Consider the following 72,089-nt stretch of genomic DNA (forward strand, 5'->3'; position numbering starts at 1 on the left):
AATACGCATGAGTAGCTAAACTAGTTGAATGGGTTGAGAAGAACTAAGCTAACATGACCTAGGAAGTTCATTACTTGCGATTGGCTTGTTTTATGTTGTGCAAAACACCCTTTAGAGTTACTCGAGAGAGAATCTAAAGAAAGAACCTAATGTCTCGAGAGAGCTAGGTTAGAATCTGGACTCGAAAGAGCAAGATTAAGCTTGCATAAACAAGAGATAGGGACGTAGAGATAAGCTCTGTTTGTCAAATTGCATCGCATGCATCCTAAGAATGGGAGTGATATTATGTGGTCGCATATTTGTGTGAATACCATGTTGTCATTGCATAAATAGAGATAGAGGTTTATGTGTAAACCCTGTAGACTTATCACATATTTATCGCATGCGATCTAGCCTTAGAAGCCGTAGCATTCACGCCGAGAGGTGGTTTACTATTGTATGCATGTTGCATGACCGCAAAGCATGAACGCATTCTCAGGAGTGTTAGTCGAAACTTATCTCAACCCGTTCATTGCATATTCATCGTATTTCCCGTTTACCAACTCTTTTCAAACTTTACCGCATTCATTATTTATTTTCATTAACGCAAACAAAAAACCCGACGATTTATTTAACTAGTTATCGCAAGTTTTCGTAAAAATTACCAACGCAACTATTTTCACAAGTCCCTGTGTTCGACCCTAGACTTACCAGGAAACTCAAAGGAATTTACACTTGAATTCCGCTGTGGAAACTTGAGTGCACAACGCAATCCATCAACGCATATCGTCCATATTTCCATTCAATAAAATAAAGCATCACATACTCATCGCATTTCGCGTTTAATCTACTCTTTTCAAACTCCACCGCATTTATTTATTTTTCATCACCGCAAACAACAATCCAAACAACTTATTTATTTATCTGGTTACCGCAAAGTTTTCCCAAAAATTACCAATGCAACCTGTTTTCACAAGTCCCTGAGTTCGACCCTGGACTTACCAGGAAACTCAGTGGAATTTACACTTGGATTCCGCTGAGGAAACTTGAGTGCTCAACGCAATCTCACCATCGCATATCATCCATAATTTCACTTCATGAAATAACACATCAACGACCACAATGTAATAAACTTAATGCTTTTTGGACGCAATCTAACATATTTCATCAATGCAAACCCTCATTGTTTAATAACTTAGCAATGTAAGAACGTGCATTTCTACCCGTTATCAATAAGGGGTTAGTTTGGTGCATACAAAATTTTATTTGCGTAGGTGGCGTCCACGAACGAAGGTGAATCTGATGGTCGACCGATTGGCGCTGTTGCCGGGGAGTCAACAGAATGCTTGAATTTTGAAACTTGTAGTGTTTATCCTTGCTAATCAATTTTCCCTTTTGGTACATGACCCATACTCTCAAAGGTGCTAGACAATTGTATTTTGCAGAGATTTCTAGGGAGGAGTAGAGAATCAAAAGAGAAAGGAGACATCAAGATGCGCTTGACAGAAAGATTCGTATTGAAGACACATCGGGAGAAAAAGGCATTCTTGAAGATTTTCCAGTGATGGCTTAACGAAAAAAGACCCTCAAGAAGCTTGTAACTCCTGACTTCACCTAGCAGCCCTTGTGCATTACCTATCCTGAGACAACGGGTAACTTTGAACTTAAATCTGGCTTAATTCACTTACTTTCTGCATTTTTTGGTCTACAGTGCGAGGATTCGCACAAACACTTGAAGGAATTCTATGTGATGTGCAATGGAATGAGATCTAATGGGGTGACCGAGGAGCAGATAAATATGAGAGCATTCCTCTTTTCATTGAAAAGAGATGCCAAGAAGTAGCTCTACATTCTTCCACCAGGAAGCATCAAGTCCTGGGAAGAATTGCAGAGGTAGTACTTTGAGAAGTTCTTTCCAGCATCCCGAGCTGCTAGTGTCAGAAAGGAAATTTATAGCATCATACAATTCATGGGGAGACCCTTCATGAGTTTTGGGAACGATTCAAAGAGATCTGTGAAGTTCCCCCATCATTAGATCTCAAACCTGTTGAGGTTAATGCCCTAAATCTTGTATCGTCCTATAGTTTGTAAACCTTGTATAAACAAACTTATAAGTGATTTGTATAATATATGATATTTTATTCACTTTGTCTATGAAATATATGATATTTTACTTGCATTATCAAAAACCAATAAACTAATATCCAAGGTTATCATTATAACTTAAACATGTATGTGAAGACATATAGGTGGATCATGTTTAAGTGATAACCTAAATGGTCTGTAGTATATGGATAAGGTAGGGTACCTTATCCTGGTAACACTACGAGTATGGTCCGCTTTATAGGTGTTACAAATATTGTAAAGTGCTACAAATGATCAGATCCTGATCATTCATGTATTAGACATACGAGCAAGGATATTCTATACAAAGGAGTTTGTATATGACAGGACCACGAAATGTTTAGTCTAATTATATAACACCGTTCATAATAAAGATTTTCATTTCACTAGGATGACCATAGGTAACATGACCTTAATCCTAAGTGAGTTGTGAATTTCTGCCTATAAGGGTGGTCCTTTGATTTGTATGGATGAGAGTGGCCAGATCATTTGAAGTACCTTATTCAAAACCCTAATTTTGAATCTCAACAATTCAAATTCACTCAATTTACTAATCCAAGATAATTTTACGAGCTAGTACAGAGACTTTATGAACCTAAAAATCATGAGCTCCAACGATTTGAAATTAATTGGCTAAACTCTTTAGACCCAATTAATCAATATTCGTTAACTATCGAGACACACCACTATAGCTCGATAGTCATTGTAGATATATTTGTATCCATTTTAACCATAATTGGTAAGTTGATCCTTCACATGTCGTTCGTATTTACAGCTAGGTCAAAATTATCGTTTTACCCCTATAAATACATCTTGCTCTTTAAGCTCCCACCGATCCTTCTTTGAACAATTGGTTTATAGTCCAACTTATAAGCCATGACCCTCTCGATCATGAGAGGTTGGAGGCCCATTGTTCAAGACCAGGAATCGGCGCTTAAGAGAACAACCTATCTGCTAACCCTAAGTCAGGTAGGAGTGAAATACATCTTGCAAAGCTATGTCCCCAGCTATCTATCCGATCTTATCCCTAAAATGGGAGGCTTATTAAGCAGTGTTGTTGGACTATTCTTACCTATGCAGATCAAAGGATAATCCTGAATAAACAAGAGTTCATAGTTAGCTCAGGATTAAAATCGAGTTACCCTAAGTCATTGAACTTTGAAATAGTCAGGTTTAGCAGTAAACGGTTGTTATAAAGAAAAGTGACTATTTCGAGGTCCGGTCTTATACAAACTCATTGCATAGGATGCCCTCACTCACGTGTCTCCACACGAATGATTTTGGGATCACATCATTTGTATCAGTATATAAAATGGGCCGCACCCATAGTGTCACCAGGATGAGATACCTAATCTTATCCATATACTTATAGACTATTTTTGGCTATATACAAAAACTTGATCCTCTTCTTTGTCACCATATAAAGTTAAAGTATTCATATTATAGCCATGGATTTGTTTATTGGATTTTTATAATAGAATGTAATATCAATAACAATTTATTGAAAAATACTCAAGAATACTTTTATTGATAAATAAAATATGTTAACAATATTTACGAACTACGAGTTTTAAGACATTCCCAACACAAAGTTTACAAACTATGAGAATATAAGAGATTTTGGACACCAATCCCAATAGAATGTTGATAAAAGCAATAAACAAGAGTGTTGAATAGGAATACAGTTATGTTTCAACCAAAGGGGCTATGTGCCTTGGGCAATGCGGCCGCATCATACCGAGACAATGACTTAGTAATTGATAGAAAACTTCACTTATTCTGTCTTGTGTCAAGTTTCTTTAGAATCTCTAAGCAGTTAATGCCTATATTTCTATGGTTAACTGGATCTTGGATTAATTCACGTGCAATTTTGTTATCCTATGGTGTCCCTTATTTTTTAAGGCGACGCGACAATCCTATTTCTAGGCTCTTAATCCCATATTCCTTTGTGAAATTAGTTTATACCCTAACGTTCTTAGTATTAAGACTCCACTTGATTGCTAAATAAGTGACCAATTTAACTTAACAGTATTTATCCATAAACTCAACAAAGGAAATGCAAAAGTCAAAGAGATATGAAACATAAGCATTGCACAAGCTAAAAAACCCTAGTGTATCCACATAACTAAGTCCATTAAAGAATTTAGCTCATGACTAATAAAAGAATAAACTGAAATCATAAATCATGATTATAAGATAAATGTTCAACGGATGAAAAGAAATAAAGATAGAAAAATGTAAAAGAGAAATTAGAAGAAATCTTGGAAATATAATAGAAACAACCTTGTGATGATCTCTCACTTGCCCAATCTTTCCTAGGGTGATTCTCCTCTTTCAAGGATGAATCTCGCTTTTCCACATGTTTTCACGGGATAGAAGTAACCTAGAGTGCTCAAGCCTTAGAGGGACTTTTGTTCTTGAAGCTTGCTGACTTGAAGGATGAGATTTTGGCCAAGGGATGGCTGAATTTCATTGGTGGAGAGTGGATGGAGTTTGATGGAGAGTTATTACTTAAAATGGGTGGCATCTCCTCCTTTATATAGGCCAAAGTGGTTGAGAAATTACCTACATGCTCAGGACGTTTACCCATCATTTTAGTCGTTGAATAACAACTTTGACTGATAAAATAGCAACCAAAATGACTGGATACAAAATTGAAAAATTAGAGCTTTATGATGTGGACGCAGTGAATTTGGTGATGTTATAGCAGCAAAGTCATAATTTGCAAAATAGTCAAAAATTAGTCTAAAAGCTCATATAATCAGCCCAAATCACTAAAAACACATTTAGATGATTTAAAGACATGTGATTGCTCATTTGAGCTAATTTAGGGTATCCCGGGGTCAAAATACCACATAAACTATGTTTTTACTATATAAAAAAAGTACCAAAATATATAGTAAAAATATGCACTTTTTTACGTCAATCAATCACCATAAGAAAAATTCCATTTCTCAAGAGTTTATTATTACAAAATAATTCCTAAAGTATAAATGAATTTAGTGGTAAAGCATGATTTCAGAAGTTGTTTGAAAATATGTTTAGGTTTAAATAAATACATTGTTTTTGTGTTACATCTAAATACTAAACTGAGAGATACTAAGGATAATGAATCTAAAAAGAAAGACAATTTTTTTTCTCGGAAAAGAATACTTGTCTTTGGCAGTTAAATGGCAGTTATGGATAATTCTCTAAGAGTTAGAGTTAAATTACAATTACAATTACTATTACATGTCAAAAGTCTTATTTTTCGTGTGAGGGTGTCATTGAACCTTATTAGATAAAGCTAAGAACTCATTGGGATTATGAATTTTGACCCAAGTGGTTAGACATCATAAATATCTCATATGATTGATGAGTATTTTTGAGTAAAAGTATCTTAATCTAATGCAACTTAAGTCTTATTTTTTTTGAAATTTTCAAAAGAAATTAAACTAAAGTTTAAGTCATTTAGGCAAGTCTATTATGACATTTATTGGGATGTATGTTCTAAAGCCCGTAATTATATGTTAGTTGACTCAATGGTCGACTAGGTTGATGAAACTTATGCAATAATCCATTAAACTAAAATCCATAGATCTCTTTTGTAACTTAAACGTGTGTGTATAGACATAAGGTTGGATCATGTTTAAGTGATAACCTAAATGGTCTGTAGTAGATGAATAAGGCTGGGTACCTTATCCTAGTGACACTACGAATATGACCTACTTTGTAGTTGTTATAATTGTTGTAAAGTGCTACAAATGACTTGATCCTTATCATTAATGTGGAAACATGTATGAAGAGGTATTCTATATAAAGAGTTTGTATAAAACTGAACCACGAAACAAATAGTCTCTCTATATAACACCATTCATATATAAGACTTACGTTTCACTAGGATGACCATAGGTGTCTTGACCTGAATCTTGAGTGAGTTGTGAACTCTTGCCTATGAAGGCAGTCCTTTGATTTGCATGGATGAGAGTGGTCAGTTTCCCGACTCGATATGTTTACCATTCTAGGAATTCGTTTGATTAGGGAGCTAGGAGCATAGCTACACAAGAAGAAATTCACTCATTTTGTACTATTAGAGTAAGTAGAGAAATTGTTCCTTTAAAGGCTGATTCTAGGGCTTGAACAATGTGGCGTCACATCCTCTCCTAGTCCGAGAAGGGTTTAATTATAATTAGACTATAACTTATTATTCATTAGAGGAATCAGTGGTACTTAAGAATTAGATGTAACTATAGGGGAAAAACAGTAATTTTGACCAAGTTGTACTTATACGCAATTTGTGAAGGGCCGATGCACTGTTGATTAGTTATATTCAATGGACACAGAAATATATATGTAGTGCAAAAAGTGCATTTGTCCGTCTTTAGTGGAGCGACCGACAGTTAATGAATGTTGATTAATTTAATCAAAGAGTTTGATTAATTAATCGAGTACTATTGGAGCTTCAAACTATAGGTCCATAAAGTCTTCTCTTTAGCTCATTTGAGATAATTGAGAATTGAATTAATTTGAATTGTTTAAATTAATAAAGAAAATTGATTATATAAGATATAAATATGAGATATAATATAATGTATATGATACATTATAATATAAAGATTTATTTGAGAAAAAAATAATTATTTGAATATGATTCAGATATTAATATACATTTGATATTTTATTGTTGATTAAATGAGAATGTGTTTTGTGTTTATATATATATATATTAAAAAATTAGTTTTTTTCCTTTAATTAATTTTTTAATAAGAGAATTTGTTTTAAATAACAACCTACCCCTTGTGTATCATTATTTCCACGGCGCCCTTGTTTCAATGTTGGTGTAAAACTACAGTACGGCACATCTACGTTGAACTCCAATTATCAACCGTTCGATCATCTTGATAATTCTTGTCACGGGTCATCACTTTAAATCGGACGGTTGGGATGTTTCAGTCCGTGATGATTGTTTTTCTCTTAGAATCTTTCGTGATGATTGCTTGACGAATACGAATGGGCCTTTTGGTACTTTTATTTTTCACATAAAATAGGGAATTTTTCGTTTTTGGTAACAGAATTAAATTATCGACACTAGAATATTATTTAACCTACAACCTTTTCTTTTTCTTTCTCTCTTTATTTTTGCTGAATATGTAATGCAATAAAATAATTTATCAGGATTACTTTTCAATTCTCAATTGATATTATTATTATTATATCTCTTTAATATTTCCAAAAAATGTCCTAGTTTTTTTTGTTGTAGTCGAATTTTTTTTCTTAAATTGATTCGATTGTCTCCTTCAATCTCGTTAAATTATATTTATTCTATTTTACAAAAATTGAATTGGAAAAAAACTGTCACAATTATCAAAATCGCCACGTGTCTTTATATCAGAACCTCAATGATCCTTCAAATAACCTCTGTTATATCATAACAATATTATAGAGATTTGGATTGGTTTTTTACTTTCCAGACTTTCTTCACTATAGAAGAATTAGATCCTCTGTTGCTGGTATACTCAGAAGACCTTAAACAGTATTCATATTTATGATAACCATATAACTTGTAGTAGTATAATCTTATATGGCTTTTTTCACAGAAAATGACAAATCCACAGCTTTCTAGTCAGATAATTCTTGCTTTGAAATTGACTGATATCCTGACTGTGCATTTTTTCGTAGCTCTTGCTTTTTTGACAAACACAATTTTCTATTTCTCTTTGTCTGAGCTTTGTCTTCTACTTGCAGAACTCGAACCAGTGAATCCAAAGCCACCACACATCTCTAGAAGGTTTGCCTTGAGAGAGGATTTATTCCAAATAATCAATTCCCGAATTTAACATCCTTACTGATTTACACATTGTTTCTTTCTTTTGACTTTGTTGAGTTCACGCTTCAAGTCAGAAATAACAGTCATAAGTTGAGCATTATCAACAATATAAGAAACTCTATCCTTGCCTTCTAAACATCAAGAGCCTTAACATCCTCATACCTCTGTTTGTAAAGATCACAACAGTCAATTGCAATTGATGAGTCATGAAATTCATCATCTTCACTTACCGAAACAAATACATCTAAAGACCGTTTATCTTCTAAAATGTCAGATGACATGCAACTAACAAAAGCCTTAACATCTTCTTCCGGATCATAAAAGTCATCAGACTTTTTGTCAAATAGAGTCATAACATAGCTTTTGTTTTGCCTCCTTAGAAACATTGGACATTTTGACTAATAGTGGCCAAACCCTTCACATTCTTGACACTAAAACAATTTCTTATTTATGCCATTCTCACCTAGTTTGTCAGAATCCTTCTTAAAACGTTGAGATCTTTGAATGTTTGATCCTAAGTTGTTGCCATTCTTAGCAATTTTTGGGGAATAGGACCCAGATTACATTGATAGGATCTTCGGGGAGTACTTTGATAGGCCTCCAATTATAATAAGGGGAAATTGGCGGTTGAGTCGGTTAAGGAGGTTGGGGACCACAGCTAAACTACTTTCAATTTTGTTGGGTGAAGTTGAGGGGTGAAGTTGAGGTTTAAAGAAGAAAGAAACTGAAAGAGAAGGTGTTGAAGATTGAATATTTTGAGTAAGGGTAGTGAGCTCTCGAGGGTGGGAGTTTGGGAAAGTTTATCGTGTAGAATCAATCGGGGAGTGCCGCTCATCGCCTACTTCATCTACTAGGCGATCGTGTAGAAGAGCCTCAGCGATCGTGTAGTATTGGTGAGCGATCGCGTAGTGTCTGTAAGCGATCGTTTAGTATTTGTAAGCGATCACGTAGCAATAGTAAGCGATCGTATAGTTGTTGATCGACACTCATCGTTTAGTTATTATGTTGTTCAATTGTGTCAACTCACTTAATCAATAAATACATTTTAAAAAGATCAGTTTCCTATCATACTTATCTGTAACAATTACACAATTACAATAACTCTCTTACAACTTTATCACTCAACCGATTACCGATTACCTAGGCTCCCTCTAGGTGTGAAACTCCCTTCTCAAATGAATCTCGTCACACAAGACGTAAGAAACTTGAAGTACGTCTCTAGTAATTCAACTCTTCTATTTGCAATTGCAACTAAATACATACTATTGTATAACTCGATGATGCTCTTAGAAAACAAAACGACCAACCCAACGAAGGACTAAATGTCCTTTAAATATGCATAATGGATACATGGAAGAGCAACTCTAACTTCCAAAGCAGTCGCACACTGAAAAGGAAATGGATCACTAAATAATACTACAGAAGGAAAACCCTGATAAGGAAAGTATTTTGTAGAATCAGCATTTCCATAGAACATTCCTTTGCCCGTAACTCGTCAATGTAAAGACAATTCAGAGAACGTTGATCACACGTAAACAAATATTACCAACCACATAATATCTAACAAAAAAAATTTAAAGAAAATAATTAATGGCATTAGAGCTTTATATTTTATTTTTGTAAAAGTGGTCAATTTTCACCAAGTTTAAAATCAAAGGAAAATTATTATAAATAGAAAGATCTCAAAAATATTGAATGATTAATTTGTGCAAAACTTGATTTTTATTAAAAAAAAAAATGTGCAAAATTTTATACTATTGAATGGTTAATTTACCACATTACTTCTTGTTAAGAAAAAAAAATGTGAATGGATGAAAACAGAAAAAAAGGTAGAAGTTGCAATACTTAACGAGATCAATGGTCTAATTTTATTAAATCGAAACAATAGATTGAAAATTGATTTAACACGTTTAGTTTAGGGATAAAAAAGAACAGTTGTCAATATGAGTTGTCAATATGAGTTTGAAGTTAAGGATTCGATTTTCTCACTTCATACTTTAATTACAATTCTTTTGCCAAAAAAAATAAGACAATCAAATTAAAAAAAGGAAAGGTATGTTGTTGCACAGGATTTTAGGAGAACAAATTAAAATAAAAGAATGAAATCTAGAATTAACGAGGCTCAAGTAAGCTATAATCATTGCCAACGATTTCTTGCTTAAAGCCCAAAGAAGAAGTTGCAGAAGAGGTAGAAGCAATGAAAGCCGGCTGTTTGGGATCTGGAAGTGAAGCAGGGTTACTGCCGGAGCTCAGCATAAAAGCTACGTTTGACATTGTGGGACGATCGTTGGGGTCTTCTTGTACACAAAGCAATCCCACAGCCACACATTTTACAACTTCATTTGGATTGCACCTTTCTCGTATGCCCACTTCTACTATTTCCAATGCTTTTTTTTCTCTCCACAAATTCCATACCTGCCAAAACAACCATTGAGTTCTAATTATAATAGAAATGTGTTCTCGTTCCAAAAAACCTAGGTCGGGTAAACATTTCGGTCCCATTGATAATCATTTAATTTTTTAATTTTTATTTGAAAATTAAACCTATGCACACTACTAGTACCTCCAAATTTCTTCTTCTGTTATCCACCTTTTATCTATGGTTTAAAAAATTAAGCCAAATTTTAAAAGCTAAAAAGTAGGTCTCGTTTGGTAATCATTTTATTTTTGTTTTTGTTTTTTAAAATTAAGCTTATGAACACTACTTTTTCCTTCAAATTTCTTTTTTTGTCATCTACTTTTCAACAATGGTTTAAAAAACCAAGCCAAATTTTAAAAACTAAAAAAATAGCTTTCAAAAAGTTGTTTTTTGTTTTTGTAATTTGGCTATGAATTCAACCATTATACTTAATAAAGATCATATCATTGTAAAAAGATGGTGATGAAATATACTTAATTTTAAAAACACAAAATCAAAAAACCAAAGGGTTATCAAACGGGGTTGTAATTTTTTTTTTTTTTTTTTTTTTTGAATTTGGCTAAGAATTCAACCATTGTACTTAAGAAATATGCAAATCATTATAAAAAAGATGAGAAAATAGACTTAATTTTTAAGAAACAAAAACAAAAAAATTAAATGGTTACAAATAGGGCATTTATTTTTTATTTTTTTGTTTTTGAAAAATAAGTCTATTTCTTCTCAATTTATCTTACGATTATTTGCATCTTTCTTAAGTTCAAGAGTTAATCTTAACAAAATTATAATAAAAAAATTCTTAAACATAAATTTTATTTAGATTTTTAAAAAAACTTGCTTAGTTTTTAAAAATATTTCTAAAAAAAGTATATAACAAAGCAAAAATCTAGAGGTTGAATAAGTGTTTATAAGTTTAGTTTTCAAAAACTAAGGTCTCATTTAGTAACCATTTTGTTTTTCGTTTTTAGTATTTAAAAATCAAGCCTATAAGCACTGCTTTCACGTCTAGATTTCTTCATTTGTCATCTATTTTTTTACTAATGTTTTTAAAATCTAAGCCAAAATTTGAAAACTAAAAAATGTTTTAAAAAGAAAAATTTTCAAAGATAGAAAAAATGTGAACCTATTTATAGAGATAGCAAAAAAACACTAAACGGCACTAATTGTCTTTTATCAACTATTAGTGATTGAAACTGATAGAAGTCTATCATTGATAAAAGTTGATAAAAATCTATCCGTGTCTATCAGTGATAGAAATTTATATGAGTTTAAAATGATTAAATTTTACTATTTTGTGTAAATAGTATTCTTATTTTTCTATTTTTTAAAATCCCCTTTTTAATCACTCTTTATTTTAAAAATTTGACTAAATATTCAAATCCTTGTAAGAAATAGAGAGAAAATAGACTTAATTTCAAAAATAAAAAATAAAAAATAAAATAATAATTAAAAAAGATCTAAATGGATACCAAACAGGCATAAGAATACGTATTATTCTTACATATCCAAGAAGGTTCATGGCTTCTTTAGATTGGTAGAACCCAGTGTTCCTTCTTCCACTAACAATCTCCAACACAACTATACCATAACTGAACACGTCAGATTTCATCGAGAATGATCCATCCAATGCATATTCAGGTGACATGTATCCGCTGCAAAAGCCAACAAAACAAATACCAATTGTAAAGTGCCCACAAGGATCGATTGTAATAAATCGAATTTGGTGAAGAAAAATTTACTAAGTTCCAATAACTCTGTTGGTGATTGCCTCTGTTTGCTTGCCATCAAAGATTCTTGCTAAACCAAAGTCAGAGATTTTAGGGTTCATTTCTGCATCCAACAAAATATTGCTTGTTTTCATATCTCTATGAATAATCCTCAACCTTGAATCTTCATGAAGATAAACAAGCCCTCGAGCAATGCCCACAATGATATTAAACCGCATCTCCCAATTCACTAATAAACTCTGCGTTCGATCTAGCAAAAGAGAAGAAATAATGGTATGGAATTTGAAGATCAAAACTTAACTACAATCTAGCTAAGTAAGAGATGAAAGACTTGCCAAACATAAAAAAGTCCAAGCTTTTATTGGGCATATATTCATAGACCAGCATTTTTTCTTCTCCTTCAACACAATAGCCCAAAAGCCTGACCAAATTTCGATGTTGAAGTTTGGCGATCAGAATTGCTTCATTCTTAAACTCATCTACACCTTGGGAAGAACCTTGCGACAGCCTCTTTATTGCAACTTCTAATCCACCAGGGAAAAGTCCCTGATATACAGAAATTTTTAATTCTTCATAAACCAGCAAGTTGATGTAAAAAGACCTTTTTTATGAAGCATATGCACAAACCTTGTAAACTGTCCCAAATCCTCCTCGTCCAAGTTTGTTTGCTTCTGAGAAATTATCTGTAGCAAGAAATATGGTTTCCAGATCAAAAACTGGTACATCTATGCTTTTTTTATCATCTTCTCCAAACAATCCAGAACCTATAAAGTCTCGGACACGTTCCTCACTTTTGTACAAGTGAGTATTTGTTCTCTGCTCTGGTATTAACAAAAACAATCAGTCAGTGGGTCGCCCAGTACATCACATCAAAACTTTCTAAAGAAAAAAGGGAAAATTTATGTTACTTTTTTTATTTTGTATCTTCCTTCTTTTGTAGTAAATATACAACATCAAGCAGGAAATTATAACAATCACCCCAGCAATGGTCACTGCAACAATGATACCAACTCTGGTATTTCTCTGCTTTGGAAGTGGCTGATTCAAACCATTCTCTACAAGTACATTAATTAGTTATGAGAATAAGGACTTTATGATTTCTGTATGGACAAGTTTCGATCTTTACCTGGACGAATTTGGCAGCTGGTACCAGTCCAGTTAAAAGAAGAATTGCACAAGCACCTCTTTGTTCCATCTGTTGATGAGTTGCAAAATGAATTCGGCCAATCGGCGCAATCTCTCGGTGAACTGCAGATTGGCTCTAATGGTTTCTCCCATTGAATATCAATTTCATTGAATTTAGAATTACAACCACTACTTACTTTGAATGTAGGCGAGTGCTCCAATTTCAGAAGCTTCTGAATTGCAGCTGTATCATTACCTTTGCAGAAAGACCCGTTTGTTGCAATGGTAAAAATTTTTAGTTGTGGATCAATGTTGGTGACCTTGTAGTTAACATCTGCCGTTTGAAAGATAACCTGACTAGTGGACAAGTTGCAACTAAAGTTACGATATAGACGATCGCCACAATTGGATTCTGTGCTCAGACTTAGAGGATAAGGGACGACGTTGGTTCCGCATGTTCTACAATCGAATCGTGTCAATTCTGAAGGGAAAATCGAAAAAGGGCAAAGTAGATTAGAGAAATCGAATAGTTCTTCATTGTTGTATAAGACTAGACGTAGATAAATTAGAATTTAAAATACCAATGTCAGAATTTTTGATACGGATGTTAACATCACCACCACCATCTGCATATTCCCAAATGCTTTGGAGGTCATCTTCCCAAATGGCGCAGGTAGTATCAGTTCTAATAGTACTTATTTCTGCAAAGGCTTTACATGTACAAGATTCAAGGCACTTGATTTTACATTCATCATCGCCATTGACTTTCACAATATTAGACGTCTTTCTCAGCTTCATATTTATTGTCAAGAAATCTCGAGCTTCAACCTCTTCTTTGATGCAAATTTCTGATTTTCTCTGGCACCCATTTGAGAAATCACCAGAATCCCATTCATCCTTAGACTTGGGTTCAAACCCAGGCAAGCACCTACAAGTGTGTATTGTGTCACTCCGACAACTAGCGAAGGTCCCACAAGCTGTTACCACACTGCATATGTTTTCTGGTTCCGACCAAATGACATACCATTTTCCACTCGCTCTGTTTCTAGCAAGGTACTGTATCTTCCCCCTGAAATCCATAACTGCTCTTGTATAATTGTAATCCAGCTCTTCATTTTGAAAAATAACGGTATAGTTGTTGTTCTTCAAGCTATTGACACTAATTTTTGATAACAAGTCTACTACTTCATCAATCTCTCCATTAGTTTCAGTAGAGTAATTTTGCCATAATTCCTTACTAACCCAATATTGTGCACTTAGTCTCTCGATGATGTAGCGGCCTCTTGTGTCCATGAGAAACGTGAAATTCCCAGATGAAGGGTCATCTAAAGCTTTCCAAGAAGTCAATTTCAAGTCCTCAGCCATGTTCATTCCCGGAAGAAATGTATCGGTTGGATTTTGGAAGCTTTGCCACAGAATTCTACCATTGACACCTGATTCCTTAAGAACTAAATTCCCAGAAGCCATCAGCTCTATTGTTGTGTTGTGATCAGAAGGGAGTTGGAGATCAGTTGACCATAAATCTAAATCAGTGTTGTTTGATGCCAATACCTTGAGGTTGCCATTTTTGATAGCGAAAACTCCACTGTTATTGTGTAGTGGCTGGTTCCTATTGGCAACCCATACAACCACCTCAGGTTTCGTGCCATGGTACCATATTCCGACGTATCTTCTAGCGTCGGAGCTTCCATTAGGACTGAAAAAACCAAGTTTGAACCTTCCTCCATCCGAAACAACAGAATCTCCATTACTGTCACTCAATATATTGACGAAGTTGCCTGTGGCTAACCAAAATAAAAGCAGAAAACACAAACATATATTGGAGGCAAAGAGATGAAGCTTCATCTTCCTTTTTCCCATTCAACTAATTACTACCATCTTCTCTTTTTGCTTCAGATTTCAATCAATTTTTTTTCTTCATACTAAATACAAAAAGGAAAATAATAATAATATTTTCATGGTCCTACTTGTGTCAGCCATCCACGTTTCGTTTTTGTTCATTGACTAGTTAACAACCATGTAGTTGTAATATATAAACCATTTTATTATATTCTTTATGGAAATATCTTAATAATCAAAGAAAAGAAGGTCCTCTCAACAGAGCATGGACGTCTCCTCTCAAAATATTTGTCACTGTGCTCTAATTCATTTATTTTTTGGACTTATGATAATTAATTTGAAGCAAAAATTCTTATTTCCTAAATTCTGCCTTTTTTCGCTTACACTAAATCCTACCTCCTTAAATGTTATTATATTGGGAGTTGAATACATTTCTTCAGAAAGACCAAGCACCCAGTGTGGACCTAGTTTATATTTTAAGCGGAATAAAGCATAATATCTAATAAAAAAAAGACCAACTCCAACAAGTGGTGAACTTTTCTATTTTGACTTGTCGTTATTTTTTCCCTATTATATCTTTGTTATATCCAAGTGGCACATTAAGTGCACTGCGGTATATATATATATATATATATTTTAATAATTTGAGAAAGATATGTAATTGTTGAGTACATTGAGAAATCCTACGAAGCAAAGATACTTCATGTGAGGCAAATAATCCGTATCAGACAGGTATCGGATACCGATACTTTCAGATACGTATCTGACAAGTGATTTGACATACTATTTCTACACGTACTTTTTTTTTAAAAAAAAAAGACAAACAGCTCATTTAATCTTTCCCAATCTAAAACTAGGCAACCTATTTAAAAAGCTCACTACTCGAGTCCAAAATTAAAAAGAAAAATAAATAAATAACGGACTTCCCTAGACTAGAATAATCTAATCTCCATCTTCGAGTCTCCACAAAGTCCAATAAAATACCATTTGGATATCTTCAACAATTCAATAAAGAAGTTCTTCGTTTATCTTTATACTTCTCCATCTAATCTTCTTTTTCTTCTTTGTAATATGAATCACTTTTCTATTGCATTCTATTAATTATTGTACTTCAACGTCTTAGATGTTGTTTTTTTTGTATTGTATTTCAGTGTTTGTATTCTATTTTGTGTTATTAACTTGTATGCTAAATTTATCTATATCCTAGATTTTTTTAAAGAAAAAGAAAATGTGTTTTAACGTATCAGTATCCTCGTTTTTTAGATATATATATATATATAACGCATCCTTAGACGTATCCGTATCTTAGTTTTTTAGAAATTGACGAATCGTAGTATCTGATCGTATCTGTATCGTTTCATAGGAGAAATGTATTGGTTAAATTTTTTTCACAAAATCTAGTGTTTTAAAATTTCGTGGTAATTGTTTCTCAGTTAAAAAGAATTCTTTTTTATTTTTATTTGAATCATTTGATTATCTCTTAATTTTAAATTTTAATTTAAACCTAAAAATATATCTAGTTGAAATTTTTGTGATAATCTTCTCTTATTTTTTTAACAATATATTTTTTATTTCGATTGGGATGATTTGATTATTCTCTTACTTTTTAAACTTTAATCTAAACAAAAATATTATTATCCATTCTTTTTTAAAATTTCGTGATAATCTGTTGTTAGGTTTTTTTTTTTTAATTTTTTTAATTTCATGCTAATCCTCCTTGAATTAAAAAAAACACAAACTTTTTTTACTTGGATGATTTGATTAACCACTCAATTTCTACTTTAATTTAAAAATTTGTGATAATACCACCCTCAAAATCTTTATTTATTTGAAATGGGACGATTTGATTATCATTTTAATTTTTAAATTTTAATTTAAATCAAAGTATTATCAATGTTTTTATTTCGTGATAATCTTCTCATAGTGAAGAAAAAAGGAAATTTTTAAAAATGGAAAAATAAAGAAAATTATCTATACAAAATAGCAAAATTTATTCATCTTTCCCTTCCTCCGTCTTCTTCCTCTTCTCCATCTTCTTCTACTTCTTCTCATTCTTCTCATTCTCCTTCTCCTTCTCCTCGTTCTCCTTCTCCTTCTTCTTCTTTTGTCCGATCTCGGTGTCTCTCTCTAACCCAAACACTCTAACATCTAGCAGTCACCGCACTCATGCCCGACCATTGATCCACCATCGTTTGGGTCTACATCGCAGATCTTGTTGTACTTGCTGCCAGTGAGCCGACTTTTCTCTCTTTAACATATTCACTCTCTCACTTCTTCTCCGTCGGTCTGAGCTTGATTTATCTTTCTAAACCATGCATTGTAATGTCCAACAGCCACCGCACTCATGCCCAACCGTTGATCCACTGTCTTTTGGGTCTAACCGTAGATCTGGTTGTACGTCGCCATCAGTGAGCAGACTTTTCTATCTCTACTCGATTCAATCTCTCTCTTCCTCTAACTCTTAGATCTGTGCAACCCAATCCTCGTTGCAGCTAGCACTAGAGTTCATCAAATTTTTGGCCGTCGGGGGTAAGATTTTGAGCGTTTTAGATCAATTTTGTTTGGTTCTTGAACACCTATTAATACTTTCTTTTCAATAATACTTGGCATGCATAAATATTTCTTGCATAACATCTTCTTTTGATCACCATTAAACTATCTCCTCGTTTCTTTTCGGGAGAAAGTTCTCTCATCTCTGTAGACTCAGAGCGTTGACTTATCCTCTCAAAAATTCTGCCACTATGCTCTAATACATTTATTTTTCAAACTTTAGAAATTTCATTTTGAGGGAAAATTCTTATACCTAACTGCCTTAAGTCGCTCTTATTGGGGGGTCGTTTACGTTTGTGAAGAAAGACTATTAAGGGCCCATGTGGACCTATTATATTCTAATACGCTTACGACATTGGTCACATAGGCATGAGAATGAGAGATTCTCTCTCTTTTTCTTATTCTTCGAGTTGGAACAATTACATGAATCCAACCATGGATGTTTTAATTTAACTCAGCAGTATAAAATAATTGATAATTTATCCATTTAACTAAGCTCGTGTTGACAAGTTACATATTGATTTTTTTTTTTTTTAAGTTCAACATGTGGGAATATGTGAATTCAAAATTTCGGCCTTTTAATCGAGTGAATGAACCAATTTTAGTGATTTGTACATTCAATCTCCTTTTCTCCTCTATCACTCTTCTCTTTCTACCACCCTCCCCTTGCAATTGTACCGATCAACTTGTTCTTAAGATTTCAAAATATATAAATCAAATGAAAAATAACTTCAAATATGATATAAAGAATAAAGTTTTGGCCAAATTTGTCTTTCCCCTCGTACCAACCTCATCGTAGGTCCCTCACATCCACGAGTGTTGAAAGTTCAAATATTATTGAATTGATGGACAACCCTCACCAAGTGAGTCATTTAAGGAGAAAATATCATTTCAATCCTGAATTTTGAATAATAAGTATATTTGGTTTTTTTATGTTTTAAATGGGTCATTTTAATCCTAGAATTTTCAGAGTATATTAAAATATCCTTCTACTAACAAAACCATTAAATTTAAACCAAAAACAAATAATAATTGACTACACTGCTGATGTGGCAATATGATTTGGACAAAGAATTTTATTTTTAATTTGTCTCCTCTCTCTTGTTTCTCTCCTCTCTTCTTCCTCTTCTCACTCTTGTTATCTCTCCTCCCTCTCCATCTTCTCTCTTTCTCTCTCATCTTTCAAATCAAATACAACTTGCATGAACAAGAAAAATGAAAAGGGGAGATTACTCAAAAATTAAAATTTTAAATTGAAGATGAAACTTGGCTCTCTATTTTAGTTGGGTTTCCATCTGAAGGCCAGCAAAACCATTGGACTGGGAAAAGGACCGTTCACATGCATTTAGAAGTGATTATGAAATTATTAAAGTCACTTTTGCTAGGTTTAAAATCACTCCCAAACACAAACACGATTTAATAACTCAAAATTTCAAATTTGATTGTGATTGATTACAGCCATGTTTAAAAGTGATTTTAACAATTTTACTCTCCTTTCTCTTATTTGAATTTTCCTTGTTCTTGTTTTCTTTGTTCTTCCATCTTGCATTTACCCTTTTTTTTCCCAATGATTTCTCTATAAACCATTTTTCCCTGTACGTACACGTTGCATTTGATTGAAAAACGAGAGAAAGAAGAGAGGATGGAGAGAAAGGGGAGACAACAACAGAGAAGAGGAGAAAAAAGAGAGATCTTGCCACATCAACAATCTAGTCAATTTTTTCTGTTCAAATTTAATGGTTTTTAAACCTATACTAAAATGACAAATTTTGAATATCAGGGATCAAATGCACATTTACTCTTCAGAACTCATGGACGAAAAAGATAGTTTCCCATCTAATTTTTATACACTCCTAATTTATTTTCATGGAGAAATCTTCTTTACTACATTCTTAAAAGTTTCAAATTCTAACAAAATATAACCACAAAGTCTCTCTTTCTCAGCATTGTTTTGATCAGATCCCTTCCATTCCAAGTCCCACCCTCTCCCCCCCCCCCCCCCCCCCCCCCCCCTTCATTGATCCGGGAATCAGCTAACCCTTCTCTATCAGTTTAAACGGCAGACTCTTTGACTAAGATCTCCGGTGCTGCTGCTTGTCACGGCTAATTGACTTCTCAAGTTTGTTAAACGCTTTTAATTTAACTCGGTTTTCGTTCCAATCAAAGAGCCAAGCAGATTGTGTGTTTCCAAATCGATGAAACCTTCACTTGAATCTTATGTTTCGATTGTGTAAACCCATGGATGATACACCTTGTACTGTACTTAATGTTCTGCAACTTTTCTCCAACCCTCCCCAACTAATTAACAATTTCAATAACCATAACTGCTCCCTTCTCACCTAAGTTCTCATAGATTGTAATACCCTGTATATCCATTCACATACAGAAATTTGAGTTCTAAACAAGGGTGGTACCTCAAAGTTCTAACCAAGGGGGATAACTTAAATTTTTGACCTTTCAAAAGAATGTTTTATATCATAGTGATGAGCTATGCTCGGTTCAGTTTAGGTTAATTATTAAATGTAATAGTATAAACACTAGAAATTCGAAAATATGATTGCATATAACATGCAACAGGTAGAACGAAAATAAGAAACGTGGGGCTCTGGTCATAATTAAGAACGTGAACCAAACTTAACGAGCTACATAAATCTGCGTCTCAATGCTTCAGAACAACCTAACCTGTCCCAGTTATTTGAAACGGCTCAAGAAAAAACAATCGGCTCACCACAGAGCTGCGCCAATTCAGTTTCTAAAATGCTCAACAGGTTTGCTTTGTTCCGCCTATAAATCCAAGCCTGAGAGTTCTGATCCCAATCAAACCTCGATGGACCACTGCAAGATAGTAACATAACCTGGGTTATCACAAAGGATCTTTTTCTGAAATATTCAATCAACAAATTCAATCTAGTTTTTTCCTTCTTTTTCTTCTTTTTGAAAGCAACCAATTTAATCAAGTTGTAAAATAAAAAAAGAAAGAAAAATAACAACTAACAAATTTAATCAAGTTATTTTATGAACAAATTATAATAAATTAAAGAAAAAAATCAATTTATATCCATAAATCTTGGAGATATATAAACTAAAATGCTATAGTTGTATCATTTTAAACTTCAAACTTCAACAAAGTTAGACCTTCAATTTTTTTATGACAACTTTCTGTATTTTTTTCCATTCAAGATTAGCACAAATTTACTTTAGAAAGATCTCTTAAAATTCTACTAAAGTTGCAATAAAGATTATCCTACACTATTTTTTAGATAATTAGATTATAAGAGAAAAATAGAGGAATACGATAAGTTGGAAAACCAGTTGTATTAATGAAAAATCTAATTCCTTTGATTCAAACATTTATCTATAATACTATCATTTCATTTAAAGAAGTCTTAATACGTGTTAAAATTATGCATAGGAAGTTCTATGAATTTACTAAAAGTTATAATTACTTATAAGATTCATATTTTTAATTGACATAAGTTTTAAATTTTAAGCTTTTCTTTCTTAAAGTAATAATAATAATGAAAAGTTGGACTTTCATTAAGAAAGGATGAAAGTATACCATGGGCATACAAAAGGAAAATCCCACAAGGAGAGCCAACAACCAGAATCAGTCAAGTAAAATGACACCTAGAGAGTAATTGCAACTAAGTCTAGAAACTAACGCCTAGAGAGAAGCAAAGAATCTAACAAGAGATCAAACATCGTGGTGTTGATATTCAAGAACAAAATGTTCAAAGGTGATTAAAAAACTCCTCTCTTCTCTGGAAAATTGCTCAAAATGACCCAAAACACAATAACTTCTATACATCCATTTTATAAAAAATTGTTTTTTTTACCTTTTTGAGGAGTGAAACTATCATTTTACCCTTATATTACCAAACATCAAATATAAAAAATGATCTAATTTTAAACTTTGCAAGATCATTTAAAAGTCAAGATGCTTTAACATTTTGCTAAATTTATAAGCATGGTTGCAAAGAACACGAAAAAAAAATATGAAAACAAGTGATCATTTAGTTAAAACAGAGTTGTATCAATGGAGATACGACAAAAACAAAAGCACACAATAAGAGCGATGTGATCACACGATCACACAACAAAAGGTGTGTAATCACTAAGATTGGAGTGTGCATGTTCTTTTGTGTTTCTTGTTTTCAAACGTAAATGATCACATGTTATCAAACATTTTTCCATATTCTTTCTAACCATGCTTATAGGAAGAGAAAAGTGTTAAGGAATCTCGAATTTAAAGAGCCTTACATCGTTTCCTGGTTTAGGCCTTACCTCTCATTAGGCCACTGAGGCCTGCTTCCAAACAGGTTAGTTTGTGATAAGTGACTAATTGGGCCAGACATCATACTAGCCAGCCCAATGGGTTCCCTTAAGATTCAAGGACATAAATATATAACCTATAGAATAGATCCTATTCAAGTAAGGACGAAGCCCAATGGGTTCCCAATATCCAACGTCAGCCTTGATCCATGGTTCTAGCTCATTCATGAACATATTTTCTAATAAGTCATATCTCGTCTGTCAACTGAGATAGTGGTGCCACCAATTTATCAACTAAGTTCTAATAGGCCTCCACCATTGTTTCTTTTTTGACCACTAAAAGTTGACCACACACTATCCCCTTCTGAGATGATCTAAACCACTCCAACAAACATATCTTACGGTATTTCCATTTTTTGACGGCTCGCATTCTTCTTTCGCTTGATGCCAATCCAAAGCTACATCTTCAAAAGGAATCACCACCACAATCATCTCCAATTCCATTAACTTATGGAGTTGGAAGTAATGATTGACTCTAAAAAACTAGGAATCGAGGTCATTCCCATTGAACACTGGCACTTGAACTATCTTGAACTTACTTCGGTCACGGCTGCCATCCTCACCCTTCCTTCGGTTGTCTATGTGCAAAATTTTGGCTATCAACATCATCACTTCACCCATTTCTTCCATCGACCTCACACACCACTCAATTCTTTTGCGAGTTTTGACCCTTTGGAGTAATTTGTGACCATTGGCATCAGAAGTTTTCAAGTCTCATTAGAAGTTCATTGTTGCATTAAGCTCTCCATGCTCTTCGCCAACATTGCAAGCATCTCTTCATTTGTTTTTCATTTTTCTTCTTAATTTCTCCAAGCTTCTAATATGTAACATCTAATTGTTCTTCAATTTTCTTTTCCACTATTTTGCCTAATCTTCCCAAGTTGAGTGCTCTAATCCCTTACTACGGTGTTGATATTCAAAAACAAAATGCCAAAAGGCGATTACACAACTTCACTCTTCTTTCTCTCGAGAATTACTTCAAACACAACCTAACCTTTCAACCCTACAAACCATTATTTCCCTCTCGAACAAAAGCAATCATTAGCTGCAAACAATCATTTTCCCCCCTCACTTAGAATTCCCCACATTAGCTACAACAATTTCCTCTGCAATGATTTTCTTACCCATCTCTGATATTGAAATAGGATTGGTGGCCTAACACATCGATGGTGGAACTTTCCCATCCTTTGAAGATTCTATTGTTTCTCTCCGCCCACAAATCCCACGGAATAACACACACCCTACCCTGCTCCAAAAACAATCCTTTCTTGAAAAGGCAAATGAAGGACCAACTCCTCAATCGTCTCTCTGCACCCTAAGAGTTGGTGAAGCTAAAGCCAAACACCTTGAAGAAACCACACCAACCCACACAAAATCACAACTCTTGAGGATATGATCGAGTTGTCTTTTAACACAATAAGTGAAAGACATCTAGGGAATACGAGGCATGTCCTTATCAATGGGTAAATGCTACATGAACTGAACAAAATCGATTTTTGACTAAAGACATTAAAAAGATGAGCACTAGACTTTATCATGAAATGAAAACACAAGGACTGAAATGATCTTCGAAACAAATGTAAAGGACAAACATTGTAGATTCTAATCATTTGTGAAGCATAATTCATAATACCTTAAAGGTGAAGAAAGCCAAATTTGTCTGTTTGGCGTTTGTTTGTTCAAGACATAAGTGCCAAGATTGCCGAGCCTTAAGGTCAGTACCTCATTCTGCTTAATGAAAATCGGATAAATTTAAACATCACATATTCATACGAAATGAATTTAACAACTTTAGAACTGCTTAGTCATTCTCACCCCATAGTCCACGTCAAAGCCATCAATTTGGAGTTTATCGCCATATTCCTGGCAAGCAATGAAATAAAGTCCACAAAATGTTAACAGCAATTCCAAAATATGAAAAAGAAAAATCATAAGCTATTAGATACCCTTGGCTTATAAGATACAATCAATTTCAATGATGCAAAATTACCTCTAGTTTCTCTTGCAGTTCCTGTATTGTGAGATCAGCTAGTCTATGAAACTCTCCCTCCTGCATCAGAGAACTGCAGCAAACATTAGCCAATGTCACTTGAGCTCCTCTCTATCAAATTCCTTCAACTATTATATCGGAGCTGAAAGAAAACCCCATCAATTGCATTTTTAATTTGTACAATCAAAGAAAATTGAACTGATGGTAAGACATCCACAACACTTAATTGAAGGAACACGAAGCCATATTTGTTTCCTTTAAAATCAGATACGAGAAAACAACTCAACTAGAGACAGGGGAACAAGAATTCGAAAATCAAGTAGACCAAAAACAATCAGCAAATTGAAAATGCTTCAAAATTGCTAAAACAAAAATTTGGGGGAATGGGCTGGAACTTACTACTTCCATTTCTTCTACAAGATTTGGAATTAAATACACAGTTTCTTTTACAATAAGATTAAAAAAACCAGAAAATGAAGGAAAAGAAAGGGGAAAATTACCTATAATCAATAGTGGCAGGGCCTTGAGAATGATCACCGTTGAAATCCAGAGGGCGGGAGCAGAAGGTTCGAGAAAAAGACGGAGGATGAAATTGATGAACATTACTGGAAATATCGAGGAGAGATACTGAAGCTTCAAGAAGATATGAACACTTCCTGAAAGAGGAAGAAGAAGAAGAAGAAGAAGATGGCAGTCTCAGTATCCTTGAAAGCTTACACAGGGGAAGCAGTTTGGTGGCCATCGCTACACCCACCGGCTTCAAGTTCAAACTGCAGCGCACGCTCGGTCGGAGTTTGTGAAAGACATTTGGAAATGGGCCTCCAATAAACCTTACATGGACCCAAACAATGCCACATCCAATTGGGCTTTGGTTGGGTTGTAATCTTTCTATTGGCCCACGAGTTTTATTGTTTTATTATTGTTTTTTCTTTTTCTTTTTCTTTTTCTTTTTCTTTTTCTTCGTGAAATCGAATTTTCCAATTTAATTTGCTATGAATTTTATTTGGGAAAGATTTATGGAATTTAGCCTACTGCATGATTAATATTTTATAAATGTGTAATATTTCATAATTACTTTTTAGCAACATTTTTAGACTTTTTTAATTATAATTTTTAAATTTACTATTAATTATATAATGAAGTTATGTTTTAAAATATTTAATTACATTATCTCTCATCAATAAATTCTTTAATATTTAATTTTCTCTTATTAATATCATTTTCGAAATTTGACTTTGTCTTGGTTATTAATTAATTTCGATTGATATTCATCTAATGTAAGTTTTTTTTTTTTTGAATAGGCAATATTATTATACAACAATAGGAGGGATCCCACAGCCTAGGATCAAGGCACCACAGCAAACAAAGCATCTACAAAAACAGCGCACAGGCAGCACATGCTATGTCAAAAGAAGAGAAACCAGAACAATCCAGAAAAGAAAACAAACAAACCAACTAGAAGAACACAAGGAGAAACTAGCAAAACCCCACAAGCCGTGGACAACACAAGAACCAAAATAACCAAGAGAAAACTAAAGACAACGAAAACAAACAAGCTAGAGAAGGCCATAAAGATCAATTCGCCAAGAAGTAGTACGCACACGCACCATAGAGACAATAAGCTGAAACAAAGTAGACGCCATTCTTGGACTCCCACCATGCAACTGACGATTTCTCTCCTGCCAGATATAATAAATTGATGCATACCAAAAGACTAGAAATAACTTACTCCGAACACCCTTACCAGACCCCACCCGACACACCCAGCTCAACTTCACATCCCCCAGCAACCCGATGAGACGAATCCAACAGACGCTCCACACCCTCCCAAACCTCACCCCTAAACGCACAGTAAAAAAAATGATTTCAAGACTCCACCCCATCGATACAAAGTAGACAGGCAGCATCCACCATGCGATCCGACCTCCTCATCCAATCCCAAGTACCTAATCTATCCTTCATCACCAGCTAGACATAAAAGGAATGCCTCGAGTATTACCCCAGACTAAACTAGATGATCCTAAGACACCATAGAATGCCTCGGATGCAAACTCTCCAAAACACTAACAACAGTGAACTGACCATTACCACTCGGTACCCAAACCCAACAATCCTCCCCACTCACCCTCGGCACCACATCCTGAACCAAACCCCACAATTCAATAAGTTCCCAAGAAGCCAAAAGCCAATGCCAACAGCCAATGCCAACAACCATCAATAGAATTGAATTATAAACAATGTTTCCTCCCTTTTAGGGAACTAGTTTGTTACTTAGCGTTACACGTGTTATGTGAAGTTTAAAAAGAGAATTGAATTATAAGAGTTTAATAATACAATTTTCATTCATGAGTAAGGGAGTTTGAAAAAAAAAAGAAACTCAAATGAATGAACCTAAAGATTATAAAATAAATATAAAATTTTAATTATAAAATCCATAAAAATCAAGATTTAAAATCAAATATAAATTTAATGTGGGTAAATAATTTAATCATTATACTTAAAATAAAATTAAGAGGAAATTTTTTTAAATTGGTTAATGTGATGTTTGAAAAAAAATTAAATATGGACGTGAAAATAAAAAAAAATCTAAAAATGATTAAAAAATAATAATGATTAAGATTTTAAAATTGGAGATAAATTAAAGGTGGTTAGAAATTATTTAATTTTTCTTTAATGAAATTAAAACTACTCCATATATCTATATATTTCCATAAAATTGGAAGAATGTGGATTATTATATGTTAAATAAAATAAATATTTGAAGAATAATATGTAATTGTTTACTCAAGAGATCTATTGATAGTTTTTTTTGTTAGAATTTATTGTGAATATAAATATTATCTAATTGGATAAAATTATAGAGAGATTTTCATTTAATTTGAAAATTATTCAAACTACGAAAGAAATTCAATTATGAGAGAATTGAGGAATCATTTTTAGAATTCATGCCTATTGGTACTGAAAATCTAATAACCTCTAACTCAAATCTTGGTCTTTAAATTAAAAATATATTTTTTTTTGTTTTTTGTTTTGAATGATTTGATATATCTCAATTTCCAACTTTTATCTAAACTAAAAGAATATATTAAAAAAATGTGATTCTTTGCCAAAAAATTGTGATAATTCTTCTATACGTAAAAAAAAATCTATTTTTAGAAATAATCGTCTCTTAGTTAATTTATTTGATTATCTTCTTATTTTCAACTTTGATTTAAACCATTTTTATAAACTATGATAATTCTTTCTTTAAAAAAAAAATTATTGGAGGACGTGATTGTCCTATTACTTTTAAACTTTAAACTAAACAAAAATATATATTTTTTTAACTTGTACAAGTTTCATAATAATTTTATCTTACTTAATTATTTTAGATTTGATTATCTTCTTAATTTAAACTTCATTTAAACCAATATTAGAAAAAATCGCGATAATCCTTCCATATTTAAAAATAAAAGTTATTGGATGATTTGATTACATTAATATTTTCCTATATTTTATTTATTTTGAATTTGATTATTTGATTATTCTCTTCACAAAAATATTGTTTTTTTCTTTACTTTTGTGTAAAAAATTTATTTGTTGAAAAAAAAATATATAAAAAGATTATTGATTGTGTTCCTAGTTTCAATTTTTTTTTAAATTTTAATTTAAACCAAAATATTGTTATTTTTTATGCAAACATAAACCCAAACGTATTCTCTTTTGTAGATTTGTAATAATTGTCCCATTGATTTTAAATTTTATTTAAAAAATTATAAAGACGGAAATTAATGTAATTACACCAAAATTGAAAAGGAAAAAAAATAAAAAAGCATGAAAAATAATAAAATTTAAAAAGTGAAAAATAATAAAAAATATAAATCATAAAATAGCTGATCACTTTCTTCTTTGTCTCTCTATCAACTTCTAAATTAATTTAAAATTCACAAATTTCTTTCATCTTAAAAGCAAAGAATTTTCTCCGAATATCCACCTTTTTCAATAGGTGAATCTACAGAATAGAAAAAATTACCAAAAAATACTTAGATAAATGTGTCCACTTAGACCTAATGCTACAAATAAAAATTCTAAAAAAAAAAAATCTCCAATATATGGGAACAATGTTGCTATTAATTAATTTAAAAATAAAAATATTGTAATGCTACTAACAAATTTTCTTCTACTACAACTAATAATAAAGCAAATAAATTGAAAAGAATTAAAAAAAATAAGAGAAGAAGAAAAGAGAGAGGAATTACCTAATCAAGAATGAGTGGTTTAATTTAGTTATTTCAAAGCTTTTGATTCTTGTTTTACCCATTGTTAGATAGCAAAGGACTTCATGAACATACATTCATAAACTCCAATGATATAAGATTAATTAATTAAACTTTTTAATTAAATTAATCAACATTCATTAACTATGAGACACTCCACTAAATACCCACAGCTGTAATCTTATGAACTATAGAATATTTTGTGTCCACTAATATAACAATTACAAGTAAGTCGATCTTTCACAAGTTGTCTGTAATTACAACTGGGTCAAATTATTGTTTTGCTCCAGTAACTTCTTCCTCCTTAAGTACTATTGATTCTCTAATTGTAACGATCTGACCCCCTAGGACTTAAGTTAGACCGTTACTAAATACATGCATGCATGGAACTCAAAACGACACTCAGTTATGGCGAGATAAATGCTAATTAAATAAGGTAAGTTTAAAAGTCTTTCATTAAATTCAAATACTAAAACAATATTGGGTACCCATAAATCATAAAAGACAATAAATAAGTCTGAAAAACAATTCTTAAAAGTAAGTTTTAAGCATCAAAACTAAAAGTTAAGAGGAACATAAAAAGAACTTTAAATCTCATGAGCAGAAGTGTAAAAACTAGTCCCAGTGGCTCGATCACGAATTCCGCTTGTCATCGCTGGTGCATCTCTACCCTTACCTGAAACAATAACATGAGAAAGAATGAGTATAAAATGCTCAGTAAGTAATCCCACTACTGGGGTCAGGTTGGGTATCTATATCCTCTAGATATCCACCTCTAGTGAAACATATAAATTGCTCTAGTCCTCATGGGACACATACATACATGAAAAACTGAGTTCTATTCTACTGTAGTTAAGTATGCCCACTATCTCTATTAAGTCCTGTAGGACCCACAACCTCTGGTAAATCTCGAAGGAAACACAATCTCTTACATACGCATGGTTATGTATACACCTCTTTCGTATACACATAACCCACTTAATGGGTACCTCTTTCATACACATGGTTAAGTATACACCTCTTTCGTATATACCTAACCTACTGAGTATGTACTTTTTTCGTACATCTAGTTATGTATACACCTTTTTTTATATACATGTAACCCACTGAATGTGTACCTCTTTCGTACACCTGGTTAAGTATACACCTAACCTATTGAGTATGTACCTCTTTTATACATCTAGTTATGTATACACCTCTTTTGTATACACATAACCCACTGAGTATGTACCTCTTTCGTACACCCCAGATCCTCTCTATAAATGTAGAGATGCGTACTTCTTTCGTACACATGGTTAGGCATACACCTCTTTCGTATACACATAACCCACTGAGTGTGTACCTCTTTCGTACACCCCAGTACCCTCTAGGTATGTATCACTTTCATACACACCAACCCTAGTACCATCTCTTTCGTGTACTAGCGCCTTTGGACGTACATCATTTTCATGCAGTCACATAGTCTGGAAAAGAAAAAAGATTGCATCTAACTTCATATTACATATAGCATTCACCTAATCATGAATCTTCTAAAAAATCTCTTGATCAAGGTTAGGCTAGTTAACCTCAACATACGTAATTAATCTAGTATTAATGGATCCACTATAGTACATCACTTTCATGCACTAACTCATGTAACAATCAAACATTTGAAATTTCGTAATACATCATATAACTTACACATTTTCATAATAAATCACATCAATAAGCACATCAACAAAATGCTCCAACTTTCACCTAACTTTAATACATTTCCGTAGTAGTGCTGCTTAACTCATAATTTAGGGTCATGCCCAATCGTCCTTTTAATATATTTCATAAAATTCTAAATCATGCTCATACATTAACATGCTTCAGTCATATTATCACATGTTCATATATCTTATCTAAACGGTCTATTAAATCTCAGAACAGTCAAAATTATCCTTGTAACCAGTCTTACAATCCTCAACATCAACAGATTAAATACAACCATATGGAATCACATAGCATCTCATGCTAGCATTCAAGTGCCTATGTGCATAAATAAATAATTCGGAGCTCGTAACAGAACATACTTTAATCATGTTATACTATCAATCTTTCATGCTGTCATTCTGTCATAACCTTCATTTAACATGCTAGCATACATCTAATGCTTGGCCTATGGCCAGTTTCAGTAGTAAGATTATTTACCTTGATATTAGGTCGAACCAAAAAGCAATTGAATCTTTGTGAAATTCTTGAATCCTTAATCAAGTCTAAGGTGTGGTCCAATTCAAATTCACCTTCCAAACCTCCAGTTTTAAGTCCAAATAATTAACAAACCAAACTCTTCTTCATCTTGAATGAAATTCTTGAATCAACCCCCAAAACTCGCTAAAACAAACTCCAACTTCACTGAAACTTCACTGAACAACACCTCAATACCTTCACAAACTTGAATCCAAAGTTGAAACACAATGGGTATCAACCAATTGATGCCAAAAGTAAATGAGTATTCAAGAATCAACCGAAAACAACCCAAACGACAGAAATCTTATCCAAATTGATAGATCCAGTGACAACAAAAGTGAACGACGCTTGAGTAGTGGTGGACGGAGGTCATAAACAATAAACTGATGCAGCGGCTTTGGGCGGCGTCAGACGGGCTCACGAACGTGAGGAAGAAAAGGGGGGTGGGGTTTGACTTTTTATAAAAAAAAACAACAACAACAACAATAATAATAATTAAAAAAGAAAGTAAATATAATTACATTTAATTCCTTTCCGTTTTATACTATTAAATTCCTTTCTGTTTCAAAAGAAAATTAATTCCTGCCATTAATTTTCAATTTGAATTTCAAATTGAATAATTTCACGCCAACAATTAAATTCTCACACTTATACTTGAAGTCCAAAATTCCAAAAATGCCCTCCAACTAATAACAATTACTTAAATTTCAAATAATAAAGTTATTGAAATTACATTATTACTAAAAAAAATGTGCGGGGTGTTACACTAATGAACAATATGTTTATTGTCCAACCATAAACTAAGTCCCTCTCGGGCCAATGAGAGGGTAGGGTACCATTGTTCAAGTCGCAGAGTCAGTATTTATATATTATCTACTTACCCTAAAGGCGGAAAGAAGCGAATTCCATCTTGTGTCGCTATGTTCTTAGCTCCCAACTCGGTATTGTCCTCAAAATAGTAAGCATATTGAGTCAATGACTCGGGCCACTCTCATTATACAAATCAAAGGACGATCATTCATAAGTAGGAGTTCATAACTCATTTAGGATTAAGATCGAGTTACATATGGTCATCGTTTGAAATATTAGTCTCTTCAGTCAATGGTGTTACAAAAAGATTAAATATTTCGTTGTCCCATCTTATATAAACTCTTTGTATAGAATATCCCACTTGCATGTCTCTACATGAACAGTTTGGAGCAAATTGTTTATAACGTTTACAAATGGGGTCGTATCCATAGTATTACCAGGGTAACTTACCCAACCTTATCCATATAATATAAACATTTTAGGTTATTACTTGAAAATAATTCACTTGTATGCCAACTACATACTAATTAAGTTACATTAAATAATCTGTGATTTTAGTTTATTGTATTTGAGCTATGCAAGTCTAAATGTCAAAATAAATAACACTTTAAGGGACATTCGAGACAAGGACTATCCTTAGACTATAATAACCACATCTTACTACACTAAATACTATTTTGTAGCGTTCAATTAGTTAGAGTCAACAATATTTCAAAACCCTATTAGTATTTACTATTTGTTACAGTTTTTACTATTTTACATTTATCATTTTTTATTATTTGCTACATAATTTATTATTTCATTCTCAAACTAAAATAATTTACATTTCAAACACATATTATTATAACCCAAACTAAAACAATCTACATCCCAAACACAAACTATTATAACTCAACTATAATAACGTAGAACTATAATGACCAATTTCTTGCCCAAAATGTCCCATAATTTATTAATAAATAATTTATTTACAAAGTACAAATCACGAGTTTAGGTCATAAACTCCAACGGGATGCAACTATGTTTTGTACAACCTAAATAGCATCAAATAATAATGTGCCATGTGACATGTTTTTAGAAAAAAGTTGAATTATTTTATTTTATTTTTAGTGTGTAAAGAAAAGGGAAGCATGAGATTATGTGTAACTTAGATTCCACTTCATGAAACCCAAGCCATGACACATTGCTAATGGCTATAAAAAATTAAAAAAAATTTAGGTGCAACACGAGCTACACCTATGTATGGTGCAGCCTCTGCTACACCCAATTAAAAACGGCCACATGGTAATTTTTTTTTAAAAAAATTATTTTTTATGTGTAAAAAGATGGAGAGCATATTACTTAGGCTCCATCTAAATATTATTCATACCAAATTTAATTAAATCTCCATATCTACTAAATGCAATAAAAGCACAAGTTTTTCTCATTTTTTTTTCCTGTTTGGGTTCAGCCACAGTTGAGTGAAGTGAAGGAAGTGACCATTCGTTTCGCAATAGAATGAAAACCACGTAGGCAATTGATGAGATTACAACATTTAAACCCAACATTACAATTGGATTTAATTTTCACAACCCAATTGATTGACTAACTTCAAAATCATACAAACACCTGGCGAGGATTCCAAAACGTTAAAACACAATCCTTCAAACTCCAAGAGGTAAAAGAGGGAATGGAACAGAGAAGGCAGAGGAACAGAAAACCCAGTCCTTTTGACAAGGAGGCGCTTCCACAAATGATCAAACACGTAATAGAGACTTTTGACGTCAAAGATTTAATGCCTTTTTCTGGTTTTCACCTCTGTTTCTATAAATTTTGTTGCCTTCTTCTTCAGCCTGCGATCTTCCATCTGCATCCAAGCAGAAAAGTAAACCCAAATTGATGTGATCAAAATGGCAATTACTTTGCCCTGCGTCACCGTCACTCCCAGGCTCACCACAAGCAATCTAACGCCGGAATTGAATGCATACCAACTCCTCCTGCTCCGCTCCTTGTCACTCTGCTTCATGCCAATGGCTTCATTCCCCCTGGTTTCCTTATTCGAGATTCTGGGTTCTGATATTGAAATTGGAAAAGATTGAGCTGACCCAGTTGAAAGAGAACACAAGGAAGCTAGTTGGATGTCTCTGTTTTCTTTGTAAATTCTCGGCAAACATCCAGAATCCAGCGATAAACTTCGCTTCCGACCGTCAGATTTCTGTTGATGGTGGCTTTTTCTCGCACGAACTCTTTTGATCTAAAACAGAACCAAAATTTTTTTCAAACAGTAAAGAAAGATGAAAACAAGTAAAGGACACCAAAATTCAGTACTGACCAAAATCGTACCAAACACGATGGCTCTGGCGGTCCGAGAAAGAGTTCGCTTTGGTGGATGAGAAATGGCGGAATTTTTGGAGCAGTGACAATTGGGGAAGGATGGGGTTTGGTCGTCTTCAAGGTCGAGATAGGCCGCCAAAGTGGTGGTGGGTTTGGTTTGTAGGACGGTTCCCATGTCAACGCCGGGCCGGAAACAAAGCAAAATGTTGTTGCTCTAATAAACAAGTTCCGTTCGTTGGTTTCTCAAACTCTATATAAAGAGACGAAAGCGTGGATTTGTATGTGGGTGGGTTCGGATTTGAAGTTGAAGTACATACGGAAGGGCATAGTCGTTATCGGCATAATCATTGAAAATATAAGAAGCAATACAACAAAGCTACAAAACTCAGCTTTTTGATGTTTGTGAGTGTCTTTACCGAAGAAGGCGGCAACATCATAGAAATTAGAAAAAAAAAAAAAAATCAAATATTTACTATTATATATATTGTTGGTAACATTTCTCCATCCGATGTTTCATATCTATGATCTAGATTATACTTATATACAAAAGCTTTTTTGTTGTATATCTACCTCGACCAAAATAATTGTAGTAGGAACAAAGGACATGAGTCCGTTCAAATGTAACTTTATTGTTAGAACGTGAATTTTATATATTGATGTCTAAATTACTTCTTATAGCCGAAAGATACATCACTTGCTCGTGAACCACTTCAACTTAAATAGTTATAAGGGGACAAAAGAAATGACTATTGGTTGAAATATATATTCATCATTCGATTGTGATGTTTCATATCTATGATCAAGATCATACCTTACCATATCATTTTGTTAATCACTTCGTCTACTAATTATATTAAAAGAAAAATTAAGAATTAATTTTTTTAAAGAAAAAACATGAATGCAAAGACTTTTATCCATAACCCACATTTATATGTATAGTAGATTTTTACTTCTTTCGTTTAGGTTTAAGCGTTGCATTAATAATAATACATAGATTTTTACTTCTTTCGTTTAGGTTTAAGCGTTGCATTAATAATAATGTAAAGCGTTGCATTAATAATAATGTGAAGAGTAAAGAAATTCCAACTTCTGGTATATGAAAAGTTTCAATGTCTTGATATTTCAGAAGATTTTATTTAAGTAGATTTTATTGCCTAAATTTTTTCTTTTATGTGTATTAAAATATTCTTGTATCTAAAAACACATTCATAATCTCTTCCTTAAATTTCCTCACTACAAGAAATTCTATTTTTGCCGACAAAGAAAACCATAGAAAAAAGTCAAAAAAAAAAAAAAAAAACCATCGAAAAAATCTCTCCCAACAGAATTTCGACCATCAGAAAAGTCTCGTCGAAAAAACCTTCCTTATCAAAAAAAGTCTCGTTGTCAGAAAAAAAAAATTGCGATAAAACAAAGATGACAGATTTTTGTCGATGCTAAATGGAACTGTCGGCAAAAGGTATTTCTCTCAATGGTAAAAATGTAAAAATGGTTTTTCACCATCGAGATAACTAAGCTTCTACCGATGGTTCCTTTTAGCGTTGGGAGATGGTTACTTATCCCGACAATTAATCTATGATTTGATCATTGGAAAAGATTATCTTGACCTATTTTTAGCGTTATCTTTGCCAACAGTGACCTATTTTAGCGTCAGAAAAAAGGTAAAAAGAAAAAAATCATGAACTTACGTTTTTTCCCGACGCCTTTACCGTCGGGCTTACATATTTAGGCGTTAGAAATATATTTTTTTCCTTATTTACTAAATATTATATTTGTTTTTTTTACAAATGTCATATCTGTTTGAATTAATAAAATTAATTAGTTATCTACAACATTAAATAATATCCACAAAACATGTTTGAATCTTACAAATTTGTCCTATTCTAAAAAAAATCTTACAAATTTGTCAAATAAACAACTACTGATAAGATTCGTCTTAAACATTACATAATATCCATAAATTCTTAACCTCGAAATAACATAAATTCTTAACCCGAAATAACATTACATAATATCTTCCAAAAAGATAATTTTTTTTGTTGTCTCTTTATGTATATTAAAATATTCTTGTATCTAAGAACACGTTCATAATCTCTCCCTTTTAATGATAGATTTGTGTTGCATATATTTTTGTAATTTAGATATCAGACAACTTTTAAATATCTCAGTACGGGCATAAAAACATTTCATACAAAATTGTTATTTGATTTAGATTGAAATTACAGAATACAGTTTTAATATTCAACATTAAAGACATATTATTTAGATGTAATTTTGAAGTCATTAGAACCAATTTTGTTGTGTTCAACGTCACTATAGAATTTGTCTTTAATCATTTTAAATTTATTTGATATTTAGTTTTACCTTTTTAAAACAATTTTTGTATTATCTATTATGAATGAAAAACCAAAACATATAGCACTAGAGAGCTCAACAACACGAGGTTAATGAGCCAAGTCTAAACAAAAGACGAGCTAGGACTCACCCATCAAAATTGGCCAAAGACCCTACATGGTGCAACCTAGTTGGTAAGCCATATATAAGTAATTTGAGGGTGGTGTGATCATTTAAAGCAAAAATAGTGCAACCATTTTTATTAGTACAATTGACAGTAAGGGATTGAAACCTAGATCTCGCAGTTTCTCGGATACTTGTATGACAATTGAGTTATGCTCGATTTAGTGTAACCATTTCATTTAATTTGTTTAATGGTCCAAGAATTATGGAGAGATTTTTGGTTAACTCATACTTTTTGTTACGAAATTAAATCTAATAATTAATGAAACTTACGAAATGAGATCTAATAAATAATGAAACATAAAACAAATCAAAACATATGTCTGAGCACAATACTATTTTCTAAGAATTTGAATGTGTATGGTTTGACGCCACATCATTGCATAATAGTTCTTTTTGTATTGTAGATTGGCTTCTGTTCTTCGTTACATAAGTTTATAATATGGTTGGTCTATCTTTCCGGTATCAACACAACCAAAATTAAATTTGAATGACTAAAAGACATATATGAGAATAATTAATCTAAACATGACAAAATTAATTTTGACCCTTCCCAACCTGCATGCACTTCAGAATTTATATAATAAGTCATATTGCTTCCACTCTTCCAAAAGTTTCTAAGAGTTAGTAGAACACATCTAGACATAGATTGTAACCTAGCTGCTCCAAAGCTAAGCTAGGGTGCATTTGGATTGTGTATGAAAAAAGTGTTTTTCAAGAATACAATTTTTTTAAACATTTTTTCTAAAATGTGTTTAAAATTTAAATACTTGCATGTTTGGTTAGAACATTTCATAAGTGTTTATATACATAATTTTGTTTGGTGTGTCATATGCCAACAATGTTTATACATAAGTCAAATTACGATGAAAAACTATTAAACACTATGGATTAATTTCATAAAAAATCACATATATTTTGATTTTTTTAAAAAAGATACATATTTTGAAATTAATTCCACGTTATCTTGAAATTATTGGTTTTTTTAGAAACTTGAAATTATTGAAGTTAAAACCAAACATTAAATTCATTTTTTTGTATTAATTTTTTTGGATACTTCAATTTTAGAAGCATAAATATCTTGAAATGTAAATACATAATCTTAAAAAAAAAAATTGATCTCCAACAGCAACACACAAATAATAATAAATTTTCCTAGACAATATGATATCAACTAGACATAAGAAGTTGTGCAATTTGATCACGTTCTTTATTCATCTCCATTTCACGAATTGAACCTCCATGTTCTTCGTTGGTGTCCTCATGATTTCTTTCATCATTTGAAGGTAGTAGTATCTCGTCATCGTCATAAGACTTGAACTCAAATTTTGTTTGAGTGAACTCTTATAAAGTTATGGAGAGCTATTGAAGCAACAACAATTTTTACTTGTTTGTTGAATGAAAAACTATGCATTTGTCGAACCATTCTCCATCTATTCTTCGAAACACCAAATGTTCTCTCAATTATGCATCTTAACAAGGAATGTCTATGATTAAAACTTCCTTCATACCTCTTGGTTGGCTTCCACGTCGAAAATCAGCAAGATGGTATCTCTCACCTCTATAAGGACCTAAATATCATTTCATTTGTGGAGAATCTACAAGAAAATATCCTAAAATAATCAAATAAACACTTAACAATAAAAACATATATTTAAAAAATATTATAAATATTAATATATTTATTCTTGCATACTGACCTTTAGGTGGATGTGGAAATCCTAAATTTGGTCTTCTTAATGCCTCCACAAAAATTCGAGTATCATGAGCTGCACCTCCCATCCAGTCCAGATAAATGTAAAACACATGTTAAAATCACAAACTGCCATAATGTTTTGGGTGGTAATACTTTTTCAACCAATACACGGTATATGCTTTCCTTCAGGTGCTACAACCTATATATGAGTACCATTGATTGCCCCAATACAATCTTTGAAGTACGACCAATATCGAGTGTCCTTTTTAATTTTATCAGAAGTAGATTTGAATTATCAATCTGTTGACTTAATTATATCTATAGTCACACGACAAATAACATCTAACACTATGTTAAACCATCTTGATACAGTTTCACCTGAGTGCTGAAATCTCTCTTGAACCATTCTATTCGTGAAACTATGACCTAATGTAATAAAAAAAAATTGCAAGATCTTCCTCCAAGGACATACGTTTGGATTTACTAAAGTTATATTGTTGTTCAAGTACTACTAACTACTTCTTAAATATATGTTTTTTCATCCTAAATTGTTGGTGACATATCCTCATGACCATTCAATATCTCCATAACAAATTTGTAACCAGTATGAGAAGATGTCCTACAAGACTCTTTACAAACATGCATCACAAAATGATGCACTACAAACATCACATTCCACATTTACTAATTGATCGAATTCATATTCAATGTCACTTTTATCAGAAGAATCATAATTATCAATATTGTAACACCAGATGTCATGTGAAAAGCATAAAGAAATTAAAAGAAGAAATTAAAAACAAATTTTGATGATAAAACATTCATAACAAAGGTAACATTCAAGTACATTAATTATCTAAACAATTCAAAGTCACAATATCTAAAACAAACATTTTCTGAGTATCTAGGGTCAAACTTTATTTTGCTTAAGTCATGCAACTTGAAGCTCATGCTCTTGTAGTACTATAAACATTTCCTTATTTTCTCTTTTTGTAAAGATGTTTGCAGCTTTCATGAAGAGCTCATTATCTTTCACAATTCTAGGTATGTCTCGTAAAGCATTCATCACTTCAAGAATGCTACAACCTGGTAGATCTCTTCTCCCATTATCGATTATTCATACACACATTCCGATTGATTACAAAGTTTATTATCAACGTTACTTTTTATCCTATAATTTTTCTTTTTTTTTTTTCCCTTTCTCTTAAGTGTGGTCACTAGTAGTATATAATGAATATTCAGTATCATTAGTGTTATTAAGCTATGTATCTCCAAATATATCATCATTATCACCTACATATCTAGATGAATTGCCCTCAATAGTCTCAGATAAAAATCCTTGAGAGGGTGCCCATGGTCCATCTCCTATAACCGCTATATCTTTAAAAAGAATATCCAATTGGTCTGCATTTTGTAACCCCTTTGCTCGAAATTTTGCTACCTCGGGCTTAACCTACATGAGATTAATTAATGAAGTATTTAATTATAATTTTCTTTCCTAATAAATTAACTATACAAATAAATGATATACCTTTAGTTTATCTTCCCACCACTCATTTGTTGCATCAATAGTTTATCTTAAAGGATCCCATCCCAAGCTTGTCTTGTTTCCAACCAAGTCTTGAAGGAACACATTTTACAGAGATCCTTGAGCGGAAGCGGATCGTCCAAATTCCATTTTGATTGAAAAACTAAATTTACAGTAAACATACAAGATATACATTCAAAAACAAATTATAACATGCTTTTTACAAAGAAAAAAAGGTTCAAGAGAACAAAACTTGAACGGTCATGAACCGTTCATGAACCTCTAACACAACAAAAGGAGAAATAGAGAACTTCTAACACAACAAATTATAACATCCCAAGCTTTCTTCGTGTATATCCCTCGAACGGTCATGAACCTCTAACACAACAAAACTTGAAGACCCTCTTCAAGAACTTCTCGAACCAAAAGGAGACACTACCACAGTGAGCCTTTGGTATTCTCAGGGTAAGAAACCCAAGAGTAGTGGACTCTGACTATTTTGGTTTGGAGGGTTTGTTTGAGTTTGGAGGAGGAAGAAGATTGAAGAATAGAACGTTTCTGCAAATTTCTATCGTCTAGACAATCTTCAATCGTGTAGTGTTCTTCGTTAGTCTTGTGTGTCGCGTAGATCTTGTAAGGAAGAAATAGAGACTAATTTCTTTTATTCCTTTTTTCATAGAACCAATTAACCACCCACTAAAGTGGTTGGAGAGAAAATAAGAATTTATTATTAAAAATAATAAAAAAATATAAATAAATATGATAACTAACTTATCATATCATATTTATATTAAATTATATGTTATATCAAATATAACGCATAACCTATAGTTTTAATATTGTATCATATACAATATAAACTATAGTTTCTTTTCTCTATTTGATGATATTTAATATAAATCATATTTATATTAAATTTAACAACTATGAATCACATTCATAGAAAATATATTTGAATCTCATTCAAATATTTATTTTCTCCAAATAAACTATAATGTATCAAATACATTATAACAATTATATCATATATAATTGAATCAATTTGATTATATCATATATAATTAAATTTTCTCTTATTAATTTGAACAATTCAAATTAACCCAAAAACTGATTTTCAACTAAATCCTTTTGAGCTACCAAGGAGATCTTATGAACCTGTAGCTTGAAGGTACAATGGTACATGAATAATTAATTAAACTCTTTAATTACATTATCCACCATCCGTTAACTGTCGGGCACTCCATTAAAGACCGACAGCTGCACTCTTCGCACTACAAATATATTTCTGTGTCCATTGGATATAACCAATCAATAGTACGATTACCTTTCACAGATTGCTCATAAGTACAACTAGGCCAAGTTACTATTTTGCCTCTATAGTTATATATACTTAAGTACCACTGACCCCTCTAATGAACAATAGATCATAGTCTTACTATGACTAAACCCCTCTCGAACTAGGAGAAATGTGGTGCCACATTGTTCAAGATCCGGAATCAGCCCCTAAGGGAGCAATTTATCTACTTACCCTTGCTTCGGGGAGTGAATTCCATCTTGTGTAGCTGTGTTCCCAGCTCCCCAATCAGATAAATTCCCAAAATGATAGGCTTGTTGAGTCGGCAATCTGGCCATTCTCACCTATACAAATCAAAGGACCGCGTTCATAGGCAGGAGTTCACAACTCACTCAGGATTCAAGTCATATTACCTGTGGTCATCCTGGTGAAATGAAAGTCTCTATTAAGAACGATGTTATATAATAAGATTAAACATTTGTGGTTCGATCTTATACAAACTCCTTTATATGGAATATCCCTGCTCGCATCTCTAATACATGAATGATCAGGATCAGATCATTTGTAAAACTTTACAACAATTGTAACACCTACAATGCGGGCCATACTTGTAGTGTCACCAGGATAAGGTACCCAACCTTATCCATATACTACAGACCATTTAGGTTATCACTTAAACATGATCCACCTGTATGTCTCCACATACATGTTTAAGTTACAACGATAATCTTGGATGTTAGTTTATTGGTTTATGGTTAATGCAACTAAAATATCATATATTTTGTAGATAGAGTGAATAAAATATCATATATTATTAATCACATAAAAGTTTATTCATACAATGTTTACAAACTATAAGACCCTACGAGATTTAGGGCATCAACCCCAATAAGTCTGACCATATCTGCTAGTCCTTCTTTAATGCATCCCATTTATTTTTCACTTGTCTTTGATCATATTTTCTACCGGTTTTCTCTCTAAATATTCTAATAACATTTTCCATCCATCTCTACTTAAGTATCCATTTGGCCTATTCCCTTTCAAAGTTTTAGCAACACAAACATGGATAAATGCATTAGTTGTAGTATCATCTCAAATTGCCTTCATTTTCTTTTCTTTTTCATCTCTATTTGTAACTATATTCACGGACATCTCTCGCAAATAGAAATTAATCAATATTAGAAACTCTAGTACAAAAACAAGTTTACTCTACATCTTTAATTTAAAAGTTTATGTGAACTAACAATTCAACTTTATAATTCTTCTTCCTTCTTTCTTCTGAATTACAATTTCTCCTCTTCTTCACCATCTAAAAATGTTCGAAGATTCAAAAACAAAACCCCCTAAAAAATATGCAACAATGGACAAGGAATCGATACGATGCACAATTTAACGTTAATCTACAACAATAAAGAAATCCAGGAAATCAATTTCTACAGAATAACTGCGACCCATTTAAAAAAAAAAACAGACAAATTCATAAAAGGAAAGTTATAGAATGATACAACTAAAATAATTCATTACCTAATGAATCAAATTCCTAGGGAAAAAATTTGAAGGATTTTAATGTGATCGAAATGGGAAAAAATAAATTTTGGATTTAATCCAAAAGGGATAAAATCTCAAAAGATTTACAAATTTGGTAGGAAATGGGCAACTTTTTGTTGCCCTGAACAAAAGAGAGAATAATTCTTCTAAATCTAGAAATAGGCAAACAAAAATGGACCTGTAACGACTCGTCCCCCTAGAAATCAAGCTAAGTCGTTACTAAACACATGCATGCATGGAGCTTAAAACGACATCCTTTTTATAGTAAAATAAATGCTAAATAAATAAAGTATCTTAAAAGGTTTTCATTAAATCCAAATAATAAATTCAAATGATAGGGTACCCAAAAGTCATATCGGAAATAAATAAATCTGAAAACAAATCTCAATAGTAAGTTATGAATACCAAAACTAAAAGCGAATAAAAAAACATAAAGGAAATCTTAAAACATGAGCGGAAGCTTAAAACTGGTCCCCAGTGGCTCGATCATGGATTCCGCTTGTCATTCGCTGACGCATCCCTGCTCTTACCTAAAACATCAACATGAGAAAGGATGAGTATAAAATATTCAGTAAATAACCTCACTATTGGGGTCAGGCTAGACATCTATGTCCTCTAGATGCCTACCTCTGGTGGAACGTAAGCACTCTTCTAGTCCTCATGGGACACATACATACATGAATAACTGAATTTCATCCTATTGTAGTTAAGTATACCCACTACCTCTAGTAAGTCCCGTAGGACCTATAACCTTTGGTGAATCCCGAAGGAGACACCACCTCTAGTGAATCCCAAAGGAAACATAACCTCTAGTGAATCCCGAAGGAAAGCACCACCTCTAGTGAATCCCAAAGTAAACACAACCTCTGGTGGATCCCGAAGAAAACCACCATCTCTAGTGAATCCCGAAGGACACACAACCTCTGGTGAATCCCAAAGGAAAGCACCACCTCTAGTGAATCCTGAAGAAAACACAACCTCTGGTGGATCCCGAAGAAAACCACCACCTCTAGTGAATCCTGAAGGACACACAACCTCTGGTGGATCCCAAAGGAAAGCACCACCTCTAGTGAATCCCGAAGGACACACAACCTCTGGTGAATCCCAAAGGAAAGCACCACCTCTAGTGAATCCTGAAGGATACACAACCTCTTGTGGCCATCTAACTAATCAGTGAAGACACTATCACGATCCCAACATCACAAGTATCATAACGTGGTTCTATAACATACATATACATCTTATCATCATGGTTCTACAACATACATATACATCTTATCATCATGGTTCTACAACATACATATACATCTCGTCATCCTAGTCCCATAACATATATATACATCTCATCATCATGGTTCTATAACATACATATAGATTTCGTCATCATAGCTCTATAACATACATATACATCTCATCATCCTCAGATTCATCAGGATCTCCAAGATTAATAATATACTCAAATCATGCTAGCATTCAAACATCTCTATGCGCATCTAGTCTTTTAAATCCTCATGTCAACAAGGCATACATAAATATCAAACCATCAATATATCCTCAATAAATCATAATTATCAATACCTAGCTCTAGTCCTTTCAAACCTCAGTCAATGAAGGCATACATAAATATCATGCTAACTAATGATCCTCAATAAATCATAATTATCATTGACTGGCACTAGGACAGTTTCAGTAGTAAGATTACTTACCTCAAATTTGGTCACAAATTAATCCAAATAATTAACCTTCTTACAACTCTTGGAAGACTTTGAATCCACCCTATAACATAAATTATGAATATTAATTTAGTACCCTTGGTCCAAAAATAATAAATCCAAAATTTTAAACTCATCTTTGGGGTCTAAATCCAATTAATCAAATTAAACCAAATGTCCCCAAATTTAACTTACCAAAGTCGTGGCTTGGCCCCAAAAAAAATTCCAAAACTCAATTCAAATGGCCAACCTGAACATAATTTGAATACAAAATTAATAACTTAATTTTTCATAAGTACTCTTAACCCAAAAGACAACCAACCCAACTAACCCAAAACTTTACCAAACTTTAACAGTTTCTGTCGAAAATTGGTCTCTTCCTCGATGAGAAACGTCCCAAAATCTTCCAAATCTTGCTTCTGAAAGTGCAACCATATTGAATTTAACCAAAATGATTTCAAAACAAAATGACACCCAAAAATTCAAGGAAAACAACTAAAACTAAAATCTTACCCAAAATCTAAAAAAGATTCCAATGAGAACCAAGGCAGAGACGGCCAACTTCCGTATCTAGAAGAGGGGTGGCGATGGCATAAGCGGCGCGGTAGCTAGGGGCTGGATGGTGAACTGACAGACGGTGGCACCAGGCAGCAAACAGTCTAGATCTGAAGGTGAAATGTCGATAGACACCGACGTGAACAAACCCCCCTACGCGGACAACAGACAACCGAGATGAGCACGGACGATCTACTGAGATATAGAGTGATCGACGGTGAGCGATGGTCGAACCTGTGGGTTGACGATGAAGGTGCAACAGGTCTTAGGCTGGAAGTCATGACGTCACTCAGCTCGTTTGCGCGTGTAGGTCGGCACGATTTCAACGGCGACTGGATGTGAGTGGGATAAGCAGTCGATGGCACCAAACTCTAGGGCTGGGAAGTGCGGAAAGAAGAGACAGAGACGTGGTGGAGAAGTGTTGGGTTTTATGTCCTAAAAACTCGTAGTTTGTAAAATAATAATAAACATTTTCTATAATCAATATACTTGTTATTGATTTCATAAATTGTACGAAAGTCTAAATCTAATAAACTAAGATCCATGATTATTGTATGAGTACTTGAACTTTATGTGGAGACATAAGAGTGGATCAGGTTCGAGTAAATAATCAAAATGATCTAAGATCAGGACCAAGAAATAAATCACTCTTACTTTATAACGTTGTTTACTGTTTAAGACTGACTACTTCACGTAGATGACCTAGATAACTCGATCTTAATCCTAAGCTAACTATGGACTCCTATTTATTTGGGATTGCCCTTAGATTTTCATAGGTGAGGGTTGGCTCAACATTGTCGGCTCAACATTGTCGGCTCAATAAGACTCCCATTTCAGGGGTAAGACCAGATAGATAGCTGGGGACATAGGGTGCAAGACGGAGTTTACGCCTACCTGATTTAGGGATAGGAGAAAGGTTGTTCTCTCAAGTACTAAATCCAGGTCTTGAACAAGGGGCCCCACCCTCTCATTGGACCGAGAGTTTGGTTTAGTGATTGCATCACAAACTAGTTGTTCATTAGAGGATCAGTAGGGACTTGAGGAATAAGATGTAATCTCGAGGGTAAATAAGATATTTAACCCAACTATTATTACGAACAACCTGTGAAGGGTCAATTTGCTGATTATGGTTAAATCATGTGGACATAATCTATCTATAGTGAGGGGAGTGCAACTATGGGCTTTAGTGGAGTGACCCATTAGTTAATGAATGAGGATTAATTTGGTCTAATGAGTTGAGTCAATTAATCTCGGATCGTTGGAGCCCATGATCTGTAGGTCCGCAAAGTCCCCCTACTAGCTCGTAACGGACTATCTCTAGAATAGCGTGATAAGTTAATTTGAATCGTTCAAATTAGAATTAAGGGAATTAGTAATTATATGAGATATAACTACATGTTTAATTTTAGAATTAAATGAAACAGGAAGAATTTTTATATTTAAATATGATTTAAATATATAAAGATGGATATGTGTTAAAATTAATTTAATATTTGAAATTAAATTAATTAAGTTTTATTTAATAATTAATTTATGAAATTAATTAAATTTTCATTTTAAAAATCAAAATAGATTTATAAAATCATTTTTTATTTTATGATAAATTTGAAAAGTGAAAATAAAAAACACAAAAATGGAAAAAGCTGTTTTTCCATTATCCATTTCCTTAGTTGCTCACACATGAAGCATTTTATTTGCCTTGTCTTCTCCAAGCATGTGCTGCAACTCATGTAACTCTTTTCTTTGCATGTTGATATGCAATATAGTGAAGAGATTGGAGTGAAAATCGGGTATGCAATCTATAGAGAATTTGAGAGAAAATTCGGTTTGAAGGAAGAGTTCTTCAACAAAATTATTGTAGTGAGCATTTCTCCTTCATCCCTTGATTCAAGCTTGTTTTGAGTTCCATAACTCAATCTAGAGCACTAAGAGAATAGTGGGGAAGATCTTGAGGTGGTCTGCAATAAGATTTGGAGAAGATAGCAGCTGGAGAAGGAGCTTTGAAGAAGAGGTATGTCTTGAAACTTACTTGTTTTCTGCTAGAGCATGCTTTATACTTTTCCAAAATTAGTGAATTTGAATGCTTAGATGATCCTTGTGCTTCGACTGTTGCTGATACAATCCTACAATTGGTATCAGAGCATCATATAAGCATTTAATTTGGTTTAATTTTGGTTTGGTGGGTGTTTTATATGAGAAATATGAAACTGATGCGCTGATATGATTTTCTGAGATTTGGCATTTTAATTCTCTTTAATTTCTCATTTGAATTTGTAATTGGCTCTTGTTTGATGAGCTTTTATGTATTAGCAAGAGCCTATAATTTATTTGGAGTCATTAGAGTCAAAATTAAGATGTAATTGAAGAAACAAGTGAAGGAGGCCGAGCTGTTGTTCCAGTTTTTCAGCTTCTGCTCAAAATCGTTGTTAAGGTTCAGTTGCTAAGCGATCGTCTAACTCCAGATGCTACACGATGTGAAGAAAAGCTAGACAATTGTGTAGCAATGGCGCTGGTCGTTGTGATGGTGAACGCTAAATGATCCTCTCCTACAGGAGTTAACGATGCATTTAATTGCTATACGATAGCATTAAGCAATCGTTTAGCTTTGGCGTGGGACTAAACGATACATTGAATTTACTATACAATGGTACTACACGATCGTTTAGCTACGATGTGTGCTAAGCGATGCAATGAAGTGCTACACGATAGCACTGAGCGGTCGTTTAGATGCGGAGCTAAGCGACGCGATGATGTTCTATACGATGGAGCTAAGCAATCGTTTAGCTATGGCGTATACTAAACGATGACATGAAGCGCTAAACGATGGTGTTAAGCGATCGTTTAGTTCTATACGATAGAGCTAAGCGATAACTAAGCGATGGAGTTGAACGATCATGTAGTTCTATATGATAGAGCTAAACGATCATTTAGCTTTGACAGACACTAAGCAATTGTCTAGTTTTATGCAATAAAGCTAAACAATCGTTTAGTTGAGGCAAACATTAAGCGATCATGTAGCTCTTTCACAACACAAGGCGATGGAGCTAGACGATAGCCTTCAGTGCTACACGATCAACCTTTGAAATACTTTGATGTTGGACCGAGAGCAGCCAGTTCGACCGGTTTTCTCAAAGTCCAATCCGGATCAAACTTTGATGGTCTGGCTCAGATTCATCCATTCAGGTTCAAAACGCTTGGATTCAGTTTAGAGCGATTCGAGCGGTTTAAAGGCGGTTTTGAAGCTGATTGTTATAGTTAGGCTTCTATTTGCTTTTTTTTTTTTTGCCAAAACTAAAGCCAAATCAGTCTGTGTTTAATTATTTATGCATTTGATATATGTTATAATTAAATAAATCTTGTATGTACATATAGTATGGTATTTAGATTTAATCCCACCATAGGAAGCATGTTACATGCTTTGAAAGTATGTTATAATTGTTATAATATATAGTATGCATGTTAGGGTTTCTTGTATTTAATATAAATGTTATATTAAATGTTTGAATGCCTCATGTATGTTATGGATGATTAGCATGTCTAAATTTTTATAAGTTGTTATAAAATTGGGTTAGACATTTAAAATCCATAATCAACAGCTGTATGCTCACGTAGGTTGACCACCTGTTTGAATTGTTAAAACTTGTAAAACCTAGGTTACAAACTCAACCAGTATATAATCTTGTCTAAGACTGGAGGTACTTAAGTTGACGGTTTACGGAACACCTCTTACTTGGGGATTATGGCTGAATTATTGAGCGTTGGTAACCCATTTTATAAGCATACGTGAGTGATGTAAGGTAATAAAATAGTTTATCACCTAGACATCATAGGCTAAAATCCAATTATAAGAGTTATACTTGGATAAACCACATAGACTTAGGGTTATTTTATTAGCCGAAATAAACCTAAGTATAAATCTACCCAAAATAGAACATTTCAGTGGCAATTTAATAACTTCTATATGATAGAGTTATTAGAAAACTTCAGTGGGAGATTAATAACATATAAGATACGTTATTTATAGCTCTCACGTCTCTAAGAGTTCACAATCCAGATTTAAGTGGTACTTCGTGTCACCCTGGAAGTGACCTCCCTACGGAAAGTATTTTTTTTAGCTTAAATCTAGATTTTGGTGAATAAGAGGAAGTTGTTCAAACATAAGTCTATTATACGATCAATAGATTTCAACTGCCACGTCTCCACATAGTTTACACCGTGAGATTCATATGATGCTTCGTGTCACCCTGGAAGTGGCCTCCCTACGGAGAGTGTTTTGTATGAGTCAATATCAAAGTAAACGGAGGAAGTAGTTCATAGTAAGTGGGTGAAGGATATGTGTCAATATATCCTACGGTCTCCTCTATTAGTCTGAACCGTGAGATTTCTATGTTGCGCCTTCTCATTAGCTTTAAGTGGCCCTTTGCTAGTCATTTAGAGACGGCTATCCCCATGGAGGGTTGTAATATAGGATTTGGAACAACCCAGACTTCAGTAAAATGAATAGGGTCTTATAGTTCTGTCTTGGATGTTGTCTTCTATTTCAGAGGCAAGTTCATACCGTTCTATAAGATTTGAAAATCGCGGGTCACACTTACAAGAATTACTAAGTTGTTAATAAAGTTCTTGACCGAAAACGATAACTAAACGACTATAAGAATAAGAGTTATTCTAGGGATAGTGTATAGTCAAAATTGCTTGTTTTAGTGAAGGAGTATCTGACTACCCCACAGTAGCACATATTCTGACTTACTAAAGTATCGTTGAAAATAAATAATGATTATGGGTACATTATTACTTTTTTGCTAAAATTTGATCTTAGATTTAGTTACAATTTTTCTAATTAGAATTTGTTTGAATTTTATCAGCATATCGAATTCTTCTAAAATACTCACTTCTGATGTACATAACAGTAAAATTAAATCGACAAACAAATTACTAGCGATTGATTATGCCAAAAGAGTTTTAATAGAGGATCGTCCTCTATCTCCCAACTCATCTGAAATTATGAATTATGTAGATGAGAATGCTGAATTCGAACAACAAGATAAATATGATTTACTCGTTATCGAAGCATGTTTAGTGGAAAACGATAAAATCTAGATAATTGATTCAGGTGCCGCTAATCATGTATGTACTATCTCACAGGAAACAAATTCCTGGAGACAGTTGACAGAAGGTGAAACAATCTTTAAGGTAGGGACCGGGGAGATTGTTTCAACCAAAGCAGTAGAAGATATGAAGTTATTTATAGGAGATAAGTACATTTATTTGAAAAATGTATATTATATTCCTTCTATGAAAAGGAATCTAATTTTTGTCTCTTGTTTGATAGAACAAAATTATAAAGTTTATTTCTAAAATGGTGAAGTGTTCATCAAAATAGGAAATAAACAGATTTGCTTTGCAAAATTGGAAAATAACTTGTACATATTAAAACCACTTGAGGTTAAAGCTGTGTTAAACATAGAGATGATTATTCATCAATTTTATAGATGATTATTCCAGGTATGGGCATGTTTACCTAATACGCTAAAAGTATGAAACTTTTGAAAAGTTTAAAGAGTATAAAGCTGAGGTTGAAGACCAATTAGGTAAAAAGATTAAAACACTTCGATCGGATCGAAGTGGTGAGTATATGGACATAAAATTCCAGAACTATTTGATAGAACATGCAATTCAGTCTCAACTCACAGCCCCTAGCACACCTCAACAGAACGGTATCGTAGAGAGGAGAAACAGAACCCTGTTGGACATGGTTCATTCCATGATGAGTTACACTCAGTTATCAAATTCTTTTTGGGGACACGCAGTTGAGACTACAGTGTATATTTTGAACATAGTTCTCTCAAAAAGTGTTTCTGAAACACCTTACAAGCTCTGGATGGGACGTAAAGGAAATTTACGCCACCTCAGGATTTGGGGTTGTCCAGCACATATGTTGGTACAAAATCCTAAAAAGCTGGAACACCGTTCAAAAGTATGCCTATTTGTAGGCTACCCAAAAGAAACAAAAAGTGGTTTCTTTTATGATCCTCAGGAAGATAAAGTGCTTGTATCGACAAATGCAACCTTCCTGAAAGAAGATTATATAAAGAACCATCAACCTCGCAGTAAGCTAGTAATAAAAGAAATGTCCAGAGAAACAACAAATGCATCAACAAGGGTTGTTGATAGAGCAGTCTGTTAACAAGAGTTATTGATGAAACTGATACTTCACATCCTTCTCAAGAGTTAAGAATACCTCGTCATAGTGGGAGGGTTGTGCAACATCCTAACCGGTACATGGGTTTAACTGAAACTCAAGTCATCATAGCAGATGATGGTTTAGAGGATCCATTGTCTTTTAATCAAGCAATGAACGATGTGGAAAAAGACCAATGGATTAAAGCCATGGACCTTGAAATGGAATCTATGTATTTCAATTCTGTCTAGGATCTTGTAGATCAACCTGAAGGGGTAAAACCCATCGGTTTCAAATGGATCTACAAGAGAAAATGAGACCAAGCTGGTAAGATACAGACCTATAAAGCTAGACTTGTGGCAAAAGATTTACCCAAAGAGAGGGGGTAGATTTTGAAGAAACCTTCTCTCCAGTTGCCATGATAAAGTCTATTAGAAAACTTTTGTCCATAGCCACATTTTATGATTATGAAATATGGAAAATGGATGTCAAAGCTTTTCTGAATGGCTATCTTGAAGAGAGTATCTATATGTCTCAACAAGAAGGGTTCATACAGTAGGGTCAAGAGCAAAAGGTTTGCAAGCTTAATAAATCCATTTATGGATTAAAACAAGCTTCTAGATACTGGAATATGAGATTTGACACTGCAATTAAATCTTATGGCTTTGAACAAAATGTTGACGAACCGTGTGTATATAAGAAAATCGTCAACAAAACTGTCGCTTTTCTGGTTTTGTATGTTGATGATATTCTACTTATTGAGAATGAGGTAGAATATCTAGTTGACGTTAAGAGATGGCTAGCTTCGCAATTCCAAATGAAAGATTTGGGAGAAGCACAGTATGTTCTTGGAATCCAAATAGTTCGAAATTGTAAGAACCGAACATTGGCATTATCTCAAGCATCTTATATAGACAAGATGTTGTCTAGGTATAAAATGCAAAATTTCAAGAAAGGATTTTTACCTTTCAGGCATGGAATTCACCTGTCTAAGGAATAGAGTCCTAAGACACCTCAAGGGGTTGAAAAGATGAATCAAATTCCATATGCATCTACAGTTGGGAGTTTGATATATGCAATGTTGTGTACTCATCCCGATATATGCTATGCCATAGGAATTGTCAGTAGATTTCAGTCCAATCCTGGTCACGACCATTGGACTGCTGTTAAAAACATTCTCAAGTATCTTTGGAGAACGAGAGATTATATGCTCGTGTATGGTCCTAAGGATCTGATCCTTACTGGATACACTGACTCTGACGTTTAGATTGATATTGATTCGAGGAAATCAACTTTGGGGTTAGTATTCACTCTAAACGGAGGAGCAGTTGTGTGGAGAAGCATCACACAGAGTTGTATTGCAGACTCCACAATGGAAGCTGAGTATGTAGCTGCAAGCGAAGCAACAAAACAAGCAGTATGGCTCAGAAAATTCCTGATAGATCTGGAAGTAGTTCCTAACATGCACTTGCCTGTCACTCTCTATTGTGACAATAGTGGAGCAGTTGCAAATTCAAAGGAACCACGAAGCCATAAAAGGGGAAAGCATATCGAACGGAAGTACCATCTCATCAGGGAGATTGTACATAGAGGAGACGTTGTCGTCACTCAGATTGCTTCCCAAGACAACTTAGCTAATCCATTTACGAAGGCCTTCTCGGCTAAAGTGTTCGAGGGTCACATAGTAGGACTAGGTCTACGAGTTTTGTATCATTAGGGAAAGTGGGAGAATTTATGGGTATTGTAATGCCCTAATTTATTGTATTTGTACATTTTATTCTCTCCATGTAAACTCAACATTATATATATTTGTATATATTGATCCATTAGAGTTTTAGTCCAAGTGGAAGTATTGTTGGGTTTTATGTCCTAAAAACTCACAGTAAATAGTCAAAATGATCTATTATATGCGTAATTGAACTTTATATGGAGACATAAGAGTGGATCAGGTTTGAGTAAATAGTCAAAATGATCTATGGTACATGAATAAGTCTAAGTACCTTATTCTGGTAACACCATTGGATGCGGCCTACTCTGTAGTTGTTACAAAGAGTTGTAAAGTACTACATACAATGTGATCCTAATTCGTACATATTATGACATGAGGAGTGGGGGCGTCCTATGCAATGAGTTTGCATAAGATCAGGACCAAGAAATAGGTCACTCTTACTTCATCTCTTGATTCAAACTTGTTTTGAGTCCCACAACTCAATCTAGAGCACCAAGAGAATAGTGGGGAAGATCTTGAGGTGGTCTGCAATAAGATTAGAAGAAGATAGCAGCTGGAGAAGGAGCTTTGAAGAAGTTTTATAAGAGGTATGTCTTGAAACTCACTTGTTTTCTGCAAGAACATGCTTTATACTTTGCCAAAATTAGTGAATTTGAATGCTTAGATGATCTTTATGCTTCCGCTATTGCTGATACAATCCTGCAAGGAGAAGAAAAAAAAGAAAAATAAAAAGGAAAAATAAAAAATAAAAAATAAAATAAAAATAAAGATGAAAGAAGTTGAAGAAATGAAAATAATTCCATATGCATCAGCAGTTGGGAACCTGATGTACGTTATGTTCTGTACACATCTTGACATATGCTTTGCAATTGGAATTGTCAGCAGTTTCAATTCAACCCTAGACATAGTCATTGGACTACTGTTAAGAACATCCTCAAGTATCTTCAGAGAACGAGGGACTATATGCTCGTGTATGAGCCTAAGGATTTGATCCTTATAGGATACACTGATTCTAATTTTCAAATTGATGTAGTTCTAGGTAATCTACTTCAAAATCAATTTTCACTCATAATGGAGGAGCTATAGTGTGGAGAAGAATCAAATAGAGTCGTATCACTGACTCCATGATGGAAGCTGAATACGTAGCTGCATGTGAAGCAGCTAAATAAACAGTATGACTACACAAGTTCTTGACAGATTTGGAAGTAGTTCCAAATATGCATCTGATATCACTCTGTACTGTGATAACAGTGGAGTAGTTGCTAATTCAAAGGAACCAATAAGCCACAAACGCAAAAAATATATCAAGAGAAAGTACCATCTTATCAAGGAGATAGTACATCAAGGAGACGTGATAGTCACGCATATAGCCTCTGAGGATAATCCTGTTGATCCATTTACAAAGGACCTCTTGGCTAAGACGTTCGAGGGCCACCTGGTTGAACTAGGACTACGAGCTTCATAATCTAGGGAAAGTAGGAGAATGTCAAAGGTATATAGGTGCCCTAGCTTATTGTATTTTCTCTCTTAATCTCAACGTTGTGTACACTATATATTTATATATATTTGTAACTCACTAGAGTATTAGTCCAAGTGGGAGATTGTTGGGAATGTCCTAAAACTCGCAGTTCGTAAATATTGGAAACATATTCTAATTATCATAAAAATTATTATTGAGTTGTTCATTTAATAAAATGTTATCGATATTGCATCCTATTATAAAAAATCCAATAAACGAAATCCATGGAAGTATGAATACTTTTAACTTTATGTGGAGACATAAAAGTGGATGAAGTTTTAGTATATAGCTAAAATGGTCTATAAGTATATGGATGATATTGGGTACCTCGTCTTGGTGACACTATTGGATATGGCCCACTTTATATATGATACATGATCCCAAGGCAATTCATGTGAAGACATGGGGGCATCTTACACAAAGGATGTTTGCATAAGACTGGACCATGAAATAGTCACTTTTTCTTTATAACAACTGTTTACTGTTAAAAACTAACTATTTAAAATTTGATAACCTAGATAGCTCGATCTTAATCTAAGCTAACTATGAACTACGGTTTATTCAGGATTATCCTTTGATCTGCATAGGTGAGAGTAGTTCAACAACATTGCTCAATAAGCCTAATATTTTGGGGATAATACCAGATAGATAGTTGAGGACATAGTCTTGCAAGATGAAATTCAATTCTACCCAATATAAGGTTAGCAGATAGGTTGTTCCCTTAAGAACTGACTCCTAGTTTTGAACAAAGGGACCCCGCCCTTTCATCGCCGAGAGGGATATGGTTTATTAGTTGGACTATAAACTAATTGTTCAATAGAGGGTCAGTCGGAGCTTAAGAAGGAAGATGTATTTACAGGAGTAAAATGGTAATTTTGACCTAGCTATAAATACGAATGACTCGTGAAGGTTCGACTTATTGATTATGGTTAAAGTGGACAAAAATATATCTACGGTGAGAATAGTGCAACTACCGAGCTATAGTGGTGTGTCCCGATAGTTAACGAATATTGATTAATTCAGTCTAAAGAATTTAGACAATTAAATCTCAAATCATTGGAGCTCATGATCTGTATGTCCCTAAGGCTCCTCTACTAGCTCCTAAAATTATACCTTGGATTAGAGAATAGAGCAGATTTGAAATGTTCAAAATTGAAACTAGGGTTTTGAATTTGAAGTATTCAAATTCAATTTAGAGTTTGGTTAATTATATTTGAAATAATTAAACATTTAATTTATCAAAATTAAATGTAAATTGGAGAGTTTACAATATTTAAATATTGGTTTAAATATTTATTAACATGAATAGAATTCATATATGAATTAGGTGTTTAATTGACTTAATATTTGATATTAAATTATTATTTAATTAATTATATAAATAAATCATTTTCAGTTTTGTAAATTCAAAATTAAGATTTGAATTTTGTTTAAATTTAATTTTGATAGAAAATTAAATTAAATAAAATTGGATTTTGCAAAAAATTGGAAATTAAGTGGAGTTAGTGGAAAAATCCAAATATTGTTGGATTTTGCAAAAAATTGGAAATTAAGCTGACTAAAGTGTCAATCAACTGATTAAATACTCCCATTTTTCAGATTGGGAGATCTTGATCGAATTAGAATTTCAGAAATTTTGCACTTTCTCTCAAACCCTCTTCTCCCTTTCACCTAATTGAGTTCAATCTAGTGTTTCCACCACACAATCCAAGTTCTAGAATAGTAGAGAAGATCATTATGGTGGTTTACTGGTATTTTGAAGATCCAATTCGTGGAGAGGAGCTGGTATTGAAGAGTTTCATCAAAGGTGTAACATTCTGAAACCCTCCTCTATGAAAATGTTTTCATGCAGGCTTTTAAACTCAAATTAAATGTAATAAGAGTGCTTATTAATTATTATTTCTTCCGCTACATGTATGTTTACTCTATCAATTTCTGGGCTTGAACAATGTGGTGCTACATCCTCTCCTGGCCTGAGAGGGGCTTGATCATAGTTAGACTATGACTTATTGTTCATTAGAGGGATCAATGGTACTTAAGGAGTTAGATGTAACTACAGGGACAAAACAATAAGTTTGGCCCAGCTGTGCTTACGAGTAATTTGTGAAGGGTCATCACACCGTTGATTGGTTATATCTAATGGACACAGAATATATCTTTAGTATGAAGAGTGCAACTATTGGTCTTTAATGGAGTGACTGACAGTTAATGGATGTTGGCTAATTTAATTAAAGAGTTTAATTAATGATCCAAGTACCATTCGAGCTTCAATCTATAGATCCATAAGATCCCATCTGTAGCTTAACTGGGATTATTGAGAATCAAATTAATTTTGGATTAATTTGAATTGTTCAAATTAATAGAGAAAATTAATTATAAATGATATAACTAATATAATATATTTGATACACTATAATATAAAGTTTTATTTGAGAGAAAATAAATATTTGAATTTGATTAATAAATTAATTATATGAATGTTATTCATATAAAAACCATAGGTTAAATTTAATATGAATTTTATTCATATTAAATACTATAGGTTAAATAAGAGAATATTAAACTAAATTATATGTATATGGTTATACACATATAAATAATTATTATATATAAATATATTAATTAATTAATTTAATTAGTTTTTAGATTTGATTTTTAAACTAATTAAGGAGAGAGTTAACTCCCTCCCCCTTGTTTTCTCTCAATAATATATCGTGTAAGTGGCTGGTTAACAGAGATAATCTTCTTCCCCAAATATCACAAAGCGGTTGTGGAATTTTTTATCATTCTCTCTGCTCTTTTCGCAAGAAATCTCTCTACACAAAAATCTTCCCCTCATCTAAAACACTCCCCTGCAAAAATTAAAAGCAAAGCCCACTCCCCTTGCCCTCTTTCTGACCCTGTAGATAATACAGATGAATCTTTGTTGGGTGTGTCCATATGGTAGAGTTTCTATTTTTGGAGGATTCGATTTGTTGAATTCGTGTAGAGCTTAGGAGAGGATTCATGGAGAATTTATTGTCTTCAAGAGTATGTAGTCACCAAACCCTAATTCCTCTTTTATCATGTTAAAGCATGCTGGAAATATTTGTTAGATGCATATTTTTCTTCTCTGGATTATTTGTGTTCAGTGAAAATTGAATTTAGGACACGATTTTGCTTCTGTTTTACAAACCTTCAAGAAAAGCATAATCATGATTTTTAGCCCAATTTTAAAAAAATTTCTTGTCTCTCATGCATCTTTAATCATTGCTCTTGAGAAATTAAAGTCTTACTTACTTAGAATTATGTTACCTAGTTTGTATTTCTGTTGTCACCCCAAAAGGCAGACTTTTGACTTAGGAGCAACCCTACTTGTTTTAGAGCAAAACTAGACAAAGTGGATAAAAAGGGCCTAATGTGTAATAAAAAAATTAGTTGCTGAAAAAAATGAAAAAGATAAAATAGAGAAAAAATGATAAGGCAAATGCTAGCTTGCCTGCAAAAAAAAAAAAAATAATAAAATAAAAAAATAGTGTGTATGTTCATGGATAGAGGTGAAAAGAGCTACATCAACCGTGTCTAGTTAGGGCCCCGTGAGAAAATAGTGGATAGGTTCCCGACGGTTGAGTATGAAAGATAGCCCTCTAAGTAAAACAAATGCCTTCTATGTTTTGTGTGTGTGAGTTTAGGGACCCTTATATTAGTGTTGCCCTTTTTTGTTGTAAGTTTAGTATGTTCAAGGTAGATAACCGAGCCAGAGTAGGGAAAAAATAAATTGAGGACCTTATAAAACCTTTTCGAGTCGTGCAAGCTTAACTAATAAAACCCTTAGCTCACTCATGCATGAATAGATTTAGAATCATTCTTAAAAGAAATGTGCTTCATTGATTGGTTGTAATTGAATTTCATTATTGATTGCAAATTTAAACTTAATTGACTGTTGACATTAGAGTAACAACCTCTCCAACTTGAGCAAGCATGTTTTTGTAAGATTGAATGTATTGGCTATAATGTGTTTCTACCTTGCTCAAGACGAGCAAGAATTAAGTTGGGGGTGTTTGTTAGTGTTATAAAAGTACTATTTCCCTAGGCTTATTCTAGGCTCATTAATGGATTTATATGTTAATTATGCTATTTTGCAGGTATTGAGTATCAAAGAGGTACAATCGAGCTTAAGATGTCAAATGGAGTTAATTTGAAGCAATTTGGAGGTAATTTGAGCATCTAGACTTCAAAGGAGGAGAAATTACCAAAATACCCTTTACCAGAGCACTACAACCCTCACTTGATCCTATAACGCAACAGTGTGAGGCAGGAGGTGTGGATGTAGGATCAGCATTGCAATACTATGAATTTTGATGCAAAAGTGCTGAAATCTGCGCGCATTCCAAATTTGTCCAGGGTTGCAATGCTACCTCAACCCTACTCCAACGCTAGAGGGTTGGTGTGTCGACAAGAGAGTTACAATGCTCTCAAGAGCATTGCAACCCCACACTTGTTTTCTCTATATATTTTTCTTCAATTTAGGTCAAAGGAGGATGCCGGTTTTGATGGAGACCGAGGAGAGGCCTAGTTTTCTTTCTTTTCCTTTATCTTTTAAGCATCTTTAGGTTAGATTTTATTTTTATTTAGTGTTGTAATTGACGAATCAAATTTTCTTCTTCAAATTTTCTATGAATTTATGGGGTATTTCTATCTAATTTCTTTGAGTAAGAGGTTCCATGTTTAATTTTTTGAGAATTCTTTAACTAACTTTCATATTCTTTAATTCTATGCTTTCTTTGAATCTTTATCTAATTTAGATTTGCGTTTATGTTTTGGATTGACAATCCTATTGTAATTGCATATCTTTGCTAGTTAATATCGAGCTCGCACAGTTCCTTGCGTTCGTTAGTTCTTGAATTTTTCCCAGTAGCATAGGATTGAATGTGAATGCTTAGATTTATATGCTGGACTAGAATCTTAATAATGCATGTTCAACCTAGGTTCTTTGATTAATTGACTTAGGCTATTCAATCAATTAGTCAATGCAATTGAATCCTCAAATTTTCATGCATATGAAGTTGACATCTATATGGACGCTATCGAATCAAATAGAATTAAGAGCAGATAGTTTAATTAGGGAATGACTCTCCAACCATAATTGATGCTTAGGATGTTTGGTTGATTTGGTTTTAATTAGTTGTCGGCCTTTGTAGAGACTAGTTAAATCAAATTGATTTAGATATTGTGTATGTATAGAATGGAATGTTTGTTTAATTAATGAACTCCATGATAGAAATTGCATCTCTTTCTTAGTCTAGAAATATTCTAGATTACATTTTTTCCTTTGCAATTTAATTTCTTGCAAGTTTTCATTTTATCCAAACCCAAAACCCCCTGTTTTTACTACTTTCCACAGTCAAATTTAGCTTAAGAGAGATTTAATTCTTAGCTTCTCTATGGTTCGACCCTGTTCTTACCACTTATACTATCTATTGGGATTGGTGTCCTAATTCTTCTGGAGTCTCGTAGTTTGTAAACACATTGTTATTAATAAAATAAATGTTATTTTATTTGCATTTACTCATATCCAATAAACTAAGATTCGTGGTTATTTAATGTAAACTTAAGCATGTAAGTGAGACATACAAGTGAATCATGCATTAAGTAATAACCTAAATAGTCTGTAGTATAATGATAAAGGAGGGATACCTTATCCTGGTAACACTATGAATACGACCAACTTTGTAGATAGTTGCAAGTGTTGTAAAGTGCTACAAATGGTCTAATCCTGACCATTCATGTGAAGACATGCGAGTGGGGGTCTCCTATACAAAGAGTTTGTATAAGACTGGACCACGAGATGATTAGTCTCTTTATATAACACCATTGATAATTGAGACTATTTCACTAAAATTACCATAGGTAACATGACCTTAATCCTAAGTGTTTTGGGAACTCCTACCTATGAGGATTGTCCTTTGATTAGTATGGGTGAGAGTGGCCAGATTGCCAACTCAACAAGCCTACCTTTTTAGGGATTTGTCTGATTGGGGAGCTGGGAACTTAGTTACACAAGACAAAATTCACTCCTTCCCCGAAGTAGAGGTAAGTAGATAAATTGCTCCCTTAAGGACTGATTTCAGGTATTGAACATAGCGGCCACACCCTCTCTTTGGAAGAGAGGACTCAGTCATAGTAGGACTATGACTTATTGTTCATTAGAGAAATTAGTGGTACTTAAGGAGTTAGATGTAACTATAGGGGAAAAATGGTAAATTAGTCCAGTTGTACTTACGAGCGATTTATGAAGAGTTATCGCACTGTTGATTGGTTATATGGACACATAAATATATTTGTAGTGAGAAGAGTGCAGCTGTCGGTTTTTAGTTGAGTGCATGACAGTTAACAGATGGTGGATCTCGTGACTAAAGAGTTTAGTCAGTTATTCACGTACTGTTGGAGCTTCAAGCTATAGGTCCATAAGGTCCCCTTGGTAGCTTAATGAGTTCAAGTTGAGAATCAAATTTTGGGGTTAGTTTAAAGTGTTCAAATTAACAAGAGAAAATTCAATTACATATGATATAATTGGTGTGATGTATGAGATACATTAAATGGAAGAATTAATATAAATATGATTTATATTAAGTACATAAAATAGAAAAAGAACTATGGTTTGTATGTTTTATGCTGAAATATTAAAACTATAGGTTACAAATATAATATGATAAGTTGGTTATCATATTTATTTATAATATATTAATTATATGATAATTAATTCTTTTTCTCTAATAACCGATTGAGTAGGAGGTTATTGGAAGTTTTATGGTAACCGTGGGATGTATGAGATACATTAAATGGAAGAATTAATATAAATATGATTTATATTAAGTACATAAAATAGAAAAAGAACTATGGTTTGTATGTTTTATGCTGAAATATTAAAACTATAGGTTACAAATATAATATGATAAGTTGGTTATCATATTTATTTATAATATATTAATTATATGATAATTAATTCTTTTTCTCTAATAACCGATTGAGTAGGAGGTTATTGGAAGTTTTATGGTAACCGTGGGATAATAGTAAAATTAGTAGTTGCTTCATTCGAAAAGTACTCACGGAAAAGGGTTATCAAGTAAAATTGTTTTACTAAGCGATAGTCATTGAGAAACTAAATGATCGTGTAAAGAGTTGACTATATGATGGTTACTCAGCTGATTGTTGCTACACGATCGAATAGCAAAGCCTATGTGATAGGCTTGTATTTACTAAACAATCGAGTACATCATCTATGCATAGACAGTGTCATATCTCCCACTTACTCGATCGTCTACTCGATCACATACCTCTAGTCTTCCTAAGCCAAGATCATACAGAACCCACAACTCTTGGATTCTCACACCAAGATTACCAAGGTAACACTTGTAGTGGTGTCCTTACTCTGTTCGTGAATCGAGTTAGACTCGATTGGGTTCGAGAAGCATCAAGTTGTTCGTGTTGTTGGTGGTTTGTTTGTTGCGTTCGAGTGTTGTAGTTGGATGCATTGGAGACTGATCGAGGGATTCTTGAAGAATGGTTCTTCAAAGGTATGCATACTCTATCTCTTGAATCTCTTGTAGCATGCTGTAATTTCTGATTATGCATGACCTGTTAGATTCCTTTTAGACTATAATTGTTTGTGTTCATTCGAATGAAATTTGGAACGATCCACTTAAGCTGCTCATGGAGATCCTCGTTTGTGATTTCCTTCACTATCTAGTAGTAAAAGTAGGAGTGCATTGATTTATAAATATTTTTTGTTCAATTAGAGGTCTTAGATGATGATGATTCTCTTGGCTGAACATTAGTGTAAGGTGAACATTTACTAATGCGATTTGATCCTTTTTATCTCGTGTCAATTATGTTTTCGTAGGAAAATCATTTTTGAATTTTCAATTTCCTTCCCCCACGATCTTTTCAACTTCCCCTATTATCGTGTCTCGACTGTATACTGACTTCACAAAATGGTTATTACACACCAAGGAACTAATACTGATGAACCAAAGATGGTGAGATACAAACAAAAAACAAATTAGCAAAAGCTAGTGGAGATTCATGAGGAAGAAGTTAGACACACCCCCTCCTGTTTTTACTCCTTAAGTCCGAAAGGAGGCATAAAGATGGCAGGCACCACCCTTTTATGATATCTATTGTTCCCTTACCCTTGTATATTAGATAATTTTTATATCACAGATGTGTCTAATTTCGATGTTCAACTGATTAATTACATCTTTTTGTATTAAGTAGGTTTACAAACATATTTGTGATTCCTAATAAGTCTTCTAATGTAGTAGAATCAAGGGTTTCACTCTACTAGAGTAGCAGATTCTAACCTCGAGTGACAATTCCAGAATGTCCTCTTCTGCTACCTTGGGGGGAAATAGAACATTGGAAAACATGAGCTAGAAGCTCAGTGAGTGGTAAGGCATTTAAGAAACTAGGTTTTTTTTTTTAGTAATTCATTTTGCAATAATTTCACAGGCAACACACACGAACAACATCAAAAAATAAGACATAACCACCCCAGCCTGATTGCTGAGATACTACGAGCATGATCATGTGTTTCCCAGGTAGTCTTGTCCAACCCAAGACACCTATGCGAGAAAACAATTCTAATACCCAATATGGCTTGTCGAATGTGCACATGTAGACAAAATCCCATTAGACATGCTCGAGACACGCTAAAATTTTCCTAAGGTACCATTGTAGTTTCCCAACCAATCCTTATATGCATGTTATCAAACAAATACAAAGTTACACAGTCATTTATGTAAAACAACGGAAAATTAGTAACGTAACTCCAAAAGGACACATTTTCTGATCATGCTAACCTTATCAAACCATGCATATATATATATATATATATATATATACATATCACAACATATATGTATATAGGATCAATCAAAACAATTGAAAATAAAACCACTCACAGTTTACTCGTAGGAGTTTCTTGGAGTTATGTTAATCCCATAATCAACTTAGAATCTTGAGCTTTTCCCGCTTCCTTAGTTTCTCCCCGATTTTGAACCTATGTTAATCCATAGTAAACTTAGAATCCTATATTCTAAACTTTAAAAAACTTTAAAAATACCTTTTTGGCCTTAACCCTATCTTATCAACTCCAACAGACGCTAATCTACACCCTAGGACAAACCAAGACAGCTGTGGGTGCAAGGGGCCATTTTCCCACATGCTGATTGGTGCATGGACTCTCCTTCAACACAAAGTAAGTTTGATCAACACATGAAAACCTTCCATTAAAGCATGGTAGACCCCATTAACTCATCCCCTCTCCCCGAGCTCCCCAATTCTTTCCAACTTTCTCTCTTTTAAGTCTCCTTAAAGATATTTTGAGTTGTGAAGTTAAATGAAGTCTTCTTAGGTACTTATAGGCATCCTAAAGGGGATCCTTGTCATCATTCCTATGATCCAATACATGCCACCTTGATTGTATAGTAAGTTTATGTGTCAACCTCATGCAAGGTCTAATGCATCCCCCATGACACCACATCCTTACATGCAAAGCTTAAATGTCTTCACCATGCCTAAGCCAATGCATAGCTACTTTTGAAATGTCATTATGACCTTTTGCATGTCCCACTACATCCACCTCATCCTTGGCTCGACCAAGACTTCACTTGGTTGAGCCACGTACCCCACATTATTGTCAATCTGACTTTGCTCGCCAAATTCTCAAGGTAACGCATACTAACCTAGGTTGGACACATGGTAGCTCCATCAACCCTTCTCCAAACGTCCAACATCCCCTTTATGCGTCCATGATGGTGCCTTCAATGCATGCTCACTTAGGTTTGGATGTGTGGTTCTTCAACTTGGCTCTTAGTCACCTCATATCTTCCTCTTAGGTTGTAGGAAAAAGTATGCACCCATCTTCCCTCAAGCATGCACCCAACTCCCTCAAGCATGCATCCAACCAGGGTTTTTTGGCTTCCTTAGTGTAACTCTCTCCCAAGTATTTGTCTTATGTTTCCATCTTTCTCCTCTTAGAGTCCAAATGAAATTCACAAGATCTTCCATGCGGCAACCCTAGACCTATGCGCTCATCTCTCCTATTTTTCCTTCTCCCTTAGATTGTATTTTCCTCCTCAACATATATCCTACTTCTCCCAACTCCAGGACTTAGCCATATGTCCTCTTGTCCTACTTTTCCTTCAAGACATGTGGTCACATGGCCCTTGATGCTCTCAATGCTTCACTTATATGCCCAACCCTTCCTTTTTTAGGGTTTCCTCCACTTGTGTTGTCTTATGTTGTCCAACATTTACCCAACTTTTCCCCCTTGATCCCCCTATGCGCCCACCAATGCTCCCTCATGAGTTCAATCCCAATTTCCACCCTTGGTGGTGCATAGTTCAATGCATGATCGTCTAATGTAACCACTTCTTTCCTCAAGTTTTCACTTGATCCTAAACATCTCACTGTAACACCTTCTATGCGTCCAAAGTACTCTTGGTATGTACCCATCATGTTCATTTCTACCATAGCATGCGTCTAAGTCCTCTTCCTTTCCTAGAATATTTTGCACTTGAATGTCTTACCCTAGGTTAAGCCTTTCCCCCTCATATCCTTGGTACTTAGTCAATGTTTATTAAGTACTTCTATTCCTTCCAAGGCATAGTTTTAGATACCTAGGTATCTTTCCTTCCAAGGCTTGAATTTTGAGTTTCTTTTTCTACCTAAAGAATCCTGTGAAGGTTTTAGTGTTACAAATCCAACCCCCTTAAAAAACACTGTCCTCAAAATTTAACTGCCACTTCTAGCACGTGTAAATAGAGTTACAACATCTACTTAGCTTTATTCATAGATAAGGGTCATTTACAAGATTAAATTTACATTACACTCTTCTGGGGTTTTACCCCCGTCTCTTATAGCTTCCTGTATCTTTCTTTCTTTTGATTGGATAAAGGCATACAAACTACTCTGGGATTGATTTTTGTCCCCCTACTTCCTTATGTCTTGCTTCACTTGATTATCCCCTCCCAGCAACTGAAGGTCTCAACCCTTGGTTGACGGTTTGTGAAGCGCTTCTTCCTTCCTTGGTCACTAATTGGGGAAATCCCCTTTTAAAATGTCCCATTTGTCCACACTTATAATAGGTGTGAGCTTTTTCCGGTCATCTTCCACAATGGTATTTGCCACAATCTGAACACCAAGGTCTTTGGTTAGCACTAGTTACCAATTTATTTAGTCCTTCCGAGTAGGTTTTTCCAAAAGGCTTTCTCGAATCACTTGTCCCTCCTAAACCTGATCCAGTCTTGGACGTTTCCTTTTGTTTAAAAAACCCTTTATTTTCCACCCCAGGAGCTAACTTCTTACTTTCAACTTGTTTCCCATTTTCTACTGGTGGGTTATCCTCTATTCTTTGTTCCTATACCATCATAGTTCTTTCTACTATCGTGCCTGCCTCCACTAACTTTGAGAATTCAACCCATGTAGCGCTAGCTGTCACATGTGTCTAATAACTTATAGAAAGACAAGTTATTGTCAATCAAAAGTTGGAATAATTAGAGTCTTAAATGATAAAATCTCATCATTCTTAGAGAAAATGCATGGAATTACTCAAACACTACCAAACTCATACAAGAGTGTTTATTACTGAAAAACTGCGGCAGTAACGCATAATATTGCAGGATTTCAACAAAGATTCCAAGTGTCGCAAGCAACGTCAACGCATAGGCATGCATCGGAGAGGTTTCAATGCAAGAAAGATTCATTGATTCAAGCTGTTTGTGCCAAATCACCACTTACAAGCATGGGCAACTGCAGCTGGCAGCGTCTGAAAAGTGTCTGAGTGTCAGGCGGCTGACCAGAGTATGGAATTTAATGCTGCTCCATCATCAAGCTGATGAAGAACAACGCCTATAAATAGAAGAAATTCCACAAAATGAGATGATTTTAGCTTAATTTATGTAATTATGAAATTTAAAGACTTGGTGTCGTGCTGCTGTGACAAGAAGAACACAAGAAGGAAGAAAACCACCCCTACCATCGATCAAGGAGTGGAGAAAGCTTAGCTCGAGAGAGAATTTTCTTCCATTTCTTCTAAAAGTTAGTTGTACATGAATTTAAATTGAGCCAAAGAGGACAAGAGATTGTACTCTGCGGCTTGACTTCTTTCTTTTCATCTGAATTCTAATTCTCTTCATCTCATTTGATTGAGTATTGATCTTGTAAAGACAATCGGTTTCTTTATGAAATCACATATTTGATCTACTACACTTCGCCACTGTTTATTTTTCGCTTTACGTTAGATGCATCTATAACTTCATGCAAAATCCATTTCTAAATTCCTAAGCCAATTGAATCACTTGGTAAAAGCTACTTTAGCTTGAATTATTCGAGAGAATAAGCAAGCAAGCATTAAGTTAGAAACGGTTGGTACATCTAGAGATAGACGCACTAGTGTTTTATTGCATTAGGTGACTAATGCATACATTCTAGAGATAGGGAATTGTATGACATTCACATTGAGAAGTGCTGAATAGAAAGTAAGCAGAAATCTAACGCATAAACAGAGATAAACAAGCCATTTCCATCCGCATCACATTATTGTACATGTACATTTCACTTAGATCGGCGCATATTCCCTACACTAAACACCATTTTCACACAACCTCCTATTTTCTACTTGACCTTTTTGTATCTTCTTGCACTCACACAACAAAATTAGTGTAGATAACTCATTCCGCATTCACTTAGGATACTTCTACATCAGCTAAATGCAAGCTCCGCGTTAGCTTTAATCTAAATCCATGAGTTCGACCCTAGACTTACCAGGAACCTGAGTTGGATATATACATGGATCTGATTCAGGAAAACTTGAACGCATAAAGAGGAATGTCACGCGTCCCTTCCCATATCACTAACGCATCAACGCATCAATCACATTTGCACTCTATTTTTCCAATTACCTCATACAATACACTCCTAAGCTCGCATCACGAATCCGACAAGCAGTGTCCTAATTTATTTTCTTAGTCCTACTTCAAATCTCCTACACTATTCACTTTCGTCTTCGATGATGTTTAAGGCATACCTCAAAAGTTTAGTGTATTTCAATTCATACTCTGACACCGCCATACTACCCTGGACGAGTTGTAAGAAGTCATTCCATTTTGCATCACAGAACAATCGGGGAGAAAATTTCTCATAAAAAGCTTCTCGAAATTCCTCATAAGTGGGTTCACTTCTTTCTCTTCTTCTATTTTCAACTATTATCTACTAGTCATCTGCCTTTTCTTTAATAGGAAAGTTGCAAGATTTACTTTTCGATCATCGAGGGATCCCATTACCTCGAAGAATTTTTCTAATTGAATCACCACACCTCAACATCAACGGGATCGGTGGTCCATTCAAACATGGCAGCTCCCAAAGATCTTAGCGTTATATTCCAAACTTCTTTTCTAGGATCGGTGGTCCCTTCAAATATGGCTTGAATTTTGAGTTTCTCTTTCTTCCTAAAGAATCCTACGAAGGTTCAGGTGTTACAAAGTTCCTATCATGGTTGATGAAATGATCTATAGTAAAGATCACGAAAGGGTCAAGACTTCTCATGAAAATGTTGCTGCTGAAACCTAGTATGAAAATGTTGTTCCTTCCCTTATTGCCAAACAAAAAGATGACTACTCGGGTTTCAAAGAAGAAAGGAAAGAAGACACGTGGTGAAACCACTTTTACTCTTACAATGGAAGACATTGTTGGTCCAAGAGTTTTCATTGCATCTCCTTCGCAAAAAGGTGAGTCCTTGAACCCATCTTCTTCTCAACCTTTTGTTTTAGAAAGTGTTAGAGAAAATGTTAAATCTTTGCATGATGAATATGTTAATGTCTATGTTAATCCTAGGATATTTATGTAGAGAGAAATTAAGGTTTCTTATTTGCCTGTCTATAAGTTCTATTGGTGAAAAAAACTGATTTTGTTAATAGTATTCTCAACCCTGAAGAGGTTCTTTCTAACCCTAGTAACAATGATTAGGAGAACCTTAATGTTGCAAATTCTAAAGGGAATAATCATCCACTTGATTTTTTATCAAATGTTATTACATCCAGAGTTTTAAATGAGGATGATATAGCTCAAAATAAGACTAGCCTTAAGGATACTGTGTTTCCCTTTGAGCGTGTTTAGACTGAGAACAGACAAAGAATACCCATCTTCTTGAGTCTGTTGATGTGACTATGGATGAGATTGAGGAGAAAACCTTTAATAATTTAGATAAAGAACATGAAAATGAAGATGTGTTAGATTCTACTAAGGACATATTAGATGACAACATCCCAATTAACTAGTTACGTCAGAAAGGAAAGAAGACAATGTGTGATGCTGGTCTAAGCTCCTCTAAGCCAATGGATGATGATAAGAGTTCTGACTCTGAGTGGGTTAATGAGAAAAATGAACATGTTAAGTTTGAAAGTTTTCTTGATCGTGCTGGGTTTTATGTCATAAAACTCATGGTTTGTAAACAATAAAACTTATTCTGAAAATTCAATAAGTTGTTATTGAATATATGTATTGCTTATTAGAAATCCAATAAACTAAAAAGACCCATGACTATTACATGAGTACTTGAACTTTATGTGGAGACATAAAAGTGGATCAGGTTCGAGTAAATAGTCAAAATGATCTATAGTATATGAATGAGGTTGGGTGCCTTCTTCTGATAACACTATTGGATGAGGCCTACTCTGTAGTTGTTACAAAGAGTTGTAAAGTGCTACAAATGATGTTATCCTAATTCATACATGTTATGACATGAGAAGTGGGGGCATCTTGTGCAAATGTGTTTGTACAAGATCGAACCACGAAATCAGTCACTCTTATTTTATAATGTTGTTTACTATTTAAGATTGACTATTTCAAAGCGATGACCTAGGTAACTTGACCTTAATCCTGAGCTAACTATGAACTCCTGTTTATTCGGGATTATCCTTAGATTTGAATGGGTGAGGGTTGGCTCAACAACGCTGGCTCAATAAACCTCCATTTCAGGGGTAAGACCAGGTAGATAGCTGGGGACATAGGGTGCAAGATAGAATTCATTCCTACCCACTTTTAGGGATAGTAGAGAGGTTGTTCCCTTAAGTGCTAACTCCGAGTCTTGAACAAGGGACCCCAGCCTCTCATTGGCCTGAGAGAGACTTGGTTTGTTGATTGGATCACAAATCAATCGTTCATTAGAGGATCAGTGGGACTTAAGGAACAAGAGGTAATCTGGGGGTAAAATAGACATTTGACCCAACCATTATTACGAACAACCTGTGAAGGATTAACTTACTAATCATGATTATATCGAGTGGACATAATATATCTATAATGAGGGGAGTGCAACTATGGACTTTAGTGGAGTGACCCATTAGTTAACGAATAGGGGTTAATTCGGTGTAATGAGTTCAGCCAATTAATCTTGGATCATTGGAGCCCATGATCTGTAGGTCCGTGAGGTCCCCCTACTAGCTAGTAAATGGATTAGCTTTAGAGTAGCATGATAAATTAATTTGAAACGTTCAAATTAGAATTAAGGAAATTAGTAATTATATGAGATATAATTACACGTTTAATTTTAAGAATTAAACAGAATTAGAAAATTAATTAATATTTAAATATGATTTAAATATTAAATTCATGAAGGTGGAGTTTGTGTAAAACTAATATTTGATATTAAATTAATTAGAATTAATTAATTAATTAATTAATTAATTAATTTCTTTAGAAAATTAATGTGTGAAATTAATTTTATAAAATTAATAAAGTTTTTCAATTCTCAAATTAAAATGGATTTTTGAAATCATATTGATATTGAAAATTTTGGAAAACACAAAATGTTGAGAAATGGGATTTCTCCACTATCATGAAGTAGCTCTCTCAACATCCACTTCTTTCAAGCTTAAGATCTCCAAACATGAGCTGCATCTCATGCAACCATCTTCTTTGCATGAGAATCCTTTAATAAATAGAGAAGATTGGAGTGGAATTGAAGCATGCAACAATAGAGTTTTTGCTGAAAAATTCGTGTTAAAGAAGTGTTCTTCAAGTGGGTTGTTGCAGTGAGTTTTTCTCCAAATTCCCTTCATTCAAGCTTATTTTGAGTCCCACAACTCAATCTAAAGCTCCAAGAGAATAGTGGGGAAGATCTTGAGGTAGTCCACAGTGAAATTTGGAGAAGTTTGCAGCTGAAAATCGAGATTCTAAAGTCTATAAAGGTATTGCTTGAAACCCTTTTATTATTTTATGAGCATGCTTTAGTTACAACCAAAATTATCAATAAGAATGCTTACTGATCCTTGTTGCTTCCGCTGCATGTTGATACACTCCTACAGATAGTCCTCCTAAAACTCAAGAGAATCAACCAGTTAAGCAGACCAAGAAAAAGTCAAATTCAAGTTCTATTTTTGCTGTTCCCATTAATGGAATCTCGTTTTACACTGAGGATAATGCTAAGATGTGGAAATTCGTTGTGAACAAGAGAATTTTCATGGAAAGAGATTTTTCTAAACAAGCTCAAGATTGCCTTGATATTATGGGTCTGTTGGTAAAGGCTAACTGTTTGCTCGAAAAAAGAGCTAATATTATGTCCTTAATTCTGCCATATTGAATAATTCTTATGCTTAAAATTGTCTAATTTGTAGGTAAATCGATCCCTGGGAGGAAATGTGTCATTTGGATGAAAACCGAGCAAAAAAGAAGCAAAAATGGGAGTTAGACTATGGGATAGGCCGAGTCTGGACTAAGGTAAGTAGGAGATATTGTATTGGGCGTGTTATACCCTACTTTATTGTTTGTGTACTTTATATTTTGTTTATATTGTACACCCCACTAACTTTAGGTGAAGTGGGAGATTGTTGGGGTTGATCCTTAAATCTCGCAGGATTCTATAATTTGTAAACATTGTATGAACAAACTCTTTATGTGTTTAATAAAATATATGATATTTTATTCACTTTGTCTATAAAATATGTGATATTTTAGTTGCTTTAACCACAAACCAATAAACTAACATACAAGGTTATCTTTGTAACTTAAACATGTATATAAAGACGTACGAATGGATCATGTTTAAGTGATAACCTAATTGGTCTGTAGTAGATGGATAAGGCTGGGTACCTTATCCTAGCGACACTACGAGTATGGCCCGCTTTGTATGTGTTATAATTGTTGTAAAGTGCTACAAATGATCTGATCCTGATCATTCATGTATTAGACATGCGAGTGGGGATATTTTATATAAAGGAGTTTGTATAAGACCAGATCACGAAATGTTTAGTCTTATTATATAATGCCGTTCAGAATAGAGACTTACATTTCACCAGGATGACCATAGGTAACATGACTTGAATTCTGAGTGAGTTGTGAACTCCTGCCTATAAGGGCGGTCCTTTGATTTGTAAGGGTGAGAGTGCCCAGATCAGACTTAACAAGCCTACCATTTTGGGGATTTGTCTCATTTATGCAACTGGGAACACAACTACACAAGATGAAATTCACTTCTTCCCCGAAGCAGAGTAAGTAGATAAATTTCTCCCTTAAGAGCTGATTTCGAGTCTTGAACAATGTGGCGCCACGCCCTCTCCTGGCCCGAGAGGGTTTTAGTCATAGTGGAACTATGATTCATTGTTCATTAGAGGGATCAATTGTCATAATGTATTTGATACATTATAGCTCAATGGGAGGAAATAAAATTTGAATGAGATTCAAATATATTTTCTTTGAATGTGATTCATAGTTGTTAAATTTAATATAAATATGATCTATATTAAATGTCATATAATAGAGAAAATAATCTCTAATTTATATTGTATGTGATAAAATACTATAGGTTATATGTTATATTTGATATAACATATAATTTAATATAAATATAATATGATCAGTCATATTTATTTATATTATATTATTATTATTTGAATAATAAGGAAGAGAGTTACAACTCACTTCCCCATCTTTTCTCTCCACCCACTTTAGTGGATGGTTATGTTTTTTTATGGCAAAAGGAGAATAAAAGAAAAACAGTTTTTCCTTTTCTTCAAGGCTAATGTTGTTGAACGATTGAGAATGATTCTACAGAAGAGTTCTGTATCTTTGAGTTTAGTGTGAAAAGCTCTCAATCTTCTTCCTCCTCCACATAAACTTTTACCTCCAAACCAAAATAGTTAGAGCTCACCACTCCTGAGTTCTCACCCTGAGAATACTGAGGACTCCATTGTGGTTGTGTTCGGATTTCTGTTCGAGGTTATTTCTTGAAGAAGGTCTTCAAACCGTTCGTGACTGTTCAAGGGAAAATAGAAGAAAAGTTCTTCAAAGGT

At 33.7% G+C, this 72,089-nt stretch overlaps 3 protein-coding genes and 3 pseudogenes across 3 annotated transcripts; all 6 read right to left on the reverse strand.

The window, feature by feature from the left end:
* Positions 1 to 9,823: 9,823 nt before the first annotated feature.
* On the reverse strand, positions 9,824 to 15,312 carry LOC120087692 (G-type lectin S-receptor-like serine/threonine-protein kinase At4g03230). Its single transcript, XM_039044554.2, has 8 exons — positions 13,759 to 15,312; positions 13,179 to 13,658; positions 12,961 to 13,107; positions 12,680 to 12,873; positions 12,388 to 12,598; positions 12,065 to 12,302; positions 11,827 to 11,977; positions 9,824 to 10,324 (listed from the first exon to the last, which is right to left on the reverse strand). Exons 1-8 carry the CDS (start codon positions 15,035 to 15,037, stop codon positions 10,022 to 10,024), a joined length of 3,003 nt encoding a protein of 1,000 aa, XP_038900482.2. The 5' UTR covers positions 15,038 to 15,312; the 3' UTR covers positions 9,824 to 10,021.
* Positions 15,313 to 20,012: 4,700 nt separating this feature from the next.
* Positions 20,013 to 24,756, reverse strand: FH (frataxin-like protein). Its single transcript, XM_039044645.2, has 5 exons — positions 24,389 to 24,756; positions 23,889 to 23,961; positions 23,714 to 23,761; positions 23,532 to 23,626; positions 20,013 to 20,401 (listed from the first exon to the last, which is right to left on the reverse strand). The coding sequence occupies exons 1-5, from the start codon at positions 24,628 to 24,630 to the stop codon at positions 20,272 to 20,274; spliced, it is 588 nt and encodes a 195-aa protein (XP_038900573.2). The 5' UTR covers positions 24,631 to 24,756; the 3' UTR covers positions 20,013 to 20,271.
* An 8,112-nt stretch (positions 24,757 to 32,868) lies between these two features.
* LOC150033220 (uncharacterized) lies at positions 32,869 to 33,707 on the reverse strand. Its single transcript, XM_090305526.1, has 2 exons — positions 33,480 to 33,707; positions 32,869 to 33,401 (listed from the first exon to the last, which is right to left on the reverse strand). Exons 1-2 carry the CDS (start codon positions 33,654 to 33,656, stop codon positions 32,940 to 32,942), a joined length of 639 nt encoding a protein of 212 aa, XP_090161652.1. The 5' UTR covers positions 33,657 to 33,707; the 3' UTR covers positions 32,869 to 32,939.
* Positions 33,708 to 37,168: 3,461 nt separating this feature from the next.
* On the reverse strand, positions 37,169 to 37,827 carry LOC150033221 (uncharacterized; annotated as a pseudogene).
* Positions 37,828 to 37,851: 24 nt separating this feature from the next.
* On the reverse strand, positions 37,852 to 38,436 carry LOC150033222 (uncharacterized; annotated as a pseudogene).
* Positions 38,437 to 38,604: 168 nt separating this feature from the next.
* On the reverse strand, positions 38,605 to 41,668 carry LOC150033223 (L10-interacting MYB domain-containing protein-like; annotated as a pseudogene).
* Between the last annotated feature and the right edge of the window lie 30,421 nt (positions 41,669 to 72,089).

The sequence above is a fragment of the Benincasa hispida genome, chromosome 10 (genome assembly GCF_027475165.1).
Source record: "Benincasa hispida cultivar pf3 chromosome 10, pf3_genome.v1.1, whole genome shotgun sequence".
In the NCBI taxonomy this organism is placed as follows: Eukaryota; Viridiplantae; Streptophyta; class Magnoliopsida; order Cucurbitales; family Cucurbitaceae; genus Benincasa; species Benincasa hispida.

Coding starts and splice junctions, on each gene's coding strand:
- FH (XM_039044645.2), bottom strand. CDS start 24,630: ATGGCCACCAAACTGCTTCCCCTGTGTAAGCTTTCAAGGATACTGAGA. Junction 23,962..24,388: donor CCTGCCACTATTGATTATAG/GTAATTTTCCCC, acceptor TGTTTGCTGCAG/TTCTCTGATGCAGGAGGGAG. Junction 23,627..23,713: donor GCTTTGACGTGGACTATGGG/GTGAGAATGACT, acceptor TTCATTAAGCAG/AATGAGGTACTGACCTTAAG.
- LOC120087692 (XM_039044554.2), bottom strand. CDS start 15,037: ATGGGAAAAAGGAAGATGAAGCTTCATCTCTTTGCCTCCAATATATGT. Junction 13,108..13,178: donor CAGCTGCCAAATTCGTCCAG/GTAAAGATCGAA, acceptor ATGTACTTGTAG/AGAATGGTTTGAATCAGCCA. Junction 10,325..11,826: donor CCATGAACCTTCTTGGATAT/GTAAGAATAATA, acceptor TTGTTTTGGCAG/GTATGGAATTTGTGGAGAGA.
- LOC150033220 (XM_090305526.1), bottom strand. CDS start 33,656: ATGGGAACCGTCCTACAAACCAAACCCACCACCACTTTGGCGGCCTAT. Junction 33,402..33,479: donor TCGTGTTTGGTACGATTTTG/GTCAGTACTGAA, acceptor GTTCTGTTTTAG/ATCAAAAGAGTTCGTGCGAG.